The 63,661-nt window shown below is 40.5% G+C and overlaps 1 protein-coding gene across 2 annotated transcripts; it reads left to right on the top strand.

Annotated features, from left to right (window-relative positions):
- The first annotated feature begins 29,309 nt into the window (after positions 1 to 29,309).
- C6H14orf132 (chromosome 6 C14orf132 homolog) lies at positions 29,310 to 62,748 on the top strand. Of its 2 annotated transcripts, none has more exons than XM_077783970.1 (2): positions 29,310 to 29,423; positions 62,200 to 62,748. In XM_077783970.1, exons 1-2 carry the CDS (start codon positions 29,397 to 29,399, stop codon positions 62,422 to 62,424), a joined length of 252 nt encoding a protein of 83 aa, XP_077640096.1. In that variant the 5' UTR covers positions 29,310 to 29,396; the 3' UTR covers positions 62,425 to 62,748. The 2 variants fall into 2 exon arrangements, with proteins under 2 accessions (XP_077640096.1, XP_021405341.2); XM_021549666.2 differs by having other exon boundaries at positions 29,313 to 29,426.
- Positions 62,749 to 63,661: the final 913 nt, after the last annotated feature.

Below are 63,661 nucleotides of genomic sequence, written 5' to 3'. Positions count from 1 at the left end.
ATTGTTTGCTAAATAATTTACTATCATTGTGTTTCAAATCTCTGAGTACTGCAAATAGTACTTAAATAATATGGTTTAATGCAGAGGGAAGTAAATACAAATGTGTAAAGAATGTGTGGAAGAAGAGAGTAAGGGCAGATCTTAACAGGAACATGAGTGTCTTCCTCACCTAAATTTGACGTGATCATTTAGAGGTGGCTGGTACCAAAGTGCTGTAATGTTTCAGGCAGACACGCAGAGTCTATTTTTATTATGTGGATGTTAAGTGGACTGTTAGGAACTTGAAGACTTGAAGTAGCAAATTTCCCAACAGTTCGCATTTCTGAGTGTCAAGTAGAACACCAAATTAGGTCCCTCCAGAAACCAAACTCTCTAACCCTCCCTGCCTGGAACCTCTTTTGCTGCACCCATTGGTTCTCAGCATCCCTCACTGTGCAACTTTCTATGTATTCCTCTGTTTTCTTTTAGGTCATAGTGATGCCTGTGATGTTCAGGCTGTTCTGTAAATATGGTAGATATCCTTTCAGTATAAATTTCACCTCATCATGCCCTACCAAATGCATGGCTACAGTTTGTAAGCATGTCATGCATTGCTGCTGTATTTTCTATTGAGCTGAAATAAAACAAATGATGCAGTAATGTTTTCAAGAAGAAATTGAAATTCTGGGAAAGAGGTAATAAAAACTCTGTCTTTTGTAATTTCTGATCTGAATTCAGAGTGATCTGAATTTGTAAGCAACAGGGAAGCTATGAGTATTTTCCTTTTTGAATCTCATTATTTTGCTTAGATCACTCAAAATTACACGACTTAGCAATCACCATGCAATCCAAAAGTCAATTAATGAATAATTGCCAGAAGGCATTGGTCAGTCTTAGATGGCTGCAGTTGTCACTTCTATGCCTCATCAACAAAAACTTTTAGTATCAGGAAAGAATTCTGGCTAGCTCAGACAGGGTGTTCCATGTCAGTCCTGAGACAACTACTTACTTTGCGTGTGAGCCAAGATAAGCTTATATAAACTGATAAAATTGATTATGCTGATATGTGGTAAAACAAAGGTGGAAAATATAGATTTCTGCAAAATATTGACAAGCTTCCCTCCTTCCATGTGACAATGCAGACCTTCTAATCATTAATATCCTTAGTTTATCCTTCTGCTACGGTCAGCTAAGGTCAGCCTAAACAGCAGCACAGCATCCGTTGATATTGAATGGTTGTGAAAGAAGCCTTTTGTTAGATTTAATTTAAGCAATGGTCAGTGTTTCCCCATTTTCATTATAAACTTTGGAAGAAAAATCAAGCAAAGTACTATGAAAGAAATTATGGGAATACTCTTACATATTTATGAGCAAATTATCGGCTTCTACCCTTTGGTATGTCTGGACTGTCATGTCTGGACTGTTCATATGCAAGACCTTTGGTAGATTTAGCTTAATTCTGAAGAAATTTCTTAAAAAAAAAAAAAAAAGTTATAGAAATCTTTCAGGGGGAAAAAGTAGAAAAATGCCATTTCCAGATCTCAGAGCAATCCTGATTAATTACAATAGCCATTCTTTGCTAGAAAAAAAAATAAAAGCTAACAAGTGTGGAGTGCACTGTGCCTCATATGCCTCATGCCCCTGTTCATGGAGAGAATCCTTCCCATTCCCAGTGAATGCATTGGTATTGTTCACCCAACCAGCCCACTGGCTCTCCATGAACCCACACTGGCTAACACTGTACCTGTAGGTGTAGATGTATCTGGTCTGTTCCTGTAGACCTCTGTCAGAATATCAACCTATGAAAGACTGTGATGTCCATATAAAAACATATGGACATCAAAGTATGGTATAAACCACGATATTCAAACTTGTTAAACAACAAAACCATCACTGCTTTGTGCTAGATTTCTACAGTCAGATCCTTCCAGTTGTTATTTGGCTGTTCTGAGTACTTGGCTATCATCTCTTCCCCTCTGCTGTGTGTAGCAGGGCTGACAGCTGGGGACAGGAGTCACACTTATCCAAATTCAGAGGAAAATAGCAATCAGGCTCCAACCCCTGAAGGCTTTTTATTTCCTGGTTGTTAAAACAGAAAACACATTCACGTATAGATAGCAGGGACAACTTCTGGAGAAAGAAAGCCAGGACAAACTCTCAAACCTGATTGAATATCCAATAACTATCATTATGCCACACAAACAGAGCTCTTGCTGTGCTATGCACAGACTCATGATTGCCAGCCATGTTCTTACCCCTGTCCTAGGCAGGGTACTCACACACGTGCCTGCAGCCTGATGATTGCCTCCATCATGCACTGTATGTGCTCCTCTTGGCTCCGTATAGATTCATAATGGTCAGAATAGTTTTGAAAGCCCTGAGGCAGAATTCATTCTTTACATGCATAGAATATAATTAAGTCCTATTTGGAAGAAAAAAACGTGGTTTGTTTTTTTTTTTTTTCATGGATATTTGTTTATATACTAAATGCAATATTATGAGTTAGTTGAACTGAATTTTCTAGAGGAACTGCATTTATTTGCTTGTTTTTTTTTCCCTTTGCCTCTAGCTGTCTATTCCAGAACAGGGACTCCCATTCTTCTCTGTCCACCTATTACAAAAGCACAGTCTATAGGAGAGTATTTATGCAGCAAATGGTACTGCTGCCATCTACTGTTGAAGCAAGCATGACCATTTCCTTATTATTCAAGACCGCAGTTCAGTTTATGTCCCAAATCACCTTTGTTTTCCCTGAGTCTAAATATTTAATCAGAATTTTTATCTCACTTGTGTTATGCATCCACCAGACAATCCACCCACGTGTTTTCTTTTCCCTTAGCCACAGCAACCCAAAACAAGTAGCTGCATGAACATTACAGTTTTCTACTTCTTGATGGGACTAGAAGTAACTAAAAGGATGCCAGCTTGGTCAGAAATGTTTCCTGCAGCTGTGCCATTAACAGGGTGTCTCTCTCACATAGATTCTCTTGGCTTCTGTTGTTGCTGAGCTCTCACTACAGTGGAGATCTTCATCTGGCAGATGGCCCTTGCAAAATCTTTCTGTATGGTTTAATAATACTATTATTATACAATAATAATCTATTGCAAACCCAGCTCCTAATTAATTTTTGCATTTTTCTTTGATAGATCTTTGAGTTTCACTGAGGCCCCTAACTGCGATTAAGAGAAAGTGTTGTTCCTGTATGTCCAAATCCCTGTGACCCAAAATTTAACGAAAATTGAAAGACTACATACAGGGCTGTTGCTTGCTCAGCAGGACTCTCCAACATCTGTGCTGCCTTTGACATAAGCAGAAGGGTTTTTTTGCTGTCTGGTGAATCTTCGTGGTGCTTCTGTGATTAACCTGCCATTGTGAGCATTTTGCTATCTGTGTACCTGACGGGGGAATTGCAGAAAATTCCAAAATTTTCTCTAGAATTAACTCCAATTTAAAAAAACCCTTTATTTTCCCATTTTCTTTTTGTAGTGATTTTTTATTTTGCTGCCTGTCTGATTCCTTTATGGAGTGAGTATTGAGGGTGTGCCTAAAACTTTTAAGGGGCGTTGTTTCCAAGTATCTCCTTGCTAAGCCTTTCTCTATCTGGGGATTTGCTACATATAAAAAGTAATACTAAACTGCAATGGTGTCTTGGAATTAGACTGTTTGCAGATACTTTGGTTATGGCAATGTTTGTGCAATACATCCATGTAAAGAAATAAGTGTGACATTTTCTTATTTACAAATGTACTCCTCTTTAGAAAAATGCCTTGATTTCTTATATTATATTCTTTTCAAATGGCACAGAATCTAGTCTGTGTTTTAAAACACTCTTGCTGAAAGTTTTATACACTGGTGCTTCCTTCTGGTCTCCATAAATGCTATTACAGGACCCAAAGGAATATTGTGGTCTGGAAGCCCTTCTAAAAACCTAATGACAGAAGAAATATGTTAAATCCTAAAGAATATGAATTAATGAAAGCATCCTACATATTTCTTTTTTCTCTGTCTTGTTTGTGAGCCCTTTACCACTGGGACATGAGTTCCAGCTGATTTTTAAACCTACTTGACTCACTCTTCCCTTGGAACAGTGTAAAGGGCTGCAAACAGAGCAACTCTAGCTCAGTCCATGACAACAATATTGTGCTTACCATGAGGCATCTCATTCACCATCGAGATGATCATAAGCACTGGAGGGGATGGCTGGTAGAAATTTAGATGGCCATGTTTCAGTAAATGCACCAATAGGCTGTGCACATCTATTTGCTTATTAAATTGTTTGTCAAAGAAAAGAAACTGTAACACCAAGTGATTATTCCAGCTGGCACTGGTCAGAGTTTCCACAGAACTACAGCTATCCTTTACTATGAAATTCCCAGGCAGAAAATGATAAAGAAATCCAAATTATCATTTCAGAGAAGACAACTTTTTATAATAATTTGTTTCTAAATGTCTCTGTCTCACTTGTGTAGTATTAAGTTAAAAACTTGCTTTCCTTTTATGCTCTCACATGAGTAAATTTATTTTTTAACTGCCAGATTTGGAGATGTAATGCATCTTTCACATCTAAATATATTGAAATAAGGCCTATATAGCCTAATAGCAACTCTTGACCAAGGTTTTTTAACTGCAAATACTTTGGTATATACACTGCAGAAAGCTCCTATAATAAAATAATGATTTCATAGTAGTAAGATTTATATTTGCCATATTTATATTTTTGTATTTTATAATGTGCTAAAATATTTCTAAATTCTAAAATTAATCTCAGTTGATTTGTAGGCTGTGTGTTAGTAATTAGTTTTATCAATGCTTTTGAAAGAAAGAATTGGAGATATACAAATATATAATATGGAATATATGTGGCATATATAAATAAATTAATATGGAAATCAGGAATACCAAAATGAACAGTTGAAAGAACTGGCAAAATATTTCATACTTGAGACATCTCAGTGATTCAGGAGTATTTTCTTCATGATAGAAAAGGCTGGTGTTTCTGCCCTATTGATTGGAATGTGGTTATTTTAACTGGGAGCCCCAGAGTTCCAGAGGAAGAGGGAGCTGAGCAGGTGGGTCTGGGCTGGGAGAAAAAATCCACCTCAGCCAGAGAGCTGCTGTTCAATGCAGCAGCTGCCCCACGTGAGGAAACTCTTGGCTGATTCTGATATTTTATTTTCATCATTGTCTTGAGGTTTTTCTATGACCTGTATGCATTCCTCTCTCCAACCACAGGGAAGAAAAGAGGAGCAGAGCTGAGAATAGGAAAGTTAATAGATCAAATCAGTACTGTATATGGGTTATTTCATAAAATTCATTGGTACCTATGCTGTGGCACTTTACAGGCCAGTTACAGATAATAGTTTCAAATATTTATTTTGTAATTTGAAAACATGAGGCACAGAAAGGGCATTTCTGAAGGCATGGGAAGGACTTTTCTGAGAATTGGACTCTGGGAGGATAGGAAGGAGAAAAGATTATTTTGTATTTCTCTATTATTATATTTCTTCTGCAGACATTTGCTGCTGGAGACTCTGAGACAGTCCACAAGGCTGGAAGGACCTCCTGTGCAGTGATCCCGTGTGTCTGGGTTTGAACGTTCATTCCCAGGGTCAAGAAGCAAAGATGTGCAGGCACCGGGGGAATACCCAGCAGAGTAGCTGCACACACTCAGAGAGTGTATTATATACACTCAGTACGTGTATTATATACACATATATAATCCTGCAGTAAAGCTGGAAAGCTGTGGAGCCTGTGCCCTCATGGTCATCTTGGTTCTGTCCCACGCTGTGCTCGGGGATGGAGGGAGAGAGCGAGGGAGGCAGGAAGGATGGATCCTGCTCGTCTGGAAACACTACTCCTGTTGACTTAAAACAACAACAACAACAACAACAAAACCAAACGGTGTTTTGGCTTCTAAGTTCGGCTCCGGATGGTGATTTCTTAAATGGCAGGGACACCTGGTGGTGCTAAAGGAATCCTGCAGAGCATCCAGCTGATCCCAGAGTGGCCTCTGGGTGCAGTGGAGGGCAGGTGAGATGCGGGGCGGGAGGGAAAGAGCCAGAATGGTCAGAAGCTGTCATCAGCTCCTCGGGTACTCTTTGTTTGCAAAGAGGCACGATAGCAATTTGTTATGGAAATTAATTTAAAATGTTAATTTTTATCATTTTCAATCATTAAGAAAACACATTATAATTTGATAACTGTACTTATTTAAGGCATGGACAAAATATAGACCTTAATCTCACCCAGCTGCAGTGAGTGATGCTTTGTGAAAAACACAATTAGTATACAATTCTTCTGTGACCAGCCAGGATAACAGTGCTGGTGTTTCCATGTCAAATCAACATTCTTCATATTGTTTGTAATAATTTCACACATGAGGAGAAAACATGGAACAAGGTTGTTCAAGTACGTGTTGGCCATATGTTTAAACCTGAGTTTGCATCCCAGTGCTTCCATGCCTCATTACTTAATGCTCTTTATACAGTCTTCAGCAGTCCTTTAAATCATCTTGCCAGAGGGTCGGTGTCAGAATCTGTGGTATTGATGATTCCAAGATTGTAGAAAGTCTCTGTCTGTCAGCCCCGCTGCTAAAGCAGAAGCCATAATTGGTCTGTGCTGGTTTCCAGGTTGTTTATTCTGTTTATCTCTAACATGTTCTGCTGCCCTGCCCAGCTCTGTCCTGCAGGGCAGCGTGTGGGGCTCTGCCCTCAGTGGGATGTTACAAACATTAAATACCAGAAGCTCCCTGGGCTGGATTTACAATAACATGCCAATATCTGTCACCTACGTTGGACAGTGCGTCCCCAGCCTAAACCAATAGAAAAATGCCAACACCACAGTGAAACATGGAGGGCATGAAGGAGGAGAAAAAGGACAAGACACACCCAATTTCCTCCATCTTGTCCCCTTTGGACCCCTAATCTAGAGTCCTAAAATTTTACTTTTGCACCCGTGCCACACTTAATTATTACTTATATCAAACACTCAGAGCTTGCAATTCATCCTGTAAGATTGAAAACTCTTTTCCATGGACAGAGATCACAGACAGTGTCTCTGGGGGCTCTGTACAGGGGGTTCCTGACCCCCTGCCAGGGTTCCAGGCTTTCCAGGGCATCCAGAGGGAAGCCCTGGATTCCCATAGGTCGGGGGTGATAAGGGATGTAATGTATGCACTCAATACCATATTGCCCAAGAGTTACAAGGTTATTTCTAAAATCAGTCCCTTTGTCTGAATTGATCCTCTCTTGGGTACCATGCCAGCACAAAATGTGTCTCTCGAGGCCTGAGCTGTGTTTGGAGCAGTGGCAATATGGCAATAAAAAATGCCTCGGCCATGGTGGCTGTGTAGCTCTTGCAGTGTATCATGACACAGCTCTCGCCACCTCCATAGGAGCCTTTCCTTGTTCCCCTCGTACAGAAGTCAAAACAAGGTAGGATAACCTTTCAACCTCATCACAACTCCATCCTAAACCTCAGAAGCCAACCTCTTTATTAGGTGAGTAGGCAGCCAAGCAATAGAACACCCATTCAATATCATCAGACAATTTGCCTCCCTCACTTACTTCATAATCCTCTTAATCATATCCCATGGAGCTTTATAAAATATAAAACAAATGATTTAACCTCTAAAACTATTCTAATGGTTCATAAAAACTTCGGTCTTGTAAACCAAAGATTGAAGATTATACCTCTCCTTAGAGTTCTTTCCCTTCAGAAAACCAAAACCAAAACCAAAACTAAAACAAAAACAAAAACAAACAAAAAACCAACAAAAACAAAAACAAAAAAACCAAACCAAAACAAAAAACCCCAAAACTTTATCTAAAACTCCCAAAGCTGCTATTTTAAATTAAAGCATATTTTGACTCCTCTCTACCCTAAACTGCACAAATTGCTCCCCAAGATAGCCCCCATAAAACATTCTAAAATGATAGAAATAGTTAGCAACAGCTACAATCCTGCAACCAAAAGCCGCCCTGGTCCCCCTGGGTAGAACACAGCTGCCCCACTAAAACCCAGTCACACAGATGAGAGTCCCCCACTGTCAACAGCGTCTGCACCAAACACTCAGAGCTACTCCCACAGTCCTAACCAAAGCTTGCCACATGGTTCCACTGCCAGAGACAGAGTAAGCAAAGCCCACTGGAATTCTGCCCAAGCACACTAAAAACAACTCAAAGGAGGTACCCAGACTCATCAGCCAACCACACCCAGCAACAGATGCCAATACAAATCCCACCACCCCATAATAATAAAAAGGATTGGACACAACTGCCAATTCTCCTAAAATAAAGCATGGACCCAAAAATATAACAAAATTTCCCATAATAATTTCTACTTGACCTTTCTCCAAGACTTTTGGTTACATTAAGTTAACAATGATCGTCATTATTATAATGCAAATACTCCATTTTGCAGCTGGAGAAAAACTAATGTATCAGAAACCCTTTTCATGTGATGGATTGGGGTTTATTTTGTTTTATTTTGTTTTGTTTTATTTTGTGGGCCCAAAGAGTTCTGCTTTCCTCTGAGCAGAGAGGTCAGGCACGGAGGGGGATCTCAGCTTGTGCAGGCACAGCCACCTGCTGCCACAGTGTTTTGAGAAAGGTCGAGGCTGTGAACAAGAATAAATGTGATGTATCTGCGCAGTAAAGAGCTACAGAAAGCATCTCGCAATGGTCACAAGAGGGCAGAAGCATCCCAAGATTAGGTCTGCATCTCCTAGGTAGCTTTCCCTTCCCGGGATTTCTTTTACATTCAAATTCATAAAATCCTCTTTGAACAAAAATGTAAGCATAAGACTTACTGCAATTATGGCCAGCTCTATTATTAGCTCAGTCCTAAAATAAAACCAAACAAAAAAATCCAACAACTCTGAGATTATATTTTTTATAGTCTGATAGAAGGATCAGTTTTCTTGGGAATGAGGGGCTTCAGGGACACCAGGGTCTTAATAGCATCCTTGCTTCCTCTCTCACATTTCTCTTAATATCCAGTTGCAGGTCAAGTTCTGTCACTTGATAAAAGAGAAAATCAAGAAAATATGCTAATTTTTTCTGGTACAATAGTCAATAAAACATTATCTCCCTTTGCCACTCTTCGTTTAGTCATCTTTTTGTTCTGATACCATGAGGTTGTTTTTTATGTATTTGATTTTAGTTATGCAAGTATCTTTGTTAATACCACTGAGGACAGAATAGTAAAGCAAAGGTACAATAATTTTTTGGATTATGTCTCTATGGCATAATCTTTTTAATGCACATATAACATCAGTCCTTCAAATCTGCAAGGATATTAGCTCCAAAATGGTTTCTAATTACTTCAAGGAAACATGACAAAATTGTTCTCTGTCCATCAAATTATATAAATCTCTGGTTCTAAAGCTTAAATCCAAATCTGAGTCTGCTCCTTCCTGCCAACAGCTCTGGATCTGACAGACACAAACATAACCCCCTGTGCACTGAAATGTTCTCCAGAGCCCTGCTCTGCTGGCAGATGGGTTCCAGCAGTGTGGACCAGCCCACATGGGTAAGCAGAAACCCTGCAGGACTGGGCACAGAATCTGAGCCACTCCAATGGCTCCAGAACATCTCTGTGAAAAAATAGGCCTTTACTTTAGAAGTCTGAACACTGACTGATTTTTTTTCATAATGCTCAATAACTAAGCTGAAATATGTATTATGAACAAAACTTGTAATGACAATTTTTAGAAACAATTTCATTTATCACATAATGAAAAGGACAGACAGAACCCCTAAAGAACTTAGCTGAATTCCTTCTTTAATGTAATGCATGAATCAAATACATCTTTTAACAGGGAAATTAATTTAATGGTGAATTGAATAATAGCAGTACTAGTAATAAAGTAATATAATAATGTAAAAAAAACCCCATAGGCAATAGCATGAAGGGTGAACAGGATAAGGAATAAACCTTTCTGTTTTGGTATTATTTGCATGTTCCCCTGGTGTTTAGAGACAGACTTTTGCACAGGCTAGACCTCTGGGTAGCCTGAGACATCAGAAAATCTGGAGATAAGTAAATAACTTACTCTTTCATCAGTCTAAAGTGATTTTGAGTTCACATCTATGTGACCTTTCTTACAATTTAGAGGTGACATTACATGAAATCTTAATGCTTTTCAAGGTCTTCAAACTGATTCATCTTGCAATGCACTAATGATGATGGTTTCTAGTTTCTACTAATTAATTCTTAAATTAAAATTGCAAATGTCACTAAAGCCAGAAATTCTTTTGATGACAAAAATAGAGTTCAAAAATGTTCCTGGCAAATTTAAAAATTGAATTAAAAATAAGATTAAATTAAAAGGATGCTAGAATTAAAATTATCCAAAGACATGCTATATGAGTGGGATGAATCATCCCTATTGGTACAGGATGGGGAGCAACTTACTTCAGCAGTTTTGAAGAAAAATCTCTGGTCAAGTATGGACTTTGGTCAACCATATCATATTACAAAAGTGGGAAATGTCACCCTAGGTTGCATTGCCAAAGGTAAAACTTGTAAAATATGTGAAATAATTTCTTCAGTGTACTTCTTATTGGTAAAGATTCAGCTCAGGTACATTATTCACTTTTGAGAGTGGCCATGCAAGAAATAGACCAACAGGACCTACTTGGCTTAAAGAACTGAGGGTAAAAAAGAGTATTGACTGCTTGCTATGATGTGAGAAGCAGGATAATTCAAGGAGACACACCCTCAAAGATGGGCTTTTATGACTGTGAAGTGTAAAAAAGATCCAGCAACCTTATCTTAAGATTCTGATAAGAAACTCCAACATAAAAAGGGAATAAATGTATGATACAATAAATTAATAAACAAATGCGTACACATTTGGGTGATAGGAAGTAATTAAAAGAAAGAGGTACATCTGTATTTTAAAAATCACTAAATTGTGGTTAGTACATTGGACATGAAAATTTCACTCACTTCCCTGTTATTCAAAAACTAAAGCTTCTGAGAATACTTAATAATTTCTGTGGCCAGACATCTGATTATGAACTCAAAGGAGTCCTGCTTCAGAGGGAAGCTCTTCCTGCTTACCATACCAGTCACATAAAATAGTTTGAGTTTGTGTGTGATAAGTGGGTCTAATAACATTGTTATTTGCAATTAAGCTCATTTTATGATCTATGCTTCTAGAAAATTCCAGCTCATCTCTTATTTCTGAAGAGTTTTATCCTGCTCTTCTGTGAGAAGCTTTACTTATGCTAAATAATGCCAAGGAAAGGCTTAGGTGATCTATAATTCTCATTGCTCTTTGTTTTCTATATTCCTACAAGTACCTTTAGTTAAAATTTACTTCATTTAAGATTGAAGAGGATAGATACTGCACATGTGCTCTATAAAATGACATAATAATGTTGTCTAAATGCAGAAGAGATGGCTGCAAGGAGTTGTGGTGGTTTGACCTTGTCTGACTGCCAGGTGCCTACCAAGCACTCTACCTCTCTCAGTGAGATGGAGAAGATATGATGAAAGGGCCTGTGAGCTGAGATAGAGAGATTGCTCAGCAATTACTGGCATGGGCAAGAGTCTTGCTTGAGGAGGATTATATAAATTTATTGCCAATAAAAAATAGATTAAGAGAAAACTGAAGTCCCCTTCCTCTGCCCCATCTCATTTGTTCTTCCCAGGCTCAGCTTCAGTACTGGCTCTGCTGGCTTCTCCCCTGAGCTGCACGGGGGGCAGGAATTGGGTGAGTGGTCAGCTCATAACCTTTCATCTCAGCTGCCCTGTAAGGCTCACGTTGTTTCCCTGCTCCATTTTGGGGTTCTTCCCACAGGCACAGCCTTGGCTGGTCCCTGCCAGGGGCTCCAGTTCTTCAGGAACAGCCTGCTCCAGCGTGGGCTTTGAACAGCATGAGCAATATGTGATTCAGTTGTCATAAGGAAGGTAAGCATTAGCCATCCGTGTGCTGAGGCCAGTGAAACAGAAGGATTTCATTGGAAGAACATGGAACTTTAATTACAGAACAGGTTTAAAACAGAGTGAAAAACCTCCTATCAAAATGATTGTATTGCAGAGTAGGTACAGAAGAGAGAGTTCTTTGAAATCCCTCCTAATTCTGTGATCTTGTCAGGTTGAAAGAATTAGTTAATTGATGCCACATAAGGTAAATTTGCTCTAGGGGCAAATCCATAATCCTTGACTTTAGTTGACTGATATTTCCATATTTAGTATTCTGTTATAATTTCTTTGGTTTTGTTTCGGTTTGGTTTGGGGTTTTTTTTTGCCCCTTCTTTCTTACTTTAAGCTTGACCTTTGTCCTTGTGTAGTCTTTTACTTGTAAGCTATTATCTATTTGTCTCTCTGGAAGTTTGGAAGTTTTACAGAGCTGTCCATGTCTATTACCATTCTATTTCAGTTTTTCCTGCATGAAATTGATAGCAATAGCTGCTTCTATCAGATTTCATAAAGTGTTTGGCTTTCTTTTGTTTTCTGACTAAAAAATTCTGCTTTGGGGTCTGCCCTTTAAAATGTAGAACATATTCATTTATGTTCTGTTTGTGCCATCAGCATGGCTTTTGTTAACAAGCAGACTGTTTCTGAGAGTGGATATTTTCTGGTTATTGCATTTTTCCTCAGGTGCAGACATCATACAGTCAAATATATGGCTCTGACCTCTTTCTTTTAGTCTGTCTTCACAGGCTGCTAATGAGCTTGAATATTGCATTAAAGGCTTGATGACAACTCCCCAGAGAAGAGTAATCTGTGGATGGTGTAATAGCAAGTAAATATTTAACTCTGCTCCCAAGACACTCAGGCTGTCAGCTTTGCAAAGCAGGGAAGGCGTTTTTCTCTCGGTGCAGTGCTGTGGTGAAGGGGGGTGTTACTGCTGCCCACGTTCTGCTGTGCTTCTGTGGGATCCCACACAAACCTCCAAGAGGACACATACCCCACACCACAAGCCACTGCCTCTTGCCTCACCCTAGCACCTCTGGGTGCACAGGAACAAAGTGGGAGGGTTTCCAAACTGCAGCAGAGAAGCAGGAGTGCTGAATGTGCTGTGGGAAGTGCCAGCCTGGCAGCTGTGCACAGCCTGGTGAGCCTTGGGGGGTGCAGCAGAGCCCCAGCCCATGCCCAGGACCTACAGGCACTCTGGTTATACAAGTGAACCAAATATTGCAAGGTCTCTCCATAGCTATATTTGTCTGAGCATTACATTCACATTAAAAAGAATATCCAAGGCAATTAATCTACTGCAGTGTTGAATTGGAGTGACTAAATTCCTCAAGGCCAGGAAATTTAGATAAACTATAAACTTTTCTGAAATACAGACAATTTTACCTCTCATTTCCTGCCCTTTTCATAAACACTCATAAAGGTTTCCCAATACATGATGATGCAATCAAGATGATAAGTTACTTTGGAAAACATTCTGGGTTTTAGAAAGCAAATATTATCATGCCGAGGTTGCACAGGGTAAAACCACAGCTGCTGTATTGGGGTAGAAGGTTAATTTGGAACATCTATAATAAATGAATGGCATACCCTCAAGCCATGAAGAGAAGGTAGTGCACTTTTTATTTGTGTTAGTATTAGGGAATGAAACCACGTTACTGGGAGTGAAAGAAGGAAGATATTCTGGAAAACTGTCCTGGCTCTCTGGCTTTAGGCAGATTGACAAAATCTTTCCTGTCTCACTTTTAATAATGACCAGATTTTATTGTTTGAAAATCTAAAGGCATCTGCCTCTTGCTTTTTTTTTTAGGGGAAGCAGAATGTAACAGAATCTGGCCTATAAAAGGTCATTCCTAAAGACTATTCCTAGTCTTTAGGCACACCTGCTAGTCCCAACCCCAAGCTTGCTAAGACTGGTGTGTGCAGAAGTACGAGAAAATCAGCATTAAAAATTTTTAGCACATTGGCAGTACCTAACATCAATGTTGACAGTCTTTTGAAAGGCTGTCTAGGACACGAGAATCTGTAGCCATCTGAGAAAGACAGACAGCTGCTTTAAATACCACTACTAATAACCTGGTAGGGCACACTGAGCAGGCCCCCCCCAGATGAATTAAAACCACTGGAGGAATTGGGAAAATTGAGTTTATGTGTTGCTAGGCTGTTGTTGCTTCACTGGGAGCACCCACAGCAAACACCAGCAATGAGGGCAAGAATGGTGCATGGTGTTGTGAGACTGAGCTTTTGATGGTGCAGAAAACAACACTTTCTCTACAACTCTCTTGCAAAAATAAGAAATTTAATCTGATCACATACTGACCACAGTATTTAGTCATACTGTATATGACAAAAATATACACTCATGCCAGTTTTCTTGTGTCCACTGCTTTTTTTCTGGATGAAATTTTAAATTGCAGTTTGTAGGATACTTGAGGGAATGGAGCACAAGATATATTGTCATCTGGCACAGCATAAAAATATTTTATTTGGATGCATAAATGTCTTTGATATGCAGAATTACCATGTTGGAAGATGTGACTATAGTCCCTTAATGAGCACTTTGAGGAAAGACAGCAAATGGAACAGGCTCTGACATCCAGTGTACACCTACACAGCTGCTCTACCACATGACATTTCTCAATGGGCTTCCCTACAACAGTATATGACAAGTGATAAAAGCTAGATTGTTAAATCTGACAGTATCTCAAGTCTGTATCTCCAGGACACTTTTCATTAAAAGGCTCCCAGCTTTGGGTGTTCTTGAAAAGAGCTACTTTAAAAATTGCATTGGCACATTGAAGTCTCCTAGTTTATCATGCCCTATTTTCTAGAAGAAATCAAGGATGTAAAGATATCTGCCTGAGGCACCCAAAACCAGACCTAAATTCTTTGAAGGTGGATGCACCTTTCCAAGAAGCACATTTATCACCTTCCCAAGAAGCACGTAACTAATAAATATCATAGTAATAAATATCATAGTAATGTTATATTTTATATAATATACTATCTATGTATATGATAGTATGTAAGAACATATTGTTCTTACATTTTGAAAACCCTGGATTTAATTTAATTTGCTTTTTTCAGTGTAGCTGATTTGGGGCTCTGTATTTCAAAAGTGTAATTTTTACATTTGTGAGAATATGAAGTGCATATAATATCCATTGAATGAATGACTCCTCCTCCTACCTTTCAAAATTCCAACATCCCAGTCACTTAAAAAAAAAAAAGTATTGGTGATAATCCATTCTTCAAAGACTCTAAGAACAATAATAACCCAATTTCTGCCTGAAATAGGTGTGTGTGTTCATCTACAGTAACACTTGGTCAAGCCATTTAAGGAATGCCTCAGACCCACTGCCCTGAGGTCCTGGTGTCTTGCTCTGAGGACTTCAGATGTGACCAACTCAGCAGATCTGAGGGGCTGTCCCATAAAATGTAGCATCATTCCTTATTATAACAACAGAAATCATGGCCTGCAAGGTCATGTTCCTGTCATCTGAACATGGTCAAAGCACCCCATTGTGCTCTGAATCTCTCTGTGTTGAGTTCTTTTTACACAAAATTATGGAATGGTTTGGGTTGGAAGGGATCTTAAAGTTTTTCTATCTCCAACCCCCTTTCCATGGGCAGGACACCTTTCACTAGAATAGATTGTTCAAAGCCCCATCTAACCTGGCCTTGAACACTCCCAGAGATGGAGCATCCACAATTTCTCTGGGCAACCTGTTCCAGTGCCTCACCACCTTCACAGTAAAGAATTTTTCATAGCTAACCTATATCTACCCTATTTAATATATCATGTTCAAGAGGAAGAGTAGAGAATAACTATCCAAAATAATCTAGTTTATTATTTAGGGGACACTTTAAAAAGACAGGAAGGGATAGAGTTGGATAAAGAATTATCTGATGCTGTCCTATACCCAACACTCACACCTTTAAAACCTTGCTTAATTTCTACAATTGCTTCAATGTCTGCCTTTGCTGTGGGCAAATTCCCTGAATCTCTCATTCTGGAAGGTGAAGACCCACCTTCATTCTGACAGCATGTGCATGTCTGTCTAGTTGCTGTATAGGGTCACAAGCCAGACATTTCTGTGGCCATTTATTTCAGTGACACAGCTCAAACTCAAACCATGCTGCCAGATAAAATACTCTGTGAAACCCCTTTTTATTGCAGCGGAGTACTGCGCCCAGTTTGGGGCTCCCCAGTGCAAGACAGATGTGAACATAACAGAAGAGAGCAAGATCAGCAGAGGGTTTGTAGGATAATGAAGGGAATGGAGCACAAGATACATGAAAATAGGCTGTGAGACCTGGAGTTGCTCAGCCTGGAGAAGGTGAAGGGATCTTACTGCTGTCTGCAACTCCTCATGGAATAACATTGTCTTTCTATTATAAACCATCTTGTTTTATGGAAGACCTTTTCAAAAGGAATGAAAAGCATTTTTCATTGCACAAGATACAAAAAATGGAATTTTTTCCCCAATCTGAGCCTAACCTTGCCAAATTTTCAATAAAGCAAGGGAAGCTTTCCTAAAGATTAGAACAAAATATTAAACCTTAGAGTAGGACATTTGCCACAGCAAAATAATTTCTGTCTCTCTTGAAGGTATCTTTATACTCATTCAGATTCTGACTTCCTTCATAGGTGATTTCTTTCATTATATAGTCATTGTATCTGATTTGATTAGATCATATTGATTTGACTTGATGGGTATTACGTATGGGTCTACAAAAGATGGATCAGTTTGGACAGGTGACATGGCTTGGAGCCCAGCCAAAAACATTGATACTTCTGTGAGCTGTTCTGTGAGATGTTCTCTTTGAATAGGGATGTGTCATTCCCCTTAAACAAGGGGCTGCATACATTAATAAATATAGCCTGTATTGTCAGTATCTAACTAAACATGCTTTTTCTCAAATTCTGAACTATGAAGACTCAAAAGTGTCTTCCTCATTATCTTTGGCTTAGGTTTACTGACAAGTAGAGAATGTAGCATCTATTATGAATTATAGTACTGTATTTATCTTTTTGGTTATTAATTTTTTTTAGTGATGTTTCTTGCCCATGTCACTGTGCCATGTTTGTGAGCTCTTTAGGAGAAGCTTTCACTCACTTGATGCTGTACAGGCTCAGGTAATCTGCTCTCTCTTTCAATACAAACTTTTTGTTTCATTATTTATAAAGCTAAAGCAAAAAAGTTTTAGAGTGTCACTTTTAAGTCCATCCTTGATGTATAATATGCCATTCTAGACCTTGTTTTCAACAGTGCAGGAAAATGAAAAGATGTCAAGAAAAGCCTGTGAGATCTAGAGAGTGTAAATTCTGTAGAGATCCTGAAACATTTGTTGTTGAGCTACAGGAAAGAGGACAAATAAAGGGAAAATGAGAGAAGTCTTTATATATCTGTTTGCTATGAAAAGAAAGGCAATAAATTACGCTTCATTTCAACTCAGGATGAGAGCAAAGCAATCACTTTAAAGAGGAAAAATAAAAACTTAAAGTTAGGTATTAGGAAAGGCTTCTAACAAGTAGCATAGTTAACACTGAAATATGTCCATGGGGAGTTTGCAGATCTCCACCACGTCTTCTCACTGGATGATTTTAAAATCCATCTCAGGAGAACATTGAATTCTGTCTGAATGTAGGAAGATTAACAGAATGGTCTCTTCAGGTCCTATTTAGTCTTCTGTGTCTCTAATAGCTCCATCAGCTCTATCAGTACAGCTACAGGTACAACTTTTGTTCCCCACAAAATATGTTTCTGGGACAATTTGTGCACTGCAGGCTTTGCAGCCACTGCAGATGGAGCAGGCTCAAATGCTTGCAGCTATAGCTGCTTTCCTTGTGAAGTGTAAAAACCTATTTAGTGATACCTGTGAATGCTTTGCATTTCAAAAAAATGAAGGATTTTAAGGACAGTCTTTTTGAGTAGTCTGCTTAAATTGTATAACTAATAGACCAAGAGACTAAGCTGAATGTAGATTGTCAAAAATAGGATGGAAAATCAGACAAAAGCCTGAGAGAGGACTGCATCCTGCAGGCCAGCCCTCTATCTGTTAGGTCTGTTGTGTTTTGTTGTTTCTTCATTATATACTTCAGTCTGGGTCCAAGATGTGTAATTCTAAGATAGAGCCTCTCCTTCTCCCAGAAAGCAGAAACCTGTGACACCTTAGGACCATCAAAAAGCAGCTCACTTCTGAATACAAGAGCTCTGACATGTGAGCATGTAAGATGACACTGGATCACATTCTCTGGAGCAGACTCCTTGCTCAGTAAACTCACTTTCTCTGTATACCTCAGATGTTACCTGCTGTAACCATGATTGACATGAATCTTGGTGGCAGTTCTGTGTTGTTTCTGTTGCAACTAGACAGACAGCATTGTTTGTAGATATTTATCTAGACTGGATTTACGACTGGACCTCTTAACTACTGGTGGGTACATACTCTTGACAGCAGCATGGGAATTAGGAAGAGCCAAGGTCTTTTCTGCTTTCTGTACTGCCATGCTGGCAAGGAAATTGGGGTAGCATGTGAAGCTGGGAGGAGACATAGCTGAGGTGAGTGACCCAAACTGACCAAAGGGATATTCCAGACCACAAGACATCATGCACAGAATATAAAGTGGAGAGAGGAAGGAGAAAGGGGAAGACATTTAGGGTGATGGATTTCATCTTCCCAAGTAACTATTACCGGAGATGAGACTCTGCTCCCCTGAAGGTGGCTGAACACCTGCCAGCCTGTGGGAAGCAGGGAAATAATTACCTGTTTTGCTTTTGTTTTTGTGTGTGGCTTTTGCTTTCCCCATTAAATTGTCTTTATCTCAGCCTACAAGATTCCCAGATTTTACTCTTCTGATTCTCTTCCTGGTCCTGCTGGTGGGGGAGTGAGTGAGCAGCTGCCTGGGGCTTAACCACCTCAACAAAACATTTGCAACTAATCCACTGGGACCCTTCTGCCAAAACCAATCAAAGAGTCAACTGGGACTTCTGCCAAAACTGGCCCAAGTCTAGTTGTTTATGGCAAATTTGGTATATTACTAAAGTAAAACATAATGACAACCAAAAAAAAAAAAAAAAAAAAAAAAAAGTCAATATTGTTATAAAGCAAAAAGCTCTGATATGTGCCACCAGAAAAAGGAGTTTGCATCTCTTGAAGATGTTGCTCTCCATAGGATAATAGAACAGATTGGGTTGGTTTGGAAAAAACCTTGAAGATCATCTAGTTCCAGCCCCTCTGCCATGGGCAGGGACACCTTCCACTAAACCAGGTTGCTCAAAGCTCCATCCAACCTGCCCTTGAACATTTTCTGAGATGGGACATCTTAAACTTCTATGGGAATTTTTTCCAGTGCCTCACCAGGTTATTAATGAAGAATTTCTGTCTCACAAGATCTAATAATGCCTGATACAGTAGCTCACAGGGACTTCAAAGGTGCAAGAGTGGCATAGATCTGGCAAGTGAAAGAAGGAAAAGGAAACAATTTTCTATTTCAGAACCTTTGCTTTCATGCTCTCAAAATGATACATCAATATATAATCTCAATATCTATATTTCCTCTGATTTTTTTTTTTTTTGCCTTTTTTCATTTGGTATTAATACAGTTGTAATGAATTCTTGGGAAGACAAAAACATCACCTCACAATCTATCTGGAAGAAGACAGACCCTTTTCTACCAACCATGCAATGTCAGCTTCTGAAGAAGGGAGGGTGAAGAGCAGTGTCTCTTTGTACCGACCAGATGGAGAGAGGAGGGATGTGAGGCATTCTCATGGACTCTGCAGCTGGCAGCAACCAGAAAACTGTGAACTTGGTCAGTTTTCTTTGGTTAGTGCCTTTGAAAAATTTGGCTTTTCCAGATTCATCCCTGTTCTATTTTAAGGAGGATTCTTGTTGCTCCACTCCAGGAAAATATTATTTGTTTTGCTGTCTGTTCAGCATTCATTACTTTACTTCCAAGAGAAGGAAGTAAACAACAAACCAAATACTTCCATTTATTTTCCACTGATTTTAGCCCTAGGGTCAGCTTTGGCATTCAGGGTGCAATATGCTTTGTGACCTAAAATACTGGGGACAGCAAACAAAGTGTAATCCTTGCTGATCATGTTAGTAGCTTTCTTTTTCAACAAGGAAAAGACTATTAGCTTTGCTTGCATCATTGTGAATTCCATCATAGAATCCTGCACTTCTCTATCATCTCCCTTTAATGACTTATTGGTCTTTTAATTAAAGTGAACAAAGCTGGGCATGACAAGCATTGGCAAACAGGAGGAGGGAAAAAAACTGATGTCTGCTCTTGTAAGCAAGTTATTTTGTATTATTTACATAAAACACCACTGAAATGTCTCTCATAAAATGCAGTGGGAGGTATTGATGCGTCAGGAACAGCAGCTGGTTCTCCAAAAAACTGAGGCATTTGTCACAGTGATATTTGCACATGAGATTACCTCACTTCTTCTGTTTGTATAATTTCATTTTTAAACAAAGAAAGAAAAAGTTTCTGTTTATTTCTAAAATCATTACAACACACAGACATTGACAGCCTCTCCACAGAGGCAGCACTAGCAGTGACAGAGAATATTTCTCTTCCTGCCTTTCACTGGTGCCAAGCACCTCCTGTCTGCCAAAGGAAGCCTCTGCACAGGGGTGCCTGGTTGTCATTTGCCTTTGTGTGGAATGGCTGAAGAAGGAAGGTTAAACAATACCTTAATTATGACAAATCAGAAGAGGAACAGCACCTGAGAATAGCTGCCACACAACCCAGAACAATTATTTCTCCTATATCAGACAGACTTTGCCTTCAGATGGGAAGAACATATCGACCTGTCTCTATCTGCAGATGTTAATCAGAGCTGGATATTTCTACTTCATTTGCCACTCAGTACCTGATGCACTGAGGGTCTCTGTGATGTGGGAATGTCTCTGATGAGGACTGGACTGGGGTTCCTACACTTGTCTCATAAAGCTCTAAGGTTTTCTGCTTTATCAAGAGCATAGGGGCTGCCTTACATTTTGGAAGGGTGAAAACTATTGGACATTGTGGGAAAAAGGTAGATAATGTGCAGGGAAAAAACATTCTTATTTTCAAGAAAAGCTTGAAAACTATTGTCTTATGGAATATTGTCTCAAAGAAGTGTGATTTACATAATAGGATGCTGAGCATTGTCCTACAGAGTGATCAGTGAGATGATTCTGTCTTCTAGCTTTGTGTGACTGTCTTTGTAAAATATTTCAAGATATGTAGAAGAAAAAACTATGTAGATGCCCTAAAAGTGAAAATTATGCTGCACAATATTTAAAATAAAAATTATTTTAAGACACTTCATGAAAGACATCAGGAGTTAATTTGGCTCCCTAGGTGTCTTCTCACCAAATTTTTAATCCTTGTTTGTATTATGCCATCTAAAGCTAAAATAAGCTGAATCTTTTATGTAGCATTTTTGTCTTTCAGTGTTTGGAGAACTGAAATCTCATTATTTTTTTCCCAATTGTATTGTCTCAATGTGGGAGTCCCAGAACCTATAAATAATTTACAATCCTTTTGAAGTTTTTTTTATCAGCTTCACTTCAGCAATATTCAAACAGAGATGAGAGGCAAGATGTATTTTCTTGTGATACCCTATGACTCTAAGGGAATATGCTGGAATGTTTGAAATGTGGCATAAATGTTTCAATGGTTCAAAACAAAGTTCCATGTGGTAATGTTCACATTTCATTCATTATCTTACCTCCTTGCATTTAAAAGCTCCTTGCATGTTTTAAAGAAGTGAATTCAGTTTTACAAGCACTGACACATTCAACACATATTGCATTGCTCTGAAAGATGTCTTCATTAGCTTTGCCTCACTGATAAGCAAAATTGAATGGCTGATGATGACACAAATTCAGCTCAGTTTGAATACCATGGAAAAACCCACACCGTATCAGAAAACTGCCAGGTGACAGAAATATTGAAATTCAATTTGAGAGTTTCATGAGCATAGTGTTCCAGGAAAAGAGGGGGGAAAGTACAGATCTTTATGAAATGAACACAGAACTTTTCCCTATCCTCTCACCTCTAGTCTTATTAAAAAAAAAAAAAAAAAAACAACCAAACTGTCAGAAGAAAGTTAATTTGGTAATTGTTAAAATTCCACTTCCTGATGCAATTACAACTCTTTACTATACCTTCTACCATTTGATTGAAATTGCCTGTTTGTGTTTTTTATTTTGGAGGGGAGGTGGGGTACCAGGGATTTGAATGGCAGCCAAACTCTTCCAGGAGACATGCTTGAAGATGAAGGCCTCTTTATCAAGAAGAAAGAATTGGCCAGAGCTGGTAAATAATAATTCATCCCCATTCAAGACAGAGGACTGATGTAGATAATTTCTTGAAGTTCTGTGCTGTGCTGTCTTCTTCTGGATATTTGATTACCTTAAAAAAGTCTACACATGTTTATAGCTTTTCAGGGGTATCCCTTCTGCAAATTAATTCTCTTGAGAACTCCAGTGGGGACCATAAAATTCTTCTAAAGGCCGTATGTCCTCTTTCCAATATTTTTAATTAACATCTTAGTAATTATGTAATGGAATATGATTCTTAAATCTATGTTGACATTTCTTACTCAGAACAGAATTCACATTATGGTTGATGAATATATTGTTTCAATGAGTCCAGAGTGTGTCAATGTCAAGAAATCAAATGTGCTGTGACAGGAAACACATTGCAGAGCTCATTGCTTGCCTAGAACAGATTGGATGATCTAAGGACAGGTGAAAAGCCTGTTTGAATGGAGTAAAAAGTAGTGTTTATTTCCACTAGGAATGTTTTACACTGTTAAATGCTTTTTATAGACATTCAACTCAATGACAAACAGAACTGGTAGAGACAGATTTTCCTTCAGGGTTAGAGGAGGCTACAGCAGTCAAAATCTGCCCTGAACAGGGAATTCTAGCCTTACTGGCAGCAATCTTTTATTCATTCCTTTGTACCAGCTAATGTAAATTTGGGGTGGTAATGAATGTTTTCAAAAGCCAAGACATTTATCGAGTTTTTAATAATGTATAAGTATGAAGAACTTTCTGTTTTGCCTTCATTTCAAAATAGTACCTCTTAAATTAGTGCCAATTTCCAGATCCATTATTAATCTTTCTGTCATGTAACATGAAATAAACTGATTTGAAGCCATTACCTGAACATGCAATCTCTAAGACAAATGGTTGTGTAGCAAAATACCAAGAAGACTGTAACTGAGAAGGAAGGCTAGATTATACATCCCTCACTCTTACCAACCCACTACTGCCATGAGGGCTCAGCCCCTGGGCTGCGAGAGATACTTTGATATCTGTCTGTAATAAATGTGTGTCTCCACTGAGGGGAGGTAACTCCCTGCCTGTTACTTTCCCACCTCTCTGGCACTTCTCTCTCCCATCTTCCTTCTAGCTGAGAGTGCCTGGTGCAGACCAGGCTGCAAACACAGACAGCAGCCCCGTCCTTCCTATGGGAAGAGCCACCCTATGGATGGGCTCAGGGGTGGGCCAGGCAGATTGACCTAGATTGAGGAGCCAGATTTTGCTTCTGCCGCCCCTTCTGTTGCATTTTCAGCTCTCATAAATGAGACAAAAACAATGATAATTTTTTCAAGACTTAGAGCAGCCAAGGAGCTGGCTGGGGCTGTCTGGATAGTGCTGACTTGTAAGAGGGATGAGTGCCCATCCTTCCCTTGGTGGAGACTGGGAGTGAAGTAGAAGGCAATGGTGTTCCTTGTATCTGTGTTCAATTACTTCTCTTTTTGTCCCCTGTATCACAGCAATTTGGATTGTATGCTGTTAAAGCTGCAGTGCCAGCAGTACAAGGAGAAGCTCCTTGAAATTCAGAAGCCATCTTGCCTGTTAGAATTAAATCCTACATGAAGTTAAAGGCCTGAGGTTTTAGGAATTTGAGCACTATTATGGCTCATCTATGTGCTAATGATACTGCTTTTAGAAGAGTTTTAAGTCTAAAACTCTTTTGTGAGGAATATTTTGCCCACAAGTCTTTTGAGAGTAATAGCTGACTATTACTATACTTTTGTGAGCAGCTGTGTGGGGATTCAAGAGTCACACAGAAAGTTACAAATTTGTCTCTGAATTACTTGGCACTAACTAGTTTTATTAGGTTATGTGTGAGTGAGTTGTTCAGTATGTAACAGCTGCTGAATTTTCTAGCAATCAAAAGGGATGTAATCCACTCCAAATTTGTCAGGCAGAGGTAGTCCCTCTCATGATTACTGTGATATATCAGAAGGTCAGCAGGGATGGTGCAACCTTGACTTACAAAGATATTTTTGTTTGTCAAGCCATAGAAATTGGTAGGTATAGATCTGACGTCCAGGCTTCCATTGCTGATACAGCCAGACCCATTTCCAACCCTGAAGGAAGAAAAATAAAATTAAAAAAAAAAAAAAAAGTCTCATCCTGATCATGTGATGACTTAAATATATTGACATGGAAGTTAAAAAAGATTACAGAGTAAAAAAATGAAACTTTGTTATTGTAATTTCATTTAACACTGTCAAAGAAGAGAAAGTATGAGCTCACATGCTACATCTCACTAGGTGTGGATCTGGCTGGACAGATAGTATGTAGTGCCTGTCTTCCACAGTCATTTCTGTACTTCTTTGCCCAGCACTACCTAACATAAAAGCCAACTGTCCTGTCAGTTCTTTATCAGCCTGCTTTGCTTGCACAGGGCTGTCTGGAACACTGGGCTACAGGCAGAGTCCTCCAAATTCTTTCTCTCCTCTGCAGTGACTTACATGTCCTTCTGCAGAGACCTCTGCCTCCAATGTGGTTTGAGGAGCAGATCTGCTTCCCAACGCCAGACTTTTGTAGAAGATACGCACCCACGGACCCAGCGCCTGCTCGGTTCATTGTGGGGTTGGCAGGTCACAGAACCAAAGTTTCCCTCTTCTGGGTTTATCCCTTTAAACAGTGAGCCCCTTCTGATATACTCGAAAGAGGAACTGTACGTGCCCACCTTTGTGGGCAGACAAGCTGTGGCTATGCTCAGGAAGGAGGGGAAGGAAGGAAGGAAGGAAGGAAGGAAGGAAGGAAGGAAGGAAGAAAGAAAGAAAGAAAGAAAGAAAGAAAGAAAGAAAGAAAGAAAGAAAGAAAGAAAGAAAGGAAGTTAAGACTCTGAGTGATTTCCCATTTTGTAATTCAGTCCAGACAGTCTTCATGTGCAAAATTCAGCATCCTTTGCCTCCTTTGTGAGATGCTGAGCAGCAAGAGTCCGTCACAGAGAATGAATTTTGTCTTAAGAACGGATACCACATGTCGCTGTGGCTGATTCTTCATTAAGGGAATTAATTGCCTTGTGGGATTGCAACCTGCTGCAATGAGGCAACAGTAGGTTTAAAATGGGACTCATAGGAAATAGCATAAAAGTATATTAAAATGCAGCAAGAAACCTTCTCTCCTTAAAATGGGAACTTAGTCTCCCTTTGCATAGATGAAATATTTAAATGTGATATCAGGATGCAAAGCTAAAAATTGGTACTGCATTGCCTAGGGTATCTAAATACAGCATATGGTAAGTGGGGCTGTACAGATACAAACCCATTTAAAATCCTTTTTGGCAGCAAGACTCAATTGTCATGTTTTGTTAGGTCTGTTTTGTGAAGCAAAGGCAGAGCTTATGTGCACATGCAGTGCAAGAAAGGATTTCCTACTATGCCCCAGGAAAACTGACAAACCAAACTATTCTCTAATTGAGTTGTGTTCCACTGTACTGAAAAATGAGGTCTTTTTAGCAAACAGCTTTAAAGCTAATTAAAAAGCATCTTTGCTTGATTTAAAGAATAATGTTATACAATCATGTTTGCATTTTTAGCTGGATGCTACAACGTTTGTGCACAGAAATAGCAAACTGTGACATAATCTTTTTAAGTGGTCTAGATATTTTTGATGACAAAACTGGACACAACATGGGCAGGAGAGCTGGCAGATCTCATTCAAGCTCTGCATTATCATTACTGAAAGACAGAAGCACATCCAAAATATTTGTTTTACAGAAGCACTTACAGAGCTATGATAAAGCAATTGATATCCAAAATTTATATTAAAAAATTTATAACCACACAAATTTTTATCCCCCAAAAATGTATTTTTGGGGAAGATGAAGAAACAAAGCTTTGCATTTTGTAGTATCACAGTTAAAAGCTTGAAGAGTGGCGGTAAATGGAGTTACATCCAGCTGGTCACCAGTGATGTTCCCCAGGGCTCAGTGCTGGGGCTACTAGTCCTGTTAATCTTTATTGATGAAGGGATTGATGACTCCCTCAGTCAGTTTGTAGGTAATGCCAAGCCGGGTAGGATCTACCAGAGGGTGGGAAAATTCTTCAGATGGGTCTGGGCAGGTTGGACTGATGGGCTGAGGCCAATTGTATGAGGTTCAGTAAGACCAAGTGCTGGGTCCTGCCCTTGGGTCATGAACAACCTCCTGCCAGGCTACAGGCTGGGGCAGTGTCTGGGAAACTGCACAGGGAAAAGGACCTGAAGGTGCTGGTCAGCAGCAGCTGAACACGAGCCAGGGTGTGCCCAGGTGGCCAAGAAGGCCAGTGGCATCCTGGCCTGTGTCAGCAATAGTGTGGCCACAGGACCAGGGCAGGGATTGTCCCCCTGTACTCAGCACTGGTGAGGCCACACCTCAAATGCGGTGTTCACTGGAGAAGGCAACAGAGCTGAAGAAGGTTCTGGAGCTCCTAATGAGGAGCAGATGAAGGAGCTGCTTGTTTGTCCTGGAGAAAAGGAGGCTCAGGCATAACCTTATTGCACTCTATAACTGCCTGAAAGGAGGTTTTAATGGATTGGGGGTCAAGTAACAAGTAACAGGACAAGAGGAAATGGCCTCAAGTTGCAGTAGGGGAGGCTTTGATTGGATAATAGGAAAAATTTCTTCACTGAAAGGGTGGTCAGACAGTGGAACAGTCTGCCCAGGGAATTGGTGAAGTTACCATCCCTGGAATTGTTCAAAAGGTATTTGGATGTGGCACCTGGGGACATGATTTAGTGGTGAAAAGGGCAACGTCAGGTTAACGGTTGGAATTGATGATCTTAGAGGCGTTCCTCAGAAATTATTTGCATCTTAAGCAGTAGAAACCGTGCTGTTTCACAAACACGGCAGTAAACCAGAAAAATCAAAAGTGAAAACTGAATGGTGATTTTTTTAATCCTTTGTCAGGCTTAAGAAATATGAATTATTGTTAATTTCTTAAACTTGTTGAACATGATAGTAAAATATTGACTGGCAAATCCTGGTACCATTAGCAATCCTTCTTGAGCACTTTCAGGGAAAGGCCAAAATACCATTAGACTGGTAAAAGAAAAAGACAAAGAGCAGTTCTCAGAAGGCAAGTTGTTGTTCCAAAGGAAATAATTTCTTCTTCATGTCCCTGCTTGGCACAACCTTAGAGAATGGGCAGTGGAATAAATCTGTGCACTGCCTGGAAGGGAATAGAACATTTCTCATTAGATACTTTAAAGAAGAGGTTGGGTAAAGAGAAACAGCCTGTTTGGAGGGTCACTGGTTGCATTTTATGCAGATGCATGGAGTAGATTATTTCCTGAGGTTTTTTCCCAGCTCTGCTGTTCTACAATTCTCATCCTCTACAGAATTAAATGAGTGCAGAAGTCACCATGCTTTTGAAACTTTAACTATGTTTTTATTCTCATGAACTATTTTATTGTTCTCTGTTGCTGCTGATGCTGTGACTGACCAGGCCACATTTGCTATGAGGAGATGTTTACCCAGCACATCTAAAATTTATCTGGATGATGAAAGATTAACACTGTTTTGAAGTTAATTTATGGCTTCTGATACACACATCAAAATCCTTTCAAAACTTTGGAGAGAATCTACAAAGAGACAATTCCATTATTTACACAAGTGAATTTAAAAAATCTTAAAATTACATCTCCTCTTTGGGATTTGACTTGTTTACTTAATGGGCCTCTTGACATAAAAGCATTTTTGGCAGACACATTAATAGTCACTGTAGTAAAGGACCAATTTAAAACAGCTGATTTTCTTTCCATCATCTCCTGCTGCAGCAGTGCAACAATAGGCAAAATAGCTCAAAGCACAGTCTATTTTTTCTTCCAGACTTTAAAATCACAGTGCAAAGCTGATTTTCCATGTACTTCTAATAGTGGCACACACTTGTATTCTCATCAGCCCTGGTTCAGACCTTGGCAACATGCTGAAGTAGTAACAACGTGGTCAACGGCTTCAGCCCAGAAGATGAAACTAACATGTACATGTCAAAAGGGTAAAGAAAAAACATAAAAAAGCTTTTAATGCATTAGGATGCACAGTGTTATTATCCTAATTTTTGTGTTTGTGTCAAAGTTTTTTCAAATAAAAACAGTGAAGGAATACACTGAATTATTCATGCTGAAAGTGTTAACAGTGTCTGTAAGGAACAGGGAAAATCAAAAGAAAAGAAAAGATGTTTATTGTGCATTGTTGAACAATAAGTTCTGGGAACAAGGAGGAGAGAAGCTGAAAATAAAGTTCCAACAGCTCAACCATGAAAAGGTGTAAAATTGAGCCGTCGGGAGTTCTTTTCAGCCGTGGTGAGAGAGGAAGCCGAGTGTTTGAAAACCAGGCTGATGGATCAGCAAACCGGGCAGGATTAGCTGGCTGGATTAGCAGCGTGGCCGCCAGGTGTGCATCTCCAGAGGATGCGATGCAGAGGACCGCACACGCCGGAGCCCAGCCGCACCTGCCCCTCGCTGCTTTAACCACCCATCGCTTCGCCCCGCGGCCCTCGCCCGTCGGCTCCGGGCGGCGGGAGCGACCCAGCCCGGGGTTCCGCGGTGCCCCGGCCGTGCCCGCACACGCCGGCTCGCGGCTGCGGAGCCGTTCTGCCCAGGGGAACAGCCCCGGGGCCGGGGGCTGCTGCCGGCCCCGCCGCGGGGGTCTCAGGCCGCCGGGGCCGCTGCCGGCCGGGAGCGGGAGCGGTGCCGTGAGCGGGAGCGGGGCCGTGAGGGGGAGCGGGGCCGTGAGGGGGAGCGGAGCCGTGAGGGGGAGCGGGGCCGTGAGGGGGATCGGTGCCGGGCCGGGGCAGCGGAGCCGTGAGGGGGAGCGGAGCCGTGAGGGGGAGCGGGGCCGGGGCCGGGGCCGCCCCACAGGTGCCGCGGGGCGGAGCCGCCCCGGCCTCCCCCCGCTCGGGGGCGGGCCGAGCCCAGCCCAGCGCGGGGGCCGGGTCACCGCCGCCCCCGCCCCTGCCGAGCCGCCCGCGAGCCGCGCCGGGCCGGGCCGGGCCGGGCCGTGCCGGAGCCGCCGGAGCTGGAACTGGTACCGGTGCCGGCTCCGCTGCCGCGGCCGCGCCCGCCGCTGCTGGGGGAGGCGGTGCCCGCGCCGCGCCCCCGCGCCCCGCCCGCCCCCGGCAGCAGCAGCAGCGGCAGCGGCAGCCTCAGCACCTCCGCCAGCTCCGCCAGCAGCTCCAGCGGCAGCACCATGGACCTCTCCTTCATGGCCGCGCAGGTGGTGCGCGACGGTGGCACGGGACGGGACGGGACGGGACGGGACGGGACGGGCGGGAGCCCGGGCGGGGGCGGCGGGCGCGCATCCCCTCCTCTGCTTTCCGCTCCGGTCCTCTGCTCCAAAGTTGCGGCGGCACGGGTGTAAACCTGAGCGGCCCCGCGCCTTGGGGAAAGGGCGAGGAGGAGGGAAAAAAAGGGAAAAAACGAGGCGGCTGAGCGCTGCTAAGGAGAAGTTGGCGGCGCAGCTCGGGGCGCAGCACCTGTTAGCGCCCGGCGCGGCGCTGCCGCTCCCCGCCTGCCTCCGGGGCGCTGCCGGGGCCTCGGGCTGGGCAGGGCGAGGAATCAGCTCTCCATCCTCCGAGACCGGCTGTAAATGAAAATCCGAGATGCGATTTTTCGGTTCTTTATCCCCGTTCCGTACTGCGGTTATATGTGCATCTGTGGTTTTGGGTTTTTTTTAAAACTTGTTGTCTGCGCATACAGAATCCAGCTTGGTGTGTATAGAAATACTCCTCTGTTCATATGAACAGAATTTTTAAATTGCAGCGTAGTTCTCATTCCAGCTCGAGGCATGACTGTACGTGTTGGTGTTCAATGTACTCATGCTTAATATACTGAGAAGTATATATGTATATATATATATAAGCCACCTAAAGCCAAAAATCATCATGGTGAATCCAGGTGAATTGGGTTTTTATCAGACAGATAGTGCTGTGCTTGAAAAAAAGCCACACTCACTGACCATCCATTACCTTTTCCAGGATATATTCTTCTATTCATGTGGGTACCTAGAGTGTAACTTGCCTTTTTCAAGAATCATTTGGATCCAAGTTTGCCAAAAAACGTCACCCACCATTTAGAGGTAGAGTGGGGGCCAGGAAAGCCTTTCTGCACTGTTGCTGCCTGACTGCTGACGTCAGCTGGAAGTGTTTGTTGGAAGCCAAATCCAATCCTTGAGCTGTTGTTCTGTTTCATTAATGCAATGGCTGTTTTGTCTTGTCCCCTTTCTAAAGTCCCCTTCTGAGGAGATGTCAGGCTCTGCCTTTCTGAAGGTAGCAGTTGGACGTATTTCTAATATATTTTATAAGGAAAACCACAGTGGGGAGGGAAGCATAATTTCTATTTCTATTATATCTTCCTGGTAACTGGAGTATCCAAAAGAAATTTTGCAGGTGTCACATCATTTTCCTGTGGTCCTTCCCAGCACATTCAATGAGCTCCCTGTGTCCATCTTTTGTTCCCTCAGCTGAAGGAGAGTGCCCCCGTAGCACAGAAGCAGAGGTGCAGCACAGCAGCAGGTTTTACCCATAGTCAGAGTGGAGTGTGCCAAAGCTGGGACTAGTGCTGCCCATTCTCTTTTTATACTCTCCCTTATTCTTGCTGTCCCATATTCCACATAACTTCTACACTAATTCTGTGTGTTGGAAGAGTCACAAAGCACTGTTGCTTCTCAACAGTTCCCAGTGCAAATATGTCTTATACTTACTAAGGTTATTAATGCAACAGTTTACAGTGACATGTGCTTTTCTCCCTAATTCTTTTGGGGTTAATTTGTTGTTTTCCTTTGTCACAAGAAGTGTCAATGGATAGTTTTTGTTTCAGTGTGAGGTGAAGGCAAGGCAGTACACCTCAGGAAGAAAGGCTGGAATTCCTTGGAGCTGTGTGCCACAAAGCCCTTCTGGTGGTAAGGATGGTGGGAAGCAGTCAGGGCTGTCACATCTCTCCCAGTGGGGGAACAGGGCTCATTGGGTCTGCACAGCGCAGAGCATGTGGGGAACTCCTCCAAGGGGTGTGTTTGTAACTAATCTTTGATGAGCTGTAGGAGAGGATTTGCTGGGCTCCTTTTCTGCTGAAGGAAATGAATCCAGTTCTTAGGTCACTGTGTACAGTAGTGGAGGCTGCATTTACCTCTGTTACTCCCCATCACAGACCTCTTGTACCTTTCTGAACTGTCAGCCCTTTCCATTCCTGTCACCATAATGACATTTAACCCTCAGTGTTACTCCTTTAATTTAGGTATTGCTTTTCTTCAACTTTCTTTTCACTGCTATATCTTTTTGTTTTTTGTTGTTTTTTTTTTTTTAATCATTTCTGAAGCATCTCTGGTGGTATGCTCCAGTGAGATATCTTCAAGAACAAATAAGAACACAATAGAATAATTGGCGTGTGCTTCCTGCTCATAATCACTTTTAAATATACTCTTCTATCACTCTCATTGTCATCCACCTGCAGCAGGTATTACATTTTACCTGATGAATACCAGACACATTAGTATTTTGTAGAAAAATAGGTAATATGTAAACTGAGATGCTTAATGGCATACAAGCAATGGTTACCTCTCAAGTTAATTTATTTTTACAGGATACTGTAGACTACTTATGTTCCTAGAAATTGATTTTTTTTTATCATACCTTTGCACTGCTCATTGTGGACCCAAGTTGGCTTTGCTAGTTGTCTTGTGAGACAACATAAATGACCTATGTGTTAGCGCCCCTCTGATGTAAACGCAGAAGCAGAGTGTGTGTAAGTTTGGTCAGCACTTGCAGCCTCAGGATTCTACAGTGTGTTATGAACAGTTAAAATCTAGCCTCCTCCTAAAGTGCAGCTTGAACACCTCAGCTGTACTGTATTTATTAGCTGTGCCATGGAGAACAGCTTTTGACTGAAACTATTAAATCTGTTTTTAAAATGAGCCTTTTTGCATCAGTGTGTTCATCTCCAGTCAGTAGTTGATGGAGCAGGCTTGGGTGCCCTCTGTTCTGCTGGTGCTCTAATTGGCTTTAGTTTAAAGTCCTTTGTGCTAATGAGCAAGACTCACACCTAGTCAAAGCCTATTAGCAGCTAGTCACTGGGTTTCCATTTTAAATCCATATTTTAGTAAAAGTGATGCTGTACATCTCAAGATGCTGTGCCAAAGATGTTCAGCCACTGCTAAGCTGTATGACTGCCTCATTTCTGTGTGTTGTTCAGTGATTTGAGAGTGCTCTTGTAGTCTAGGTAACCTCAGAAATAGCCACTTCTCATAGGTAGACTTTTGCTTGCAGCATAAAAGCCTGGTTTTGGGAGGTGCTGAGTGCTGCATCCAGGCTAAGATCACTCCATGCTTTTATCAGGGGTTAGGGGGTTGCTGTCAGATGCCCAGGAGTGAGCTACCCCCTCCCTGCTTCTTACAGACTAAAATTAATATGGATTTAACAGCCAGCTGATGTAAAAATGTTAATGGGAGCAGGGTTGAAATGTCTTCAACCTGAAAAAAATAGAAGCTTTTAGTGGGGAAAAAAATGGGAAGACAGAGAAAAATGATGTCATGGTCTTCAGTATGATCCAAATTGATACGAGCTGGGCAGTACCTGCAGTCATAATGTTACTGATAGATTTTTCAAGATTTATGTTTGCAATTTAATTTTCTTGAAGTGTTTCCTGTATTTTCTGTTTCATATTGAAAATGAAGACTGGATTTCCTTAATTTGCAGTGTTCTTATGGTTGGGTATGTCTCCCTACAGTAAAAATAAAATTTTAATTGTCAGATAAATGGTCTTTTCTTCTTTTACATTTAGAACAGGGAAAAGGTAGCAAGAGCCTTGGGAGTATGGCTATTTCTGTAGATTTTTTTGAGTAAGTCATATATAGTTGATGATTCTCCATTTTCAAAGCCTCTTTGTAAACAGGTTCTGAGGATTTGAAGTACAAGAAGTTGAACTCTTTATGTATAGTTTAATAATTAAAAGTTGTATTTTTACAATCTTTCATTTCAATTGAAGTAATAGGGGTTCATTTTAAACATGCAAAGTGATACCATGCTTCAGGAGCTAGAGAAACAAATGAGCAAGTTTGGTACAGAAAGCAAAACCATTACAAAATAAAGATAATTTCATTGCTTTTGTGTTTTCTGTTACTCTTCTAGGAATTCAGGTCTGGTCAGTGATCATTCAAGTTCACTTGAAGTTACTTTCATTGCACTGGCAGTAATTCAGGTCACCTTTCCCACAACACGGGGGGTGGTGGTTGTTGTTGCTTGAAGAAACCATATAGTTCCCTATTACCATGTCAGAATAACAATCCATGCTTCCACATGAAACATACATTATTAAGAGCTATATAACTTCTGAAAAGCCCTGGAATACACAGGATCACTTGAGTTCATTTAGGGTCAATAATGTCATGCAAGTTTTTTGTGAGAAAATGTAACAGCAGATTCTGTAACTTTGATTTAAAATATCCTTTCATTTTGACTTACGGAATCATAACATCATTATCATTATGTCACTTAAAGATTGGAAAACACTTTTAAGATCTATTTCAGCCATTAATGTAGCACTGCCAAGTCCACCACTAAACCATGTCCTTAACTGCCACATCTATACATTTATTAACTACCCCCAGGGGTGGTGACTCAACCACTTCCCTGGGTAGCCTGTTCCAACACTTAGCAACACTATGCATGAAGAAATATTTCCTAATACCCAATCTAAGCCTCCCCTGGCCCAACCTGAGTCTGTTTTAAATTTGCCCTGTCACTTGTTGCTTGGAGGAAGAGACCAACCTCCACCTGGCTACAATCTTCCAGGTGGATATAGAGAGCAATGAGGTTTCCCCCGAGCCTCCTTTTTCTCCAGGCTCGACATCCCCAGCTCCCTCAGCCACTCCTTATCAGACCTGTGCTCCAGACCTTCACCAGCTTTATACTCATATTTTCCAGCTGACATGGACAGCCTCTGTGCATGTTACAAAGCTGTTATGTGCACAGAGGGTGTGCTTGGCATTCTTGGACACCCAGCCACCTGAACAGAGCTGCTGCATTTCCAGAAATCCCAGACATAGGTCCAGTATCCTGTAATTCCTTTCTAATGAGATTTCTGGATGTTAGAGGATGCACAATTAGGATCTGCTGTACTCTGCTGTGGCTGCACAGAGGAACCAGAGTGCAAGATAATACTGCATTTGTTTTCCCACATTTTTTTTCTTCTCCATCTCAAGGGTTGAGAGGGATTCAAAGCCTTTATTAGCTTTGTTCTCTTTCTTACAGCAAGGCAATCTGAGGTTATTAAAAAAGAGAGAGTTTAGATTTGTGATTTGGGTTGGTTATTCCCACCAGCTCAAAACAGAATCCAAGCTGCTTGCTCAACGTGAGCTGCATGTGTCTGTGTGTCTGCCAAGAAAGCTCCAGAGAAAGACAGACCTTTGCTTGTCATGCTTGCACTTGGGTGTCTGTCTTTGACAGAGCTAAATGGTGGCCATTTGGAAGCTTTGACATTACTGGTGCATGCTTAGGACTGTTTTTTTTTCTTTAAGAATTGGGATCACCAAAAAGCAAGCTATTTGCCAAACCAATGGAGAGTTGGGATTAAAAGATGCATGAACAACTCCTTGCCAAAAGCTGCTCTGATTAGAATCTAAGACAGAACCTCTTTGATCTATATCATTAAACGTTAATAATGTTAGCTAGGAGCTTGTAGTCATTATTTTGTATAACCAGTTCAGTGCTCACTTATCTGCATAATAGGGCACTGACCATTACTCTACCAGCTCCACTTTCTTCCAAAGGTTAAAGTCATTTTCTCTGGCATTCTTTGATTCCTCCAGAATGTCTTGACTTATAATAAATAGAATCAAAGCAGCAAATGTGAGTTTAACTAAGGAGTTTTCAAATGCTTTGGTTCAATCTTAAGTCCCAATGTCTTGCTGTGGTATATCACAGCCAGAGGGACCAGCTGTATAATCCAGATGTTGCCAAAATCCTGTTTTGTGTGCAGAAATCAGTGCCCTCATCCAGGATGTTGCCAACAGTTGAGGTAATTATAGTTTTCTTTCTGCTGGCTGCTTGGCACAATTGCATTAGATTTTTATTAGTGTGGGGAACAAGAGGAATCCCTTCACTTTTCTTATCACTGCAGTAACACTGCAGACTACATTTCCAAGTCTTGTATAGTAGAAATTTCTGTTCCAGCAAAGCTTTTGAAAATTCACTGGAGATTTGGGCGTACTGTTTTTATAAAGTGTTGATACTGCACTTTGGAGGAGGCTGTTGTTCCAGGATTGTGCTTGTAATTGCTGTCAAAAGATGTTAAAAGCAGTGATTCCAATCCAGCAAAACACTTAAACATTTACTGCACTTGGAACACGTGTATATTGTTCCAGTAACATCAGCAGGACTGTCCACTTGCTTAAAATGAGGTGTCTTAAAGCCTGGCACTGATGGAGAGAGAGAATGCTTTGCAATTCATAGAAAAATATCCTAGGAGAACAAGAAGAAACCTTTTATTGGTCATGTTATTAATTCAGGGAAGCCTGAGACTGTGTTTTGGGAGTGACTGCTTTCATCAATTAATAACATTATGAATTTCTTATAGGAGTTCTTACATGTTGGAAGCGGAGGATGTGGTAGGAGGTGGGTGGTGGGGAAGGGAAAGGAGGATGTGGCTCATGTGGCACATGTGTTTGTGCACCTTTGCACAACAAGAGTTAGAAGAAACTGGAAATAATTTGTGTTTCATGTGCCCATTAACTGTGAGACTAATTCTGTGACACATTAATATTTTTGAAATAATTTACATCGTTTTCAATAGTTGCATGCTAAAAACTTCACAAGCAGAGCAGATGTCACATATTTCCGTTTTTGTTGAGTGTGGAAAGGAGGGTTGTAATATAATAGCAAATAGACATTCACATGTTTTACAGACATAAAGCATTTCACAACACAGTTGATTGCAGCAGTAGCTGAGGTCCTGTTGTACACAAAGAATAACTAGAGATGGCAGGTAAGAGGAATGAAAACCAAAGCAGCACTACATTCATGCCAAATATCTTGCTTGTTGAGGTGCCTGCTTTTTCTTGAACAGTAAGTGGCCAACCCTGCCCTACCCTGAGCAATGATTCTCTTGGCAGACTCGGGAGAATGGAGTTTCTAGACAGCAGCTGAATAGTCCAGTTGGGTCCTCAGAATCCATAGGCTGGAAAATCTTAACTGGTTATAAATGGGGTGGCAGTGGTTGTGGTGTTACCTTGGTTTTGGCTAATTTTGGATTAATTTCTCAATTCATTGATGAGCTGCAAACACAAGGGTGGAGAACCTGGTTTAAATTTTGTTGAAAATGTAATGGATGCTGGTCATTAGGAAGCTAGTTTCACCAACTTCCTAGCCTCATTCCCATAACAGACAAAAGCAAAAATCTCCAAATGATTCAATGATCTGTACAGGATTAAGTAAGGCAGTGTGATTCTTTGGTGACCATACACCATCAAATTAAATCATTGATCAAAGATTAGACCGTTCAAATGGAGTTCAGTGATGTGGAAAGCAGAAAATTAGAGCAGCAACCCAAGTAAATTCAGCAGTGACCAGCTCTGTTAGTTTGCTATGTCTCTCTGCTGGACTTTCATTTTTTTAAAGAGTTTTTGGTCATGAATTGCATTTTCTACCTGAGCTAGTGAGGTCTGTTGTAGTCCTCTGCCTGTTGTTTCCAGCGGACATCTTGGTTTGATGAGTTAGTATCCCATCCCATCCTCTGTTCACAGGGGTGATGATTTTTAAAGGTGTCTTTTGAAAAACTGATGGCTCTCTGTGATGTTATAAACACTTTTTTTCCCCAGCAGACACATGTTGAAATATGAAAGGAAGATCCTTGAAAATTGGTTGTAAACTGATAATAGCTGTGTGCCTTGATCAGTGGCTTGATCTACTTCTTGTGCTGGTTAACATGTCAGGATTGTTCTATTTCCATGGAATGGAAGCCTTTGGCAAACATTATCCTATTATTTCAAATGCAAGTTTGGGACTAAAAAGGGTCAGAATGAAGTGTGTGAACTCCTTGACATCTTTCTGAAGGTGCTGCGTGGTCAGGGTGTGCAGTCCCGTCGGCTCTGCTGCTGCAGTGAGGAATGCCTGTCCTTACACTGGGCACTGAGTAGGCGAAGAAGACATGGGCAGCTGTGACACAGAGACCAGGAGCACTGAGCACTGACTGCCTGTGTGCTCTGCAGTGCTGGCAGGATTACAGGGAGCAGAGGCAGTACAGGGTGGAAATCTCTGCCTGTGAGTACAACTGAGAGTGCACAGCAGCCAGAACTGGTGCTGTGAGCGATGCTCGCTGCCCGCCCCTTGCCCCGCTGGCTCACTCACCCACACAGTGCTCTCAGTCTGTCTCACAGCACCAGCCTTTTGAAATGACACCTACTCTGACACTAAATCTTTAGTCTTAGCTGAATTCCACACTCCTGGTAGCTGCTAGAGCCCAAACTTGCCAAGCAGTAGCTAATTAGAAGTCATTACTATTACAGTCACTTCAGAAAAGCTCAGCACCTCTATGAAGCAAGCTGCTGGATGCAGGGCCATTTCCTTTTGTTTTGCAAAGTGATTATCTCTAGTGTGGGAATATTTTAAAAATTACTAATATTAAATATTAAAAGCTGTTAGCCTCAGCTGGTTCTGTTTGTTGTAATTTTGTTTGTAAGCCTTTCAAACATTAAGAAAGGGGGAACACCCTAGGAATGAGCCTGCACAACTAAAACAAAACTTCCTCTCTGGTTTGTTTGTTTTTTCCTGCTAAAAGAGCTGGAAGAGCATTTGCAAAATGTGAGTTGGTGTGCTGGGTTCTGTGTGACTGATAAAAGAGACCAATACCAGAGTTGCTGCATGGAAGGGAAAAAGCGAGCTGTGTATCCTCAGCTGATATGTAGAGGTTTTCAGGTGTATGTTCAGAGAAAAAAAGTAACAATAGGACTGATGCAGAAACAAAAATACCAAAATTTAAAGTTTTAAAGGATTTCTGAGATGTCAGATGAACCCAAGGACATGAAGCACCTGATCACCTTTAAATATCTAGACCCTAATTAAGTGTATGCCTAACGTATGTAATTCTCTGAACTTCTGCTTAAATGAAGTATATAATTAAATGCCTTGATAATTTGCAATAAGTGCCAAAGCATTTTGAGGTATTATAATAGCTCTTCTTTAAATGTGAGCTCCACTTGAAATGTGTTGGGTTTCTCCTTTTGTCTTTCTACCTTGCCCTCCTTGATGCACCACATAATTTTTTTGGATCTTTCTCAGGGGTTTCCTCACAACTTTTCTCTTGTTTACCTATGTAAAATGTTTTCCTTCCAACTCTGGTATGCTCTCCTCTTTGGGTATCTTCTTTCTTCATCTCTCATATCCTCCATCTTTACCTTCTATGAATTATTTCAGATGCTACAGTTGCACCAGCTCCAGTCCAAGTCCTACAGAAATCTAAGTTTAGTTCTGGAAGATGTGGATGAAAAAGTAAACAATTCTCTTGCTCAGGGACAAGAGACGCAAATGCATCAGAGCAGCAAATTAAAATGCTGCAATCACTGAAACTGTAAGCAACAGGGCAGAAACTTTCCCAGTTGACTTACTAAAGACAGAAGCCTGTTAGTATGCCTTTACTGGGCTGAAGGTTAGTAAAAATGGAGTGGTACTTGATGGAGAATCTAAATCTCAGGAATAGAAATGTCCTTTGGAGGAACATGTTTTTTGCTCTGTTTTATATTTTGGTCGTTCTTCAGCTAGAGCATAGTAGTTTACAATCTCAATCTGAAAAGTTCTGAATTCTCCTCTAGATGCTGTGCCCAGCAGTCACTTGTGAGAAAGATATTGAAAATTCATTCACAAACATTCTTCTCTCTTTGTCTGTGCTATGATATTCTTCCCGTCACAGACCTAGAGGTCACCTTCATTAAATATGTGGTTATTAACATAAAGGCATGTCAAAAGGTTATTCTGTGATAGGATCCAGGCTGTCAAGTGATTCATTCTGTGTTGGTCTCTAAGCTGTCTGATTGAGCATGTGGTGAATCTGTGCAGATGAGCAAGGCGGAGAAGTTTGTTGTCAGGGTGGCAGATGTTTTATTCTCCTGGTGTGTTCTCTGGCATTTCTCAAGGACATGAAACAGAAGCAGAAGAAATTGAATTGCTGTGCTTGCTCTCTCCCTTGTTCTCCAAGGTAGTTTTGCAACTCATTCCTCCTGTAATCTTATCAAGTGTGAGAAGAGACATGTACCTCTTGACTTCTCTTACAACTGTCCTTTACACTTTCACAGGTAACCTTCTTTACCCAGCCAGCTGTAGTTTTCAGCGTGGGTGCTTTTCATGGTGCATATCTTGCTTATCACTTTAGTGTACATAATACCCTTAACAGCACTTTAAAGATCTGTATTTGGATGACTAAATAAACATTGCTGACTCTAAAACATTTGTCTCCCAACCTCTGTTCTGCATGGGACATATGTGGAGAAGGGAGGGCATGGAGAAGGCAGAAGACAATGTGCTGATGTAAGCTGCAGTTTGGGGTGCCATGATAATGATCCCTTGCTGTGCCTTAAAGCCTTCAAGTGCCAGCATATGCCATGGGTCACGCTGACAAGTGAAGGGAATGGGAAGAGGAAGCAAAGACAAGTTTGGCCAAACTCTGCGGTCTTCCTTGAGGACACAACATGGTCTGATTTGAACTGGTGTAGAGAATGCTGACCAGCTCCCAGGAGCCAGCTCATTATTTCTGTTTCTATTGACTTTAGAAATGGCAAAGTCAACTGTTACTAAAAATCTTAAAACTCAGTTCTAGAGAACAATAAATAGGAGAGTGTCTTCTGTAATGACAGTTGGTCTTGTTTTGCCAACTGATCTTTGCTGTTAGAAAATTAATCACATAGTTTTACACTCTAGCCTTGTCTAACCAAGGATATAAATTAATTAATGCAAACAGATTCAATAATTTCTTAGTGTTAGATTTTTTAATTATTAAAAAGTTCAATATCTTGTATTGCCCATAGGTTATGATGGTAATTCAACTGGACCCCACCACACACATGATATCTTTTTTTACAGGAATATGGAACATTTACGCTGTGGGTGCATCTCCATACTTACTCTAGAGATCTCAGGGGCACTACAATATAAGCAGCCATCAGGCATATACTGTAAATTTGTGTGAGACATGACTGGGACCTTGCACCCCCAGACTGTGGTGATCTCTGGTGTCTCTGCTCTGTCCCACAGGGCCGTGGCATGACCAGGGAGGTGGGGGACCATAGGCTGGGCCAGCATGGGCAAGCACACATAAGGTGGCAACCAGAGAGAGACAATACAGCTGAGTCTGTTGCTCATTGTATTTCAGGTTTGTTGTCCAACTGCTGCATCCAGCAGTAACCTACAGCTTAGAGAGTTCAACCTCTAATGTGATTTTCATTCTCATAAACCTCAGAACTTTTCATGAAGAGTGTAAAGTTTCACCTGAAATTAAAGGATACAGAGAGGAAGGCTGGACTGTCCCATGAGGCCACAGAGGAGATAAGGGTCTTAGCAAGCACTTATTCCCAGTTTGGCACTCTTTAGTGGAAGCTTAAACTGGCCATTGGATGCAGAAACAAAGCAGGAAATCCTTCTTACTCCACACGTGCAGTCAGGTGGCCCAGCAGGTAGTGCTCAGAGCATCCCTCGAGTTCTTCTGGATGTTAGTTTCAAAGAAACTAAAGCTTGAAGCTTACAGCTCTGTCATTTGGTACTGGATTCATGACTATCAAGCTCTGATTTTTATGTTGTTTTGTTGTTTGGTTGTTTTAAACTATGGTGTCTTTTCCTTTAAAACTAATCTGGCAGGTGATCTTACAGAAGTTCAGAAAACTAGAACTTTCAGACTCTGAACCATTTCAGTAAAGCTTGGCCAACAAGCAGAACAGGGTATGCTCTTCCCCAAAAATAAGCAGCATCTTTCTCTGTGCTGATTTTGACAGAAACCCTGACATCAGTTTAAGAGTAACAGAGTTCATGTACAACTCTTTGCCTCAGGATCATACTATACTCCTGTCAGTCCTAGTAGTCATCCTGTTCACTGCCTGTCTCACAGGAGCAGCAGAGTGGTGACAACAGAGGAGATGCAGCAGCTGTCACACCTATTTACAGTTTCTCAGTCACTGATGTGAGAATAAACCAACATGATATTCCTGCAGCTGCATTGTTAGCAATTTATTTTCAAAATCAGTCACTTGAAAAATATTGAGGCACAGGTCAAATAGCTCTGTCAGCACTTTATGTGTGTTTTGCAACCTATTGCTTGACCTGAGAATTTCATTCTGTTTCTGTTAACTTAAATGAAGAGCTAAGGTCAAGGCCACATACTTACCTGGTAAAATCACACATTTCTCTTCTGGGTGAAGTTGTATCAAGAAGGCATGTGGCTCACCAAATGCAGGAACATGCTGATTCCTGTCTGCTGTTGCCATTGTATTCCCTGATTTTATTATCTGCTCAGGAGTGATGAGTAATTCTCACACGTAAGCAAGTGATATTTACTGTAAGAAAGGCCAAGTAAATTCATAGTTTAGCAAACATTTAAAGAAATAACAATTAAGAGATTGCTTTCCTATTTTGTTTGAAAATGTGGGAGGGAAAGAAATTGAAAATATAAACATTTTCTCTTGTATATCCAAGAAACAAATGCAGAGGTTCATATTTTCCATCATTGCATCCCCAGAAATGTGGGCATGAAACTTACTTTAGTCGGTAAATCTTTATTAAAGTCAAACAGTGGCTGACAATAGATATGTAAAAAACCCAGTAAATCAAGAAAGTTGATAGGATTAAAATCTGTGATCTATTTTGGGGCTGAAGTGGAACAATCCCAGATAAACAGAAGGTGAGTCCATAATATCCCATGAAGACACAGCATTTAGGGACATGGATGTTGTGATCTGTTTTTCTGTTGCCCTGAGTCTTAAGATTTTCTAAAGCCTTCTGAGTTTACTTTCTTGTAGAGAACTTTCTCACACAACTTTCTGTAAACAATTTATTGTTTTGCATTCCTCCATAGAGGCAGAGAAACTTGATGTACTAGTAGTTTGTCCAATGTCATTGGAGAGGTGGCACATTCACCCTCCAATCCACTGTCACCTTTGGAAAAGTATAAATGCTGGAGTCAGAAAATAAACTTCCTCTTTTTCACCTTTGCAATAGCAGCGGCTCGCGTCGTGCTTTCACGTGTCCTATAGAGACATTTTTTCCTTTTGTCTCTGCTTTTCTCCTCCTCAAAGCTGTGGAGGGGACCACACAGAAAAAGCATCTCATGGCAGGATCTGTGTGTTTGGCTTGGAGTTGAGAGCCATCATCCCTTGAGTGCACCAGATTGGTTACATGGTCTGATCATTGGTAATTTCCCCTTAGCAGCTGTCTCTTGGAGAGCCACCCCAGCACAGTGGGGTGCTACAGAGGGCCTTTGGAACCAGGCTGGCCTGCTGTCATTGTTCCTGACTGGGATTTACCTATCCCTCTGGTTTTGAAGTGTGTGGGAAACAGTGTGGCTGTGTTAAAAGCTCAGCATGGATGGTGCTTTCAGGGGCGTGACTTCAGAACTGTGATGGAACATTTTACGCTTCTTTCTTGGGAGGCTCCATCTCTCTCACTGCCACCCTGCTGTAATGGGCACTGCAGCCTTGCACCCAAGTCCTGAGTCACAGCAACACGTGGCAGAGTTTGAGTATCTCTGCTAGTGTCTAACCCTCCTTTGCCATGGTTCTGTGCGATGGTGCTGTTCCTTTTCTGCCTAGTATCAAATAATTTGGGTGCCTATCTCTGAGAACCACTAAGGATGTATTTATATATTCATTCATTAACTTAAATTCTCTGTAGGATCTCATACCTGGATATGTATTGTCGGTGATGTCGGTCTCACTGGTCATCATTAGGAGAGCTCTGCCTTCCCCTGGGGGCACCTGATTGTAGCTTCCAAAGCTTAGCAGTCAGCATATTTGGCTTTTCTTTTTTTCACTCCCACTTAATTTTTTTTTCTTCTGTTTTTCTAATTAATCAGAAAGTAGACTTGCTTCTGTGATCCCTGGAATTACAGGAACTAGGGCTTCAAGCAGCACAATTCTGAATCATCTTTCAGATGTGAATGATCATCTTTCAAATGTGATGTGAACTGTTTTTGCTATAGGACTATTTATTTCATATACAGTCTGAGCTACATTTAATTTTGTAGGTCAAATTTAACTGTGGCCTGTGCTGCCCAAACCATGCACTGGATTTATGTTGTGGGAACCATCAGCAAAAACCTGAATCTTCCAGAAGTGGATTTTTTTTTTTTTATCTCTTTAACAGAAGCCACTAGATAGCTTCCAAATGTATTTTTTGAAAAATCAGATACATTTTTCAAAGAGACAGGTTGATGGGAACAATTGCTGTTAAAAAGCAGGAAGCAAAGCAGCAATGAGGGCATATGTGCATTCACATCATGTAAACCTGATGCTGACCAGAGGGAGCCAGCCCTCACCTTCCTCCCTGCCCAGGAAAGCCCCAGGAACAGGATGCCACCTGAGCTTATTGCCACGTAAGGACAATAAGGGTGAGCCCTGGCCATGTGAGGTGAGCCCTGGCCATGTCTCCAGTGTGCAGGAGCAGGTGGCCCCGTTTGTGAGCCTTGGGCAGAGCAGTGGTCCCTGCACCCCGAGGGGCACACGGGGAAGCAGGAGTGGGGCGGCTGGCACTGCTCTTCTGCTGCCCATCTGCCACTGCCCACCAGCATGACTGCCCCTGTCTGCCAGAGAAAAGTGCCTCTTGCTGAAGAGCAAAAGGGGAATCCAGGAAAAGGGGTGTTTGACACATTTGCTCCCAGGTCCGTAATTCTGGCACTGAGTGCTCGATGCTGAGAGCGGCCGTAAATTATCAGTGGGAATAAACGCAGGCTTTGCCTGCATGATATAGGTATGATCCAGATAAAACAATGCTCAAAACATTGTGTTAAACATTGTGTTAAAACTGCTACATTGGGACATATACAGCAGAACTGAAAAAAAAAACAAACACAGAGGAGTCACAAGCAGATATAAATCCGCTTGCTAATATGTCTTGCAGGCAGTGTCAGGGGTGTTTTGGTGATAGCTGCTGCTGCAGCAGAGCAGTCAGCGTGAGTGCAGTGCCCACAAACTGCTCAGAATCCGTAAATAAAAGGCAAATTAGCTTTGCATAGAACTGTGGAAAGAAAAATATAAGCTGAGGAAATAACAAGGGAGTGATGTGCATTCTGCACTTTGCTGAATGCAGAGCAAGCTGGAAGTGCTATGAAGATTTGGAAACTTGAAATTGGTAACCAAAAAAGCAAGCAATTGTTTTGTTAGATCCTGTTTGGCCTTTTCTTCATCTGTCTCAAATGAGGAGCATTTATGTAATAAATGAGCACTTGTGTCAACCATCTCATCCATTCTTCTGTATTTCCTTTCAAAATATCACCTGTTCCATCTGCCATGATCTCATCCATTAATCAGTTTTTATATTTCATGGCTGCCTTTTCCCATGCATGTCCTCAACCTTGTATTTAGTTTCACACAAAGAGCATATATGTGTGAAGCTGTCAGCCTGACAATGATCCTCTCAAGAAATGCTCCATAGTCACTGGCTGTTTATCATCCAGCTGCTGTATTCCAGGTAATAGTGCCATTTTCTTCTAAGCAATGAGCTGGGTTACAGAGGAGCCTAACAGCAGCCTGCATATATCTCATTTTAGCCAACCTTCTTCAATGTCTTTCATATCAGAGGTTAAGCCAAACAAATAAAAGAGCAATCAATTAAAATTACAATCAATAAAGAGATTGTAATTTGTTATTAATTAGTTTAAATAATGGAGATAACTAGACAACAATTCCGAAAGCTGCTTACAGTGATGGTAAGTCCTGTTAGCTCTTCAGTTTTAATGCTCTCACCTCAGCAGCAATGCAGTGAAGCTGACAGAAAGGAATCATTGCTTTGTGGATATCCTTATTTGTGCAAATTTCCTTTCCCTGAAGCAATCTGAGTTCCTGTGCTTCTCCATTTGCTGGTCGGGCAGTCCTCCTGGGCACCCAGGCCAGCCCTGTGAGTGGAAAAGGGCAGCTTGCTCACATCTGTGTGCAGCTGTCTGCCAGCATGGCCCTCTTCCCTCAGTGCAGCGTTTTTAGTAATTGAGATAAAAACATTCTTGTGCCATCACACATGCATCTGCTTTCAGATCCTGATTTCCAAAGCATGCGTTCAGATCCGGTTTTCATGCATCACTGCACTACAAGGACTCCATTTGCATAGTCCATTTCAGGTTAATCTGTTCAGATTTTTCATCCTGTCGCTGAAATTATGTCTTTATAAGCATATGTCAAGGTGGACTAAAAATGTATTTTCCCCTTTCCAGGCCTTCCATTATCAACTGATAATTTGTTGTAGCTTTTCTGCACCTCCTCACTCCATCTTTTAACCAAGTCCTTTGAGCAACAAGTTCAAATCACCCAGTAGGAGTTTGTAGTTGTCTGTGTGAAAGATGAGGTTGTCTTGTATTTTCAACAAATGCATGAGTCCTGAAGACAAGCATTTCAGTCTATGCTGACTCCATGTCTTTGGAGGGGGTAGAAAGATCTTGTGTGTGGGATATGAATGAGGATGTCTAGAAAGGGGCTATCACCTTGAACTGAAATCAGCACCTCTCTGTTTTATGTCAGATAGACTTGGAGTGGTTTGGGTCCAGTTAGCAGTTGTCTGGTTCAGATTAATTTCTTTTCACTTTCAGTATCTTTATGGGGAAAAGAGGCAGATTCATCATGAATCTATCATTCATCATTTTGTGTCATGATATAATAATCTGAAATCATGATATAAAATAGCAGTTCATTTTTTATTAAAATTGCATTTAGTCTCCCTGGTAGCTTCTTTTCCTTCATATCTTTTTGACTTGAAAAAACAAGATGACCAGCAGATGTAAAGGTTATCACCTGATAAAAGCTTTCTTACATGTGCCTTTAAATGCTTGATTTCTGAACTGTGAAGAATAGTGCATTAGTGTTGCTTAAATCAAGCATTTACATTTCTACTGTAATGCAAAGCAAAATCATTAAGGTCACAGACTTTGTTCTTTGACATGGGAAGTAACCGTTCCTTATGTTATCCAGCATTTTGTGTAAAAATGTGTGATGTGTCACTAGGAGATGTTAATAGCAACTGAAGTATTTATCTTAGTGACATCATGTCTCTTAATCAACAAAAAAATCACAGTAACCTTTTGAGAAATCAGAGTACATCAATATCCCCATAATTCACTTTGCTAATGTCAAACTTTTCATTTGCAAAATATCTTGTCTGCATTTCTGCAATGGCAAGAAACATATCATCATCTAAATTTCAGGTTTAAATGAAGGCCTAAGATGAAAATAATATGGATCAGATAAATATTTTAAGGCTGTCAACTCATATTGGTTCATCTTGTTCTGTCTGTGGATGACCAAGTACAGTTGGCAGATGGCAATGCTGCATTTTTTTGCTTTTCTGCTGTTTTAACTAGAGAGCAGCAGGGGTCAGCTGTGCACTTTTCAGCCCCAGAATGCCAAGCAGCCTTTGACCAAAGCCACTGTGTTTTCTGAAAAGAAGAATGAGTATGCCCCTGTATTTTAGCCTCTTGGTGAGAAGTTCAAAATCAGCCTTTGGCTTTACTTTTATTCTTCCAGCAGGAGAATAGCTTGCTGTATTTTGAGTTTGTTCAGTGTTGTGAAGCCATTGGTTCATTAAGAATAGTGAAACAAGCTGTAGATGAAAATGATTAAAAATTAACATCAGAATATCACTAGTCCATTAAGAATTAAGGCAGTTTTGGAATTGGAAGTGAGATGGACCCTAGTAATGTTTTAAAGACTCATTAGCTGACCTTGTGGTGGACACTGAAAATGTGCAAAAAGCCCTGAAGAGCTTACAACCAAAGCAGACAAGGCAAGAAGGAACTTCAAATAAGAATTAAAGGGGAAGATTAAAGTCCATAAAGAAAATTAGTTCCACTTTTCCTTTTTCTTCTTCCTTCATTGTGCAAATAATCAGATTTGTAACACAGATCTTGTGACACAAATCCTGACTGGCTGGTTTTGCTGATGTTTCTCTGCATGTGAACAGATTCTGGCTCAAAGCCCATCTTGTTTGGAGCCTTCCTAGGTCACAATCAATTGGCAGCCAGGGCTTGGTTCCAAGTAGTAGATAAGGGTTTTTTCAACACAATATGGATGATTCTTTTCATTGAAAAGTAATGGTTTATTCTAATGACCAGAGTGACCCAATGATATTTCCTCAGTCATGAGTTGTGCTTTCTAGAAATTTTATTTCTTCTTTTTCTCCATCAGATCATCAAAAATTGGATGAATTGTTAATTTTCCTTCTTGTTTTCTTTTCTTATGGTACAACTGTAAGAAGCTTGAAATATAAAGGATGGGTATTGGTGAGATTTACAGGGAGTATGTACAAGGGGTACTTGTGTTCTCAAAAACTTCGTTTTTTTCTACATTCCTCAAAGAGCAAGCACCTTCCCTTTGGGGAAACAGATGGTGCTTGCACTACAAGATTTCAGAGGGAAATGGGTTATGATGGAATGTGAGAGGTGGAAGATTACTCTTCTGCAAAATCTAGGCTCTGCTTTCACCTTGGACTGGTTTTGTTCTCTCAGTGCTGGAATAATTTAGTGCCTTGTGGGGAGGAAAGTGCTGCTGTGGGCCAAGCTGGGATACACAGGTGGCATCTGATCTCTACCTGGTACATGAAGAACATGTTTAAACTCAGTGGTGACCCTAATGTGCATGTAGGAATTGGTGTGTAGTCACACTAGGGCTCTGTCCACCCCCAGAAGGGAAGGACTGGGACAGAAGTGTTTGTTTCTGTTTCCTCTTACTTCTCTATTTAAGCTGCAAGAAAAACAAACTGATTTTAATAAAAATGAATGAAATTAGGTTCATGACAGCAGTGCTGCATAGCACCAGACTCAAGCTCCACACTCAAATTCCACTTTGATGGGTTCTCATCTGAGCTGGTAAGACCCAAGCTTGAGAGACACAGCCTCAAGCTGGGAATGAGTGCTTCCATTTCCCATCACATTTTTTGTAGATTGTGCAACAGAAAGCTGAAGTTGACCGCACTAAACCTTATGGGGGTCATATCTGAAGGAATCAGAAAAACAGATTTCTTGGGAGGGGGTTTACTCTGGCACAGTGTGAAATACCCAAGGCACATATGATGTTCCAGAAGGAAGCCCTGCACATATTTGTGATGCACCTCTTCCTTCTGACCCCCTGCCTATCTGTGTTTGTCTTTTCATATCACTACTGTGATATCCTTTCATGAGTATGTGGTGATCCAGGACTCCAGAGCAGAGGGTGAACAGGAGCAGCACACTGTTGCCTCCCAAGCACAGTGAGGAGGGCCACTGCCCTTACATGCAGAGGTTATAACAGACACCAGTGGTCTGACAATTGTTCCCCTTCCTGAAAGAGCATGGCACAGTCTGGTTCTCTTACCTCTGTTGCAGTGGCTGAACATCCCTGTTGGTTGAAGCAGGGTGTTGGATTTTGTGAATATTCTTTAGCTGTGTCTTGTCGGTTTTGCCTGTGAGCGTGCAAACCCTGCAGCCCTCTGAAAACAGTGACATGATTGTGTATGACAGTCATTAGTGGGTGAAACAGAAATCTGTCTGTGAGCATCTGTTTTGAGGGAGCCAAATATAATTAAAGTTTAACCATGCTGCATTTGCTCTTTTATTTACTGGGACCCAGTCCTTTTTAGGGATCACAGGGACATTTCTTGAGGTCCTTCTGAGGGGTTTGACTTTGCTGCATTTTTTAATTGTATATGTGTTTCATGTAACTGTGTTTTGTATTACAGTATGTATCAAACAAATTTGTTCAGAGATTCCCTTCAGAATAGTGAAACGCTACCTTCTTGAATATGTTCAAGTTCTTTCCAAGGGGAATACTTTCTGTTTTCAAGTTGTTCTGAATCTGGACATCTTGCATTTTATCAGTTTTATTTCCATTATGCTCTTTGAGCAACAGGGTGGATGCAATGGGGTTTTATTCTGTAATTAATTCTATACACTTGACAATAAATATGTAATGTCTTAGGTAAGTGGTACTTGGTAGGATGCAATGCAAGGATCAATGATGTAGTCTTCCTAGTCGGGAAATGTCTCACAGCAGGGTTTCCAGTTTATTTTCAAGGGACAATTTTTCAGGTATTGAATTGTGCTAGGAGGAAAACACTCAAAGCAGCATCCATGTTGCAAAGATCTTACTCAGGCCTTGGAAAAACTATAAAAATTTGTCTTGAGTTCAGCCCTAGCAACAAATACATATAAAACTTTGGTTTTTTCAAATGTTTTGAACTTTCTAACGTGATTTCACTTTATCTTGAGTGAACATGGTCATCTGTTTATTATGGTCACCTCTATGTAACCTAATGTGTCTTTATCCCTCTGACTATGCTTTCCAAGTACTCCTATCTTGCAGGGCACTTCCAAAATGCAGAACTGCTTTAAAGAAATTATAATTACTTTTGAAAAATCCTTTCATTTTTCTCTTCTATTCCTGTTACTACTAGTTTGTTGATTTAGTTACATTTAAAATAGGTCTGGGTCGTTAGTTTTATACGTATGTTTTGATTTTACTGCAACTCTGAAACTTTTCAAGAGTAGGAAATAAGTAAGGAAATACCCTTAAATAAGAGTAGGCAATACGTTCATATTCCAGCACCTAATGAGATAATTTTTTGAGCTTTTGTACAGATTTTCAAATAAGCACTGTGTGCACAGCCTTAAGATTATGTACTTACCTTCCCATATATTGCCAATAGAAAGCAATAGCTGTTTTATCAAGGGATCTCTTCGTGCCCAATTTAAATCCTTAAATTTACCCACTTTTGACGGAATGATGAGTTTGAGAATATTTTTGAAGAAGCTGCTCTAAAGCAGAAACCAGGTGGAATTAAGCCCTCTCTGTGGGTTTTTTGCTGATGGATTCAATTGTTTCTTGTGGCATCCATTGTAATAATTCTTCTTTGTGAATTTTCTTCCTAAGCTCTCAGTGCCTCATTGTGTTATGGATTTATTTATGAAAGACACAGAATGGTGGTGTGGGATGCACAAGTCTCTTGGAGATATTTTTGAAATTAAGATCTTCAATCCAGCATTTCAAAATAGAAATTATTAAAGATGAGAGGAATGCTTGCATTTTTGCAAGTACTACATATTTGCACTGTTTTACTGAACGACTCCCATATTAAAAAATATTTTTGTGCTGGATTTTTGATGAGTGATGCTCAGTTTGAAAAAGGCTTAAGCTGCAAGTCAGGCTTCCTGTGGCTGGGGAAGGTCCCTCTGTGGCATATGGGTACCTGTCAGGACACTGGGTGAGGGAGAACCCTCTTTCTCCCCAGGATGCAGAAACCTTCAGAGTATTATAGGGCTGTGTCAAATAAAATTTGCTTTGCCTGTTACTTTTCTTTAAAAAGTCTCCCTTATCAGGTGCTGCATTAATTTCTAAGTCTGCACTGAATGATGCAGGGATACCAAACTCTGTTGCTAACTGACCTGCACCTGTTTCAGAGCCAGTGGCTCCTTGGTGAAAATCTGTGTGGATGTTCCAATTTTTGTCTCCTCCATCATTTAATCATTTTATGGTACACTCATTGCTGCCTTGATAAAATGAGATGGTGATATTTTAATTAAGTTGAGTTCAGAGGGATCATAAATAAAACCTCAGCATGGGTAAGAGTATTATTATTTAAATCAGGGAGTTCATTATCTGAATATATAAGATTGGACTGAAGAGCCCAGCCAAGGGCTGGGAACTGCACAACCATGCATGTGCACATCTCCTGGGGCTGAGAATGTTGTGCTTCTGCCAGGCTTTATTTTTTTTTTTTTTTCCAACTGTTTTTGCAGGTCTTGTACTAAGAGTTTAAAAAAGCAAGAGTTTTGGACTTTGGTGCAGTTCACTTGCTTGATACTTCACCTTGCTTTTTGTGTTCCCATAGCTTATAATTATTCTCAGTCTTAGACTGCTTTTGGCCAGATGGGTTATTTTAAAATTGCATCTGTAGGTGCAAGATGCCATCACAAAATTGCATGTGTAAACGTCTAAAGTTCCATGGGTGCATGTGTCTTGCTTCAGTGTGAACCTGTCTCTTAAAGCACCAACGTATCCTGTAGCTGTGTTGCTGCTTTGCTGCTTTGACCATCTGAAGTTCAGAAGGCTCTGACCTTCAGCTTGCAGAGGAGTCTGTGCATTTACTCTGGCTCTCAGGCTCTGGAGGAAGCCCACCTGACCTTGGAGCCAGCCCATTTCCTGATTACTTTTCAAAGCCTTTTACCTGAAAGATTTTCAACTGGTGCACTCTTCTAGCGGGGGGATTTCTTCTGTACCTAAACTGCAGCATACTCAGGAACAGCTGTCAAGTTCATGGACAATAACATTTTTCTCCTGTTTATGTACTTTCAAAATATTGCTCCAAACATCCCGAGATCCTAAGACACCAGGGGAGTGTGAACTTGCATCTTCCATCAGGCACATCAGAATACCAAATCACTTCTCTCTCAACTGTTCTAGTTCTCCAGACCAGCAGTGATTCCATAATTCATATTCTACTGAGTGAAATGAGAAGAAAATGCAAATACAATACATTTTGACTTTATTTTCTTTGTTCCCTGCTCAGCCTTCCATAACACAAGAATAACCGAACAAGCTTTTACAGAAATCGCTTTTGAGTAGGAAAACATTACTTCCTGAGGAAAACTGTTACATATCTATGGCTTTAATTATCCTGAGCAGCCCCAAGAGTTCAAAGTGCAAGTATTGAATTACAAATAGAAGTGTAATAAATTAAACATTGATTTGCACCCATCTTGTGTATGTCAGGCAATAAGGAGTGCTATTTTGCCTATACATACATACACAGGCTTATCTAGAGAGAATCAATACATAATTTATTACATTTTTCTGTAATGTGCTCTGAACTGTTTGAACAATCTTAAACATAAGCACACAAACACAGATGGCTTGGCTGTTCTGTGTTTGTTTGGCATGATAAAGCTGTCATCAGCTGCTGTCTAGTTCAGCCACACTTAATCATCCCTTGATGGTCCTGGAACACAAGCAAAACCTGGATTGTGGGTATCTGGGTTTGTGAGAACATATGGAATATTTGGCTCTGATGCTGGCTGTTCTCACACAGATGAAGGTTTCTGCCCCTCAAAGAGGCAGTGAAATGTCCCATATGGATGCTTCTCTTTTGCTTCAAAGCAAAGTGAGCCAGGCTTATTTTAAGTTGTTATGAATTCTGTTCATGTCATGCTGCTGATCTTGCACCAAAGGGGAAGAGAAACACATGTTGCTTCTCTTCCTTGGACTCTGCTGTGGGAACAGTAAATCTCAGAAGATGATTGAAATACTTGCTTGGTAGCACTGAGTTCTTAAGAACTCAAGATTGACATGTGATTGAGCTTTTAGTTAATGTTAAATGGAACTTTTCTTAGCCCAGTGAATACTACTCTTCAAATACTAGAAATTAGGAAATCATCAACATTATTTCACCTTCCAATTTTTATTCTCTTGTGTAATGTGTGATTGGCTCACTCACAAGACAAAAATGCAAGGATTAATTTTTAAGCAAATTCTGCCTCTTTAGTTATAAGCTGCTAGTTACAGAATGAGTTGAGAGGAATGTGTAGTCTGTAGGTTGCTCAAGCCATATGTTGAGGCTGATCTGCCTGATGGGATCACGATGGATGCCAGCCTGACACATGTTGGTATTCCATCAAATGAAGTGCATGCAGCAGGGCCATTTGGCAGTCCTCCTTTCTTTCTGGAAGCAGCTCTCTATTTTGCTTGTTCTTTATGCTGGCTGCTACCCTTAGCATCTCTAGACATGAAGAGGACTAGCATTGTGTCAGATTTTTCTCCATTTTTTATCTATCTCAAGTGGAATACTTTGTTTTTGTTGCCTCTCAGGCTTCTTGTGTATCTTGAACTAGGTGCCAAGTATGCAAGCAAAAATTGTTACAAAAATAACCTTACATAAGGCATAAGAAAGATACCTCAAATATTCTCTCAGCATGCCTCAGACCTCCCTACTCTTTTGTTTGTGAAGATGTAATGCAACATAAGAATTAAAGAGAAAGAAAAAAACTAATAGAAAAAATGTTGGATAAGAATGCTGCAAAGCCAAAATAATACTGCACACATTGTTACCAGTTTTCTCTCTCTGCTGTTTTTTCAGTGACTCTGATAGAATATATAAGCTTAAGGAAAATACTCTTTATGGAATAAGTTGAATCTCTTAAATTGTTTTAATTTTCATCCTGAGGCTTTTTGTTGGATGCCTGCAAGTATTTTCCATGAAAGAATTAATTGCTGGAAGTCATCATAGAACAATATTCTTCCCAGTGTGTTTGCATTATTACAGTGACCTAACTCGTACCATATTTGAAGATAGGTTCTAGGTGCTATCTCAAAGATGCTGAAAATTAGGCATTTATGTCTCATCATTAGGTACAGCAGAGCTGCACTGGCAGTAATTACGTCTCTCAATAGATAAATGTATCCCAGCTTGTCTTTGCAGTACAGCCATCGCCGTGTAACATGAGATACATGAGATTTATAGTTAGGAAGGTTTGAAAGCTTTTGAGTCTACATGGAATAATAAGTAATTTCTCTGATGAAATAGAGCTAAGCCTGTTAGTATGGCTTAGTTAAATCTCAGCCAATTAATTTTTCATGGGCTGTGTAGCAGGGTTTGGAGGAACATGCAAGATTTTTTATTGCTCCTGGGCTTTGGTTTGAGCAGTGGTCAGCATGTGCAACATGGAGGAATTTCTATGCAATTATTTTTTTCCTCTGCAGGAATAATATGATGTCCAAAATGCTGCATCCTCCTAGTTCCAGCTCCTAACACCTGGCCCTTAAAATTATTTCAGTGTTTGTGAAAAGCATCCTAATTACAAAATACTGAAGGATACAGCAATTTACAAAATTGTTACTTTTGCCCATGCCTGAAGTCTAATGATTGAAACAATTTTTCATCTCAAACTAGTTTTACTTTTGAAATTGTGTCATTGCTTCCCTTGTTGTGAATGGCTGTCAATTCCCATCTCTCCACACATCCCCCCACACCCCCCCTTGGAGAACAGCTTAAGCATCTTGTTAGGCTAAGGGTGAGGGAGCAGAAGGAAAATCAAAATAATATGAAGGTCAGTCTCTTTCTTTGCTACGCAGAATCTTGGCCACATCACCAAATTGATAATGAGGATCACCATTTTCTCAGAGATTAATAGGGCTGCAAAGATTACGGTGGAAGAAGGATCTAAGCATCCCTTTTTCACTTTGAGAAATGGGATTAGGATTTGTTCGATTATTTTCCAATACATTTGTTCCTGAGTTCTGTTGTTTGACTTTCCACTTACAGCCTATAATGTGGCTTTTCTGTTTATGGTGGGAATGCCTTTTTCTCAGCAGATACAAAATGCCATTACAATCAGCTTGTGTTACTCTTGCATTACTCCTCTGGCACATGGAAAGCCACTCACTCTCTGCATAAGAACTGAGACTGCCACTGATAAGGACAGCTGTGTGCTTGTTCCTGTCAGTGATACAGCCTTCTATCCTTAGAGAAAAGCCATCCTTTGGGACATCAAAACATTATGCCAAGGTACTGTTGTTTTTCTCCCTCCAAGATTATTTTTTGGTTGCTTGGTTGCTTGCTTGTTTACTTACTTCAGGATGGGTTTTGTGATAGAGGAATGTGACACCAGAAAGAAATTGCCATCCTGGATCAAAACAGGAGACAATTAAGTCCAGTTAAATCCTGTAGTTTGGCTTTGAAGTCACGAATGCCAAAACTTTTGGAAGCTGTAAGTGAGATAATCAGTATCTCTTTCTGTTCACGTATTAATAGAGTTTAAACTGAGACTTGTTGTTTGAAGCTCTTCCAAAATGACGTTCTGTGTTAAACTGTTCCAGCTCTGCAAATTGCTCTTATCTCTAAAGGAATTCCTGTTCTCCCTGAGTTTCCCAGTATGACTATACATGGTGTGAAGTGTCCTCTGTTTTTTCATTTTGAGAAATTGTAAACAGATTTTAATAGTTCCTACTGATGATAACATTGATGGTTAGTTTTATAGCCTCCCACTGAGGTTTTCCATTTTGATAAATGCTTGCCTTTCTGTTTTCAAAAGGGTCTCTCTTGTTTATATTTTTCTTTCATGTTCATATTCTCCTGGAAGCATGAAAGTTGTAACTGTACCTGGGGGCCAGACATCTTCTCCCCACTGTGATGCCCACAATAGGACATTAACATCAGTTGGATTACATATAAAAGGTCAGCTAGTGCTGCATTTTTTTTAGTTGTTCCACAGACATTCAGATAGTTTAAAACACAGTCTGCTTGGCTGCCCTGCACTCTTTTGTTATATTCACTATTCCCTCCAATTTAAGGTATACATATTCAAAATATAAATTATGTGTGACTTAGAGTTGTGGCTTCTTCATAGAAATTTGAATTTTTGTTCAATTGCTCTTTTCCTTGATGCATTAATTGCTGACATTGGCTGGAAAGAGAGGAGGGACTTTTGGGATCAGGGGTGGTATGAGAAACTTCTCTGTATCCTTTTGAGACTTGTCAGCTACTGTCAACTTTTTTATTAAAAAGGCTTTTCTTTATTCTCAGTCTTCTGCACTTGGAAGATGAAATCCAACAGCAGTTGGTCGAGAATAATAATTTAAAAGCCGTAGGGTTCTTTGAAATAAAAAAGCTATTTCAATGAGGCACTAAGCAGACATAAATTGCAGGAGTGGAATCACAACGTGTTTATCATTAGGGTATCTTGGAGGCTACCTATGCAGAATTGTGAGAGTGAAAATTTCACTTATCTTCATGCCAGTTGTCTACACTCCTTTTTGCAGCTGATTCAGCAGGGGAACTTTCCACAGAGAGGTGCTGCAGCCTGCACAGGACCTGTGCTCATAAAAGCAGTAGCTTAGGGCCAGCTGATCTAGCTGAGCTCAATTCCTCGTGGGAATACCTCAGTTAAGGGCAACCACTTCCTACAGCCAAAAGCAAAACTCAGAGTTGAAGTGTCTGCTGCAGCATCTGGGAACATCTTGGGCTATTCCTTCCTAAACATCTAGACATCTGTTGATCAAGGCAGATCTTAGGGTGTGTGATTCAACAGCAAGGCTCAAACCTCTAGCATCTGAGAAACTGTTGGTATGGAACAACTTTGAACAGTGCTATCAACTAAAAGGACAAAGACATTGTATCTAGCCTAGCATTAAACAGAAAGCAGTGGAAGAAATAATGCACGAGTCCTAGGAATAGAATGGATTGGAAGAAAAGCAGAGATTTATAAAATTGAAAGTTTTTAACAAGATTAAAATAACAGGTGAAATCCTGATGCCTCCGTGTTGGAGTGAAAATCTTCCATTGCCACTAGTAGGGTGAACATTTTGACAACTGTATTTTCAAAAAAAGCAGCTATTTTTTCTAATCTTGTCAACCTAAGACTGTGATTTCAGGTGAAGAAGGAATCTGAATCAATTAAAATGAGAATTTGAAGCTAACTGCATAAAACATTTTCATGGATCTTCCTCTTCAGAATTAGACATATTTAATTAAATTAAGGAGGATTGCCTTAGGTAGTAGTTAATTTTCTGTGTGGGTTTAATGTGTTCAAAAGAATCCACTTGCAGTGAACATAGAACAAGTCCTGACCATCACTGTGCACCCAGTCTGCATTCTAAACAGTAGGGGATATTCTGGCAAACTGAACAGAAGAACTTGAATCTCCAGATGTTACCTGCAAATCAATACTAGCCAATAGGACATCTTCATTTACAGTGTGTGCTTTAGATAAGAAGAATATATATGCATCTTTCTGTGAGACACGAGAATTACTGTGGGCAGAATATTGGTCATGTCAGGTATCTCTTTAGTAAAAAACATTTATTTTAAAAGAACTTAATTAAGATGTTGTTATGATGAATTTGTGGACCCATACATTGCTCCTGCCTTTGGCAACTATGTTAGACTAATTTATGACTGCAGGTGGAATGTTTTTCAGATGCAAATATGCACTGCAGTGGTCACATGCTACCAGGGCAGAAGGAAATAATAATTTCACTTTATGTATTCAAATCATACCATCTTGTAAAAATATGATATCTAGAATTTACAAAAAAAAAAAGAAACACTGGAAAGTTAGATATTCTGAAGCAGCAACATGGATTTTACAAATCAACACCTGAGCTGTGGTGGCATTTCACCTGTTAGCATCCCATTCCTGGAGTGATGCTTGGGGAGACCAGGGCAAAGATACAGCAGAGCTGTTAAAGCTGCTGCTGCGGCTTCTTAGTTTCTCACTAGAAGATTCAGCTATGCCTTCAAATATTTATGCCAAACCTGGGTTCCCAACAAGGTAGCAGCAGCCAAGTGTCACAATTCTCTAGCTGACTATAAAAAATGTCAGACACCCAATTCTCAAAGAAATGGAGCAATGTTATTGCTAAGGGATGGATTTTATATGATGCTGCTTAAGAATGCTGTCATAGTATCGGTGACTGGTTCCTGACATGCTGTTTTTCATTCCTGTGAATCAATTTGGTTATAAAATAGGATTTTTCTGCTAACTAGAAAGTGTATCACAGAACTGCTCAAGGGCCTGCTCTCCCCATGACCCCAAAACATGCCAGTGGGAGGTATTCGGCACCGTGTGTGTTCTCATTACCACTTGACATTTTGCTGTTTGGTTTTCTGCCTGTTGCTATTTAATGATTTCAATTCTTTCTTTGCCAGTCCCAGAAGCCATTTAGCAAGCAATGTACTATTAGTGCTACTTAACAATGTCAACACAGTCACTAGGAAAGGAGTTTCATTTCCAAACAGTGTGCTACAGCATTACCCCTCGCCATCTGCTCCTGTCCTGTCCCTCACTGTCCTGTGTCCCAGTTAACCCTTTGCCCTGGCCTCCTCATCCAGTGCTCTTGGGGAGGGTGGCTGCCTTGCCTGAACTAGAAATACTCTCTGAGGCTAAAACAGACTGCAGGTCAGTGTGATGGCTGTGACATGGGTGAAGGTTTTGGATGATGTAAATGGGTATATATTTGCTTTGCAGAGGCACAGGCAGAAAAACAGAGCAGTCACAGAGAGCATTGCAGGTTTCTATCCTTGGCCTACTGTTAATCACAAGCATTTCACAACTCCCAGTGGTGTCAGGTCTGGAGGTCTCACAGTCTTTAATGTAAAATCTCAAATAAGACTGCAGCGGGAAGATACCGTACCTTAAAGGAGAACGAAGACATCAAGACTGAGGATAAGATTCATTTCACTGAATTTATTCTACCAAAAATATAGATTGCTGTTGATACTAATCATCCCTCTCTCTCGTGGAGAGATGGCATATCTCCCAAGGATGATTTACGTGACTCTAATCACTGGGCAACCCTAACTGTCAAGTGGCACCAAGGGCCAGATTGAGAAGGATGCTCAGCTTCAGATGAGCTCAGATAGAATCTGGACAAATTCATGGTAGCAAGATTCTTTGCAAGTTATTAAATCCATAGCAATATTGTCTAGCTTATGAACTTCCTAAGCTGAAAGCAGTCAGAGGCTGTGAGTTATTAAGGCATAGTATCAGACATGTTTCTCCTGTTGTGCTGTTACTGTCCTAAGCATCTGTGTATGGCCACTGTTGGAGCTAACACCCAAGGGAGATGGACTTTCTCTCGGACACCATGTGGCCGTTCCTTGTGCTCTTATGTGAGGCTGCTGCAGCAGTGAAAAGGGGGAATGCACATTTAGCAGGAGATTGTTTTTGCAAATGGGAAATTGGCAGGAAGTTTTATTTCCAGATCTGTGGTGAAGTGCTACTGACCTACAAACAGAAAAAATGGAAGTCAGTCTTACAGAAAGAGCTTGTGCCAGGTGCTGAATGTCAGTGCTTTACACCAGGTCACCCCAAGCCTTTCAGAGATTCAGATGAGCTGTTTCACCATGTGCTCCCCTCAGATGGTGCAGACAGCTTGTTTGAGCCTTAGACAGTACAAGGAGATTCAGATTTGACATAATTTGCAGCATGCTGTGTAGCTGTGCTGTACATACATGGATGCTCCCTGGCTTTGTGACAGCACCAGGGGAACTAACAGGGTGGAAGCTTGTCATTTCAAATAACTCGTTGAGAGCACAGAATGTGTGACCCAAAACCCAGGTATCAGTCACCAGAACAGTGCTTATGACCTCCCACTGTATTGGGAGGTACATGTGTGTGTACCTCTATACTTGGGATGATTCAGTTGAAAGATTTTGCAGAATTGACTGTTCTAAATTCTGATCGCCTTAAAATCAACTTGAATTGATTTGCTAAGGAGACAAGCACCTCTAGTTGAGCATTTTGCTGCCGGTATGGTAAATGTATTCCTGTCACTTGGAGCAGAGATGTTTAATTAGAGTCTCTGTAGCTGTTACATGGCATCATCACTGCATAAATACACTTCTGTTTGAAGTCAGAACTGCCTTTTATGGCAATCTCTACATAAAAAGACATCTTGATTAAACTGAGAAATGCTTTCCTTATCAAATCCAAATACATAGAAAAAGGCTGGTGGAACTGGACTTAGAACATCAAGCTGAGATTTTGAAATGGAAGCTTTTGCTCTCTTTTAAACCACACTGTGTTGAAATTGCCAGCAAAAATCTTTCATGCAGGGAGAACATATCCCACTTTACTTTTGCAATTTTCTGCTTGATTTCTTATAAACTGCTTTTGTCTAATCATATCTGATATCAAAGATAATTTTATTTAATGTGGATTAGGTAGCATGACATATCCACTGTGGTCTTTCATCATTCTCTGTTTAATTTTGAATGTGACATGATATTTTCTAGTACAGATGAAATTTGTTCAGCAGTCAGCTTTGAAAAAGAGCCTGTCTTTTATATCTCTGTAAAACGTTATGCATGACAAGCAAAAAAAATGGCTTCATTCTCAGACTTCTCAAAGTCTTTGGTATTGTCTATAGATTACAGCCAGTGTAGAGAGGAGAGATGGTTTATCCTCACATGCTCTCCATTTCAGCAGCCTCCATAGCACAGCTGCATGTACCCAGAATGGGTGTAGTTTGATTCCAAAGGGAGAGGTTACTGAGAGAATCAAAATGTGATTCAGGACATGAAGGACAGGGTGCTAAAAGAGGTGATTTTTCAGCCCAGTGGGTATTTGACAGGGCAATTTAGGGCTGAAGGTATAGCAGCCTTCTGTGATATGGCTGAAGGAAGGCCAGGCTTGTTCCTCTGTTATTCATAGGCTGTGGTGACTTCAGCAGTAGTGCTGAAGTTAGACTAGAAGAGAACCCTATTGAGTAAGGTGAAAAATTCTACTGAAACCCCAAAGGCACTTACTAATCAGATGTAAAACAGGAGATTGTGTCTAAAGGTTGGAGGATGATAGCAGCAGTATGGAAACCAGGGAGGAAAGGTTGGCTGGTGTTGCAGTGAGGGTGTTTCTTAAGGACAATATTCCCAGATGTTTTTCAGCTTTCCCTGAAGCCATGGACTCCTACCAGGTCTGAAAGGGGGATGTAGGTAGGATGCACTGATGTCATTGCTCAAGACCAAACCAATCATCAATGCCATGATGGAATTTTGGCAGAGAGATTTAGAGATATGACTTTGTTTGGGTGTTTTTTTATCCACTAAATCCATGGGTTTGGTCTACCTATGTACTACAGTCCTCACAGAGTTTGGTTACAGAGTACTGCAGAGACTTGGACTTTACCATACCGTCACTGCTCATGTTTTTTTACAGGATATTCAGAAACCTGTGTCCTGATTATTTATAGATACGTGAAATAGATCTTCTGCAGCATTTTCTGAAACAGTGTCCTGTACTTACATGAGACTAGGAGCTTGCATTGAGTAAGGGGAGACTCTTACAACTCTGCATTTCCAAACATAGAAGGGACAAGGATGCAAGCAAAAAGCTTTTGTGTGAGCCTTTTTTAGTTGTAAATGGTCTTCGTACTGCAGTAGGTATCCTACTCTTGCCTCAATGAGGAATCTATTCATTTGCAGAAGGATGTAATTTTATACCACGATGTAGAGTTCTTGAACCCTGAAGAATACGTGTTCTGATCTAGGATGAAGTTGGGAAGGAAATTGGAACATGTAAAAGAATATAGTTAAACAGTTTCTTCTTCCTTTATCTTTTGCATAGTGTATCAAGTAACTGTTATCTTATCCAGAACATTTTCTGGTACTGCTGAGAAATCCACTAAGAGCACCAAAGAAACTTTGTCCTTCCCAGTAGAAGAAGTCTGGTGTGGGAAAACTTTTAGAAATCTGCTATCTACTGCATTGTGATGGAGTCTTTCAAAATCCAATTTGAAGTTTTCCATTGTATTGATTTATAAATCCTGGATTGTTGCCATGGTGTGTTTTGCAAGTGAAGTTAGTGCACTGAGTACACTCCACCTCTTTTACAGTAAGAACTCTTTACATGATCTTTATGTAAACCAAGAGTTTGCTTCTGAGTGATGCATAAGAGGAGAACAAATTCTGTGCATCAGATGCTCACTGTGCTTGTGCAATATCTTGCAGTGACATGATACCTTTGCTGGTAGACACAAAACAATCCTGTTGCTATCAACTCAAATTCTGCTTTGTGAGTGCTTTGTGTATATGGGTATCTCTTCTAAATGCATATGATTACTTACACTGACTCAAAGCCTGCATGCTAGCTCTTCTGTATATTGCATGTATTATATGTAGGTTTTCTTCCAATAATACTGATTCCAACAGAAATGGTAGAAATGTGATATTCCAGACAGATTAGCACCATGAACATGAAATCTCAGTAATTTTGCAATTAGCTAATGGTTAGTCTTTAATAATGACTTTGAGACAATGCAAAAACAGATATTAGCTTTCAGTCTGATTCTGCTGTGTTTTTCTTCACAGCTTCCTGTTATGGGAGGAGCCTTTATGGACTCACCCAACGAGGACTTTAGTACAGAGTACTCCCTGTTTAACTCATCAGCCAACGTGCATGCAGCTTCTTCCATGCAGAATCCACCAGAAGAGACATCCCGTTCTTCAAATGATGCCATTTTGTTATGGATTGCAATAATAGCAACAATTGGAAATATTGTGGTTGTGGGAGTGGTGTATGCCTTCACCTTCTAGGATGACTGTCACTACAAACACTGGAAGAAAGGAAACCTTCAACAGTATTTGTCATGTGTATGTATGTATGTATGTATGTATGTATGTGTGTATATATACATGTATATCTATATAAATACATATAACTAGAGACTTTGTTGATTAAGTCATGGAAATTAAATGCAAGTTAATCATCTTAAGTCTTGATGGCAGAAAGTTTGGATGCAAGTCGTGTGGAGTGAGAGCTTTATTTGAGATCAGAGCCAATACCAGTTTTATATAGAAATGTAATAAAAGAGAGATCAACTTGGGTATAGTAAATACAGAGAGATATTTATATAGAAAGTGCTTATTTTTTACTGTAGATTTTTCTAGCAGCTCTTCTGCAGTTTGTCAGCTTCTTTTTTTTTGTGCATTTTTTACTGTGGTATAACATATGAAATTGTTTTCTGGACATCTTAATTTCCTTGATGGATCAAGTGGTTGGCATTGGCTTGGCTCTGATGAAGTCCAAGTTCATCATGTGTGGGTCTTCAGCATGTCTGTGGACTCCTGGGCTCTATTCAAAATCACCAGTCTCACAGCCATGACAGGCAGATGAAGGCTGCCTTCCAGTTTCAGTAACTGGACCTGGTAATCAATAAATTTATGCTGAACCTGCCTGCTGTTCAGGAGGAGGCACAGCTATTGCTGCTCTGCAAACCCTCTGAATTTCAGGGGAGAAAATGATGAACAGAGTAGCAGCACAATTTCCCATTTCTGTCTAAAGGTATTAGATTGCAGTGGTTTGTGTATGCATCCCTTCCAGGAAACAAAAGCCTAATACCACACTTCTCATCCCATTGGACTGCAATCCAGATTTCTTACAACAGCTGTGTGCTTTCGTAAGGTTATTAATTTACTGAAAGAATGATGGGAAAACTGTAAAGCCTAATTAATAATGAATATGTCTATGAGAAGGATAAAATTAAAAGAAAGGTTCTGTGCTTATGCAGGGGTGAATTCAAGAGTCAGGTATGTCCTAGGGTAGAAACAACACAAGGGTACTAAGTGTCAGATGTGCTCATATCTCAGTATTAATATAACTCTGGGTTCTGGTGAGGGTCTTGGAAGAGTTTTTTTGGGTTTTTTTTGTTTTTTTTTTTTTTTTTTTTTTTTATATCTGGCTTTAGATAATGACTCTGATTATCCTTTGGATTTGTTCCACTGAGAGGCAACATTTTTACTGCATTTCTTCCACAGGCAGTTCATTTTCAAG

The sequence above is a fragment of the Lonchura striata genome, chromosome 6, assembly GCF_046129695.1.
Source record: "Lonchura striata isolate bLonStr1 chromosome 6, bLonStr1.mat, whole genome shotgun sequence".
Taxonomy (NCBI): domain Eukaryota; kingdom Metazoa; phylum Chordata; class Aves; order Passeriformes; family Estrildidae; genus Lonchura; species Lonchura striata.
Note: the sequence above shows the minus strand (reverse complement) of the source record. Positions and strands in the feature narration are given on the sequence as shown.

Excerpts from the sequence above, each read along its gene's own strand:
- C6H14orf132 (XM_021549666.2), top strand. The coding sequence starts at position 29,397 with ATGGACCTCTCCTTCATGGCCGCGCAGGTG. Across the intron at positions 29,427-62,199 it reads CCTTCATGGCCGCGCAGGTG|CTTCCTGTTATGGGAGGAGC; the intron begins GTGCGCGACGGT and ends TTTTCTTCACAG.